The sequence below is a fragment of the Amblyraja radiata genome, chromosome 4, assembly GCF_010909765.2.
Source record: "Amblyraja radiata isolate CabotCenter1 chromosome 4, sAmbRad1.1.pri, whole genome shotgun sequence".
Lineage (NCBI taxonomy): Eukaryota > Metazoa > Chordata > Chondrichthyes > Rajiformes > Rajidae > Amblyraja > Amblyraja radiata.
In genome coordinates, this window is record NC_045959.1 from 44,063,050 (window position 1) to 44,123,997 (window position 60,948).

General features: G+C 40.3%; 1 protein-coding gene across 2 annotated transcripts; it reads right to left on the bottom strand.

Annotated features, from left to right (window-relative positions):
- Window positions 1–14,523: 14,523 nt before the first annotated feature.
- On the bottom strand, window positions 14,524–55,810 carry crispld1 (cysteine rich secretory protein LCCL domain containing 1). Of its 2 annotated transcripts, XM_033019274.1 has the most exons (16): window positions 55,592–55,810; window positions 54,547–54,951; window positions 39,842–39,960; window positions 39,612–39,744; window positions 38,590–38,705; window positions 36,851–36,951; window positions 34,856–34,981; window positions 34,360–34,533; window positions 33,059–33,119; window positions 32,703–32,769; window positions 29,726–29,856; window positions 29,212–29,255; window positions 29,052–29,124; window positions 26,322–26,397; window positions 17,370–17,503; window positions 14,524–16,168 (listed from the first exon to the last, which is right to left on the bottom strand). In XM_033019274.1, the coding sequence occupies exons 2-16, from the start codon at window positions 54,883–54,885 to the stop codon at window positions 16,117–16,119; spliced, it is 1,746 nt and encodes a 581-aa protein (XP_032875165.1). In that variant the 5' UTR covers window positions 54,886–54,951; window positions 55,592–55,810; the 3' UTR covers window positions 14,524–16,116. The 2 variants fall into 2 exon arrangements, with proteins under 2 accessions (XP_032875165.1, XP_032875166.1); XM_033019275.1 differs by lacking the exon at window positions 34,856–34,981 and having other exon boundaries at window positions 55,592–55,801.
- Window positions 55,811–60,948: the final 5,138 nt, after the last annotated feature.

Sequence of the window (60,948 nt, forward strand, 5' to 3'; positions counted from 1 at the left end):
CATCTTAAAGTTCAAGCTCAGACCAGGCTGAAGGCCAATTGGATCAGTCAAACATATCACTCCTCCTATCTCTCCAAATCCAGAGGTACTGCAATTATAATCTGTAAGGGCATACCATTTAAACATAAAAACACCATTGTAGACAAAGAGGGGAGGTACGTCATAGTCTCTGGGGAGATACATTCTACCGCACTTACCATGGTAAATATTTATGCTCCTAACTTTGATAACCTACAATTTTTTAACAAAATCTTGAATATAATTTCTGAGTCCACTCAGCAAAATGTGATAATCCGAGGATATTTCAATAGTGTTTTGGATCAATACCTCGATAAATCTGCTCAACAAAAGAGACATAATATAAAATCAAAATCCAGTGAACCTTTAAATACGTATATAAAAAATACAAATATAACGGACGTATGGAGGATTGCAAACCCTGCCGGAAGAGAATACTCCTTCTACTCATCATACATAAAACCTATACACGTATTGACTACTTCCTAATGGACACTAAATTAATACCCTTCACAACTAATCCTAAATACCATAATAGTATTTACAGCACCGCCCCGCGCGGCTTGGAATGACTGCGGGATTGCGAGCGCGTGCCGGGGGCTCTAACACCAAGACCCGGTGCGCGACCTTGCATCACCCGGCGTGGCTTTAATGGCCGCGGGACAATTCGCCATCGCCCGCCGGGGGCTTTGACTTTGACTCTGACATCGGGGGGGGGAGAGTGCAGTGGAGAGATACGTTTTTTTGGCCTTCCATCACAGCAATGTGATGGATGTTTATGTAAATTATGTTGTGTCTTGGGTCTATTTGTTTGTAATGTATGGCTGCAGAAACGACATTTCGTTTGGACCTCAAGGGGTCCAAATGACAATAAATTGAATTGTATTGTATTGTATTGTATTGTATTGTATTGTATTGTATTGTATTGTATTGTATTGTATTGTATTGTATTGTAGTATCATTTCCGATCATTCTCCGTTAACCTTCTCCTTAAAACGAAAAGGAATATTTAATAACAAATTGTTCTGGAGGTTTAATCCTCAAATACTAAATAAGTATTTTTGTAAATACTTAAAACAACAGATGGAACTCTTTTTTGAGACCAATGATACCCCAGACATCTCGCCCTCCCTATTATGGGAATCTTTTAAGGCTTTTATTAGAGGTTCTATCATTTCATACCAAGCTTATCAAAATAAAAAGAATAGGACGGAACAATTGCAACTAGAAGAACAGATCAGCCAACTTGATTTAGAAAACACGATAGATTCAACTATAGATAAACACAACAAGATAGCAATATTGAAATTTAAACTAAACCAAATTTTATCTGCAAGAGTTATTAGATTATTTCAAATGACAAAACAGGAAAATTTCGAATTCGGCGACAAAGCACACAAACTTTTAGCACGCCAGCTGAGAAATGTTGAAAAGGACCAGACTATTCTAAAATTTAAATCAGATAAAGGTGAACTATTAACGCTTCCAAAAGACATTAATGAAAGATTTGCCCAATTTTATCAAAACTTATATACATCCAAAACATCAACAGAAAGCAGAAATATTACAAACTTTCTGGACAACTGTAAACTTCCAACACTTAATCCACTGGAACAAGAGGAATTAGGAGTACAGATTTCAATTAAAGAAATAGAAGAGACAATCAATTCACTGAAGAACGGTAAAACACCAGGACCAGACGGGTCCAGTAACGAATTTTATAAAAGATTTTACGAGGTAATTTCACCACGTTTACACAATCTTTATACATACGCATTTAATGAACAGACATTACCACAAACACTAGCTGAATCAATTATCACACTTATACCCAAAAAATATAAAGATCTAGAAGACCCGGGATCATACAGAGCAATCGCCCCGCTAAATACAGATCAGAAAATTGAATTGAATTGAATTGAATTGAATTGAATACCTTTATTGTCATTCAGACCTTACGGGGTGGTCGAAGCTGCCGCCCTCCAGTCCAGCGTACGCAGCCGCTGGCCCGCGGCTGAACCCAGGACTCAGGTCACCGCCGCGAGAACGCCGTCCCAGCCACCGGAGCACCGTTCCAGCCCCAAGCCGGATCGCCCTCACGTGAGTGCCGTTCCTCCCCCGAGCTGGGCCGCTCCGACGGGAGTGCCATTCCACCTCGAGCTGGGCCACTCCGACGGGAGTGCCATTCCACCTCGGGCAGGGCCACTCCGACGGGAGTGCCGTTCCTCCCTCGAGCTGAGCCACTCCGATGGGAGTGCCGTTCCACCTCGGGCTGGGCCACTCCGATGGGAGTGCCGTTCCTCCCTCGAGCAGGGCCACTCCGACGGGAGTGCCGTTCCACCTCAGGCTGGGCCACTCCGACAGGAGTGCCGTTCCTCCCTCGAGCTGGGCCACTCCGACGGGAGTGCCACAGCCCCTCACGAGAGAGTCTCAGCCCCTCGCCAGGCCTCCCTCACGGGAGCGTCACAGCCCCTCACGGGAGCGCCGTTCCAGCCCCGAGCTGGGCCGCCCTCACGGGAGCGAGCCCAGGGCGAGTCCTGACAGGCTGCCTCCGGAGCCTCGAGGTCGCCAGCTCCGCCATTAGGCCTCAGCGCAGACGGAGGCAGAGAAGGGGGATACGACAAAATGCAGATGATGTATTATTATATATCACCAATTCACAAGTTAGCATTCCAAATATATTAAATCTTATAGAATTCGGCTCCTTTTCACGATATAGAATAAACTGGAACAAAAGTGAAATTATGGCACTAAAACCTCAAGAGCCGACACACCTTTTAAAATTCCCTTTCAGAATTGCTATGGAAAAATTTAAATTTCTGGAAGTTCAGGTAACCAGAAAATATACTTTTTTATTCAACGCAAACTTCCCGCCTTTAGTTACTAAATTAAACGCTCTTATTCAATTCTGGAAAACACTTCCGATGTCTCTAATAGGCAAAATAAATGCTATAAAAATGATCTACCTCACACAAATCTTGATTTATTTCAATCAATACCTACCTGAATTTTTTTTTTTAAATCTTGATTCTCGGATTACAAACTTTATCTGGCATTATAAAACACATAGAATTCATAAACGACATCTATGCAAACCCAAAGAAACGGGCGGATTGACTCTTCCCAATTTCATATACTATTATTGGGCAACGAATATTAAAAATGTAATTTATTGGCTGGATAACGCATGCCAACAGGTAGATTGGTTAATAATGGAGAGAGAGGATTGCTTGCCTTTTAGTATAGGCGCGATTCTTCTCACCCCAACAAAGTTGAAGAACACACTATATGATAAATATCTGATTATTCACAGCACTATACGAATCTGGAGACAAGTAAAATCAACTTTTAAACTAATAGGCTGTGGGCCGAGCATCAAAAATGTGTCTAGAAATCAGTTTTCGTGACCCAAGTCACCAAACTGCATGAAATTTTACACAGATTTAGATGAAATATAATTGAGAAGGATGTCATAACTCGTCATTGCCGAAAGTTGCACATTAATTAACTAAACTAATTAGAAAATGAGATCGGAAAAGTAAGCGCCATCTAGTGGCCAATGCCCATATTACACCATGGGCAGCCTATTTCTGTGTTGCAGTCCATTTAAACTATATATCATTATACCTATATTCCAGATAGTAATATAGGTATAATAATATAATATATTATTATACCTATATATATTCCAGATAGTAATATAGGTATAATAATATAATATATTATTATACCTATATTTATATTCCAGATAGTAATATAGGTATAATATAATAATATGATATATTAATAATATAATATATTATTATACCTATATATATTCCAGATAGATATATTCCTCCGTTTTCCTGGAAACAGCTGCTACGGACGGCACTATGTACACCGCCCCACCCCTCCCCCCCCCGCCCGCGGAGAAGATCCGCGGCTCCGCGTTCGCGAATTGCCCGCTTTTTAATTGAGACCGCGGCTTCACTATGTTAAATACATAGGCCCCGCGATCGGAGCACCTTTTCCCGGTAAGTTATCGCAGGCAGCTCCGAGATTAGATGATTAAGACTTATTACTCTACAACAAGCTGGCATTAATGAAAATGTTTAATTTACCTTGCTATTGATACATATAGTTTAGGCCCTCAACTTCATGAATGAATGAATGAATGAATGAATGAATGAATGAATGAATGAATGAATGAATGAATGAATGAATGAATGAATGAATGATTGAATGAATGAGTGAATGAATGAATGAATGAGTGAGTGAGTGAGTGAGTGAGTGAGTGAGTGAGTGAGTGAGTGAGTGAGTGAGTGAGTGAGTGAGTGAGTGAGTGAAGAATGAGTGAGTGAGTGAGTGAGTGAGTGAGTGAGTGAGTGAGTGAGTGAGTGAGTGAGTGAGTGAGTGAGTGAGTGAGTGAGTGAGTGAGTGAATGAAGGAATGAATGAGTGAGTGAGTGAGTGAGTGAATGAATGAGTGAATGAGTGAATGTACAGCCTCCAAATCTCATTTTTTCACATTATAAAGGGTGCAATTAAATTAATTAAAATCCATACAGATTAATTTTCATCAATTCAGACTTTAGATCTTACCTTTCAGTTTGAGTTGATTCACAAAGTTTCACAACTTTGTGCTCAGCAGGGACTTTGCTTTCAAGACTTTCTTCCACTTCTATCCACTTAGCTGCACATTTTTCAGACTTCTTAATGCTTTTCTCACTAAATTCAATTACCCTGCTGCAAGTTTCCACGACAAAGAACCTTCATCGGAATCTCCAGTAAAACAGGCATCAGTGAAGCCCTCTCAGCTATGATGTGTGCTAGCCTGAAACAAAGCATGTGATTGGCCAACTGGCAGACAACTCAATGTTAAACGTGCTTTGATTGGACTAAAAATACCCGAAATTTTTCCGTTTTTTCTCTAATTTAATAAAAATGTGCAAGCCTTGTTCATGACGAGTTTCAGGGGTGATTTATATAATTTTTTTACACAATATGTGAAAATGTCATGTAGTTCTGTGACTTAGGTCATGAAACACTGGAATAAAGCTCCTCAGCCCACAGCCTATAAGAAATTTATCTCTACTTTCACCAATAGCTAATAACCCTTTGTTTAAGCCATCTATTATAGATAAACATTTACTTATTGGGAAAGACTAGGAATTAAAAAACTTGGAGTTCTCTATGAGATGGGAAATCTTCTGTCATTTCAGAACTTACAGCCGAAATACAATCTGAAAGGTAATCAATATTTTAGATATCTTCAAATTATAGATTATTTGAAAACATATACCCATGACTATCAAACTTTGCTGCCAGATATATTAGACGAAGGTATGAATAGAAACTCAGAGTCAAACAATCTAACATCATACTTGTATAATACCTAAATATAGAAATTCCATCGTCAGGCGCAATTAGAAGAGACTGGGAAGAGGAACTAGGCCTAAACATTTCCAAAGGCAGATGGGAAAAAAATCTTTTATATATACACAATTGTTCGATAAATGTTAGACACATTTTAATCCAATTTAAAACATTGCACAGACTCTACTACACAAAGACTAAACTGAATAAGAATTTTTCAAATGTATCTCCTATTTGTGATAATTGTCTCCATCAAGAAGCAACTATAACACATTCCTTTGCCTCTTGCATAAAACTACATAACTTTTGGAAAGGAATTTTTGAAATTTTCTCAAAAACATTAAAAACAAAACTGGACCCCCAAATGGAACTGATTATTTTCGGAACATCAGAAGGCTGCCCTGAGCTATCAATATTTCAAAGACGTTTCCTTAATTATGGCCTGATAACGGCGAAAAAACGTATACTTAAATTTTGGAAAAATACATCTGCCCCTACTCTTAAAATGTGGATTACAAACATGTCTGAGACGCTGCATCTTGAAAATATGAGACTTGTCTTAGCAGGAAAACCAGAGCAATTTTCGAAGACATGGATTCCATTCATTGATTCATTACAAGGATAGTATGGTGCAACACAACTTCGGAATTAAACCGACTTACGGGTTGGGTGATGGGTTACTTAGAGATATGAAGCAGGTATATCATCACTTTTTGTTTTTCTTTCTGTTTTTGGCTTTTTTATTTCTTTATGTTTTTCTCATTTCTTTTACTTACTCACTCTTCGACTACACCTATTTGGTAGTCTAGGGGTTCTATTCTTACACATTCACTTTCTCTTTCATTTTCTCTCTTTCTTGCTTTTTCTCTCTTTTTCTATTTCATCTTAGCTAAAAATTAAAATTGAAGCTGTACAATAAATGTATTATGTCATATGCCGCGGTTTATATTTTTGTACACTGCTAATAAAAAAAATGTTTTAAATAATAATAATAATTTTAATTAAAAATGTTTTTAAATATATATTTTTTCATCATGCATGTCTTTCAGAAAACTATTCAATGCCAGTTTACAATTCCACTTAAATTTCCATGGGCCCACCAATGTCACCGATGTCCCAGTTCTTCATTGCAACCATGTTTCATATACACTAGGCGCAAACATCTCATGTTAGTGCTTGTCAAATTTAACATTCATACAGTGCATGTGTTAGTGAATTAAACGCATTGAACTGCTGTCGCCATTTAACACCTTGATCACAAAGTAAGTTTTTGTTTCTTCATTATGTTTTATGCCTTAGATCCACGGCTTACATTATTTTCACATTACGGGTCAGGTGCCACCAAGAGGTTGTGTGTATTCAACATGGAATATAGTGCACTGAATGACGTGGTATATACAGGAGTAAGTACAAATAGCATGCTAGCACCTGTAAAAATATGGATTCCATTTCATTCTTGCATTAACATAATACCTTAAATTTTCAAAACCTATCAATGACATCCTTGAAAACACATAACAATTGGTCATCCACATCGCTGGGAAATAGAGAACTCCAGCAATCTTTCATCCTCTGCACAAATACATTTCTCATCTCTGTCCAAAATGGTTGACCCCTAATGATGAGTTTTTCCCCATTATTATAGACCTTCTGCTACAGGATGCAGCCTTTCAGCAATTAATCTGCCACCAGCTCACAGTCTTTTATAAATCCAAAGAGATCATCTCTCAGTCATGTAAACTTTAGTGAGTACTGGCCAAACTGAAGACATTGTGAATAACAGCACCAGTTCAAGGACAGTAGGGGGCGCCGTATGATTGGCAGCCCCGCCAAAAGTCGGTTTGTTTAGTGTGTTTAAAGTTCGTGTAAATGTTCCCCGGTTTGTTTCATGTAGGGGGAGGAAGCGGGGGGAGGGGTCGGGGGAACTTTTTTTTCCGTTTCTTACCTTGCCGGAGAAGCGATGAATTTTCAGACTGAATTCTCCGGTCGCTCTGCAGCCTACCATCGATGGAGCTGGAGGCCTCCTAGGACTGACCTTGGAGTCGATCCCTTGCCTGCGATCGCTCCAACCACGGCCGGTGCACTTTACATCGGAAGCCAACAGTCTTGGGAGAGGCCGTGAATGTCGGGAGCTCCAATGTCATGGAAGGTTTGACCAGCACCGTGTGAGGTCCGATCGTCCGGAGCGGGGGAGCTGACATCCCCCCGATATAGGAGCAGATCGCCTCGACGCAGAGGGCCCGCCGCCGGCTAAGGGAGTCAAAATCATTCCATCAATGGAGGGCTCGAGCCTCCCGACCACGGGAGAACAAAGGGAAGAGATTGAACTTAGAGAGGAATATGGAGGAGTCACTGTGATGGGTGTTTATGTTTTAATGTGTTTAGTGTGTTCCTTTGCTTTTTATTTGTATGATTGTCTTGGCAAATGAAATTCCTCATATGTTGCAAAACATACTAGGCTAATAAAGTATTATTGTGATTGTGATTATGATTGTGATTGTGATTGATTGTGATTGTAAGGGATGAGTAATAATTGTTAGCCTTGCCAGAAATACTCACATCCTAAAAAGTAAACAGAAATTTAATTTGCTTCATTTATCTTCAAAGGATGTGGCCCTCGTCCCAGGGATCAATTCAGTGAATAAATACAGAGCTGACTCCAGAATAAGTCTATTCTTCATGAGAACATGAGGACAGAGAACAACAGAAATCCTTATTCGCAAGATTTCTTCCAGCCACATTTCAATAAAGGCCACGGAGTATACGTTTTCTGTGGTTGATTGCTGAACCTCATGTTTTCTTCCTGTGTAAGTTATTGGGGCAAATCCTCCAAAATTATGGAAAAACTCGGATAAGGACATGGATATTTTAAAAAGACAGATTTGCTGGCTGCAACGGAAAAACCCCCAATCCACAAAGAAAGAATCAGTTTCAAGTTTCAAACCTGTCTGGCCTGTGGACTTGGGCATCACACAACTAAGCGGATGGTGTGGGCAGGAAAGGCTAAGATGGAGATAACGAGATTATCTTGGATACACAAAGGAAGGAACCAAGCCTCAGCAGACGATGGTAAACAGGCCAGCACAAGCACAATCACCATCTTGGATGACCCATCCATCGAGACAATAGGAGCCCATCCAGGCGATGGGATAACGATCAGGCTGAGGGATCATGACATCAGCAAACCCCTTATCATCGGAAGCCTATTGTTCATGCCAGATCGAAACTGGGAATCATCAAAAGAACCCTTTTATCCAGAGGACCACCTGGGGGTTTCAAAGGAAGCTCAGGTATAAAAACAGGTCAAGCCAGAACTCGCTCTCTTTCTGCTCTGCTGAACAGCTCGTGGGCCTGCATCGACCTAGCTGTGAGTATCCCGGTGACCTGGTGAAATTCCCGAAATAGGATAGAGGTTGAGAAAATAAAGGGAAAGGGGGGTAAAATTGTGTAAAGTAAGTTTTACGACGTGCCCGATAGTTTTCCGTCCATAGTCTTAGTTTAAAGCATAAGTTTAGCCACGTATTATGTGGTATTGGTGAGATTCGATTTCTCATTGTTTAATAAAGCCTGTAAATTTTAGACTTACTTTGAGTCCATCTTGGTTTCTGTTTTCTCTCATCAGCACACTCTGGTCAATTCAACCTTTTTATCATATCCCACCATAATTCCGAGGTCTAGAACCTAGGGGAATCCCTTTTGTTGTATTCTCTCTCTTGGAAACCGCTCGAGTGGAGTGGTGGCCGTTTGACCCTCCGACAAGGGAGAGAATAACTCGGGCAGTTGGGCCCGAAGTGGAGTAAAGGGAAACGCAAAACCCCTACACCTGTAAACCAGCACAAAATCCCCCTGCACACCAAATGTTCTAACTTCTCATCATTTAAGAAGTACATTGTATCCCAGCATTAGGGTTTAGTTTAGTTTAATGTATTGTCACGTGTACCGAGGTACAGTGAAAAGCTTTTGTTGCGTGCTAACCAGACAGCGGAAAGACAATACATGATTACAATTGATCCATCCACAGTGTACAGATACATGATAAAGGGAATAACGTGTAGTGCAAGATAAAGTCCATTAAAGTCCGATCAAAGATAGTCCGAGAGTCTCCAATGAGGTCGATAGTAGGAGGGAACTGCGGATGCTGGTTCACACCGAAGATAGACACAAAATGCTGGAGTAACTCAATGGGATAGGCGGCACTCTGGAGAAAAGGAATGAGTGACGTTTTGGGTCGCGCCCCTTCTTCAGACCGAGTCAGGGGAGAGGGAAACTAGAGATATGCAAGGGTACAGACAGTACAATGATAGCCTAATTCTCCAACAAGTTTCACTGTCCTCGTGATTAATTTAATTGTTTGTATGCTTCATTGTCATCTTCCCCTCAGCCATCAATGAACCATTGTATATTTCCTTGATATCTGTCCTTTTCACACCTTACATTCTCTTTGTACCCTTCCACATCTCTAGTTTCCCTTTCCCCTGACTCTCCGTCTGAAGAAGGGTCTCGACCATAAATGTCACCCATTCCTTCCCTCCACAGAAAACTGCCTGTCCTGCTGAGTTACTCCAGCTTTTTGTGTCTATCTAAGGTCAATATTAGCTCAGGACTGCTCTCTAGTTGGTGGGATGGTTCAGTTGCCTGATTACAACTGGGAAGGAACTGTCTCTGAATCTGGAGGTGTGCGTTTTCACACTTCTAGACCTTTTGCCCGATGGGAGAGGGCAGAAGAGGGAGTGGCCAGGGTGCGACTCGTCCTTGATTATGCTGGTGCCCTTGCCGAGGAAGCGTGGGATATAAATGGAGTCAATGAAATGGAGGTTGGTTTGTTTGATGGTCTGGGTTGCGTCCCCAATTCTCTACAATTTCTTGCGGTCTTGGATGGAACTGTTCCCAAAACATGCTGTAATGCTTCCCGATAAAATACATTCTATGGCACTTTGGAGGAGTTGCATTCCTAGTAAACCATCCGTATAGTGATTTTTCTGTCACACAAATACATTTTCCATCCTCCATTGAATCCCATATTAAAAGTGGAAAAGCATCCCAACAGAAACCTCTTCCTGCCCACAAACAATGAAGTACTGTGCTCGCACACACCCACGCAGAGGCAAAGACTGACCACCAGGAAAATCTAGAGACTCTCAGCGACACCTCTTCAAGCCTGAAGCTGAACTACCTGGAAGAAAACTGTACTGTCAGCACCTCATCTCAAGGCAAGGATGAACTACAGGAAGACGCCTGAGATCACCACACCTCCTCCTTGGAAGACCAGAACTAAGCTGCTGGGACAATCCCGAGATTGCCAGTGTCATTGCACATGTGCTCTGATTGTGAGGTACAGCGCCCCAATGCGGTTCTGAACTTTCTTACCACTGTAAATAGAATACACTAGCTGGGACTAGTGTAGCTGGGGCATGTTGGCTGGTGTGGGCAAGTTGGGCTGAAGAGCCTGTTGCCATGCTGTTTGACTCCATGACTCTAATTCATGTGAGTTTATCCTACTGCGAATGTCAGTGTGGTCACTGTTCAACCCGGCATCAAACACCGACTTCACAATTCTTAGATCCCTCTGCTCTACAATGCTCCCCAGGGCCCTACTGCTCACTGTGAAGGCTCTGCTCTGGTTTGATGCCCCAAAAATGCGACGCCTCACACTTATCTCAATTAAACTGCATTAGGCATTCCTTTGCCCATTTGCTCAACTGATCAAGATCCCATTGTAATTCTTGATATCCATCTTTACTCTCTATGATATCACCCATTTTAGTGTCATCTGAAAGCTTACTAATCTTGCCTTGTACATTCTCTTCCTAATAGTTGAAATAGATGACAAACAGCAATGTACCCATCATGGATCCATGAGGCACACCACTAGTCGCAGGCGTCCAGTCTGATAAGCAATCTTCCACCACCATACTCTGCTTCCTACCATTAAGCCAGTTCTGTATCTAATTAGCTAGCTTCCCTGGATCCTGTGTTTGTTAAATATTATACAAAATACTGATGAAACATTGGAGTGAGTATCCATGATTAAATTAAAATATCATAAATATATTGTCTCAGTTTAATTTCTCTTACATGAATATATATTAATTTAAGTAAATTGCAACCTATTTGCCTGAAAATAATCAGAAAGTCAGATAGCTTGCAAACCAGTACATTGTTTTAATACTGATAAAATCGATTTTGACCTTTTGTCGTGAGGCATATCATTTTCTGAGTATTTTATAGTGGGTGTGGGTGTGGCTTAAAGCCCTATACATTTGCATGGTTTCAGTTTGCCAGAGCTTTTAGCCTATGTTTAGGTGGGATTCTGACGTTGAAGCATTCAGACATAATCCCGCAGATGGTGGTTTCGCACTACTGGCTCCTCAGCCAAACAAATACACCAAATGTGCCCAAAACAGCCTTCACCGCCCTATCTAATTGAAAGATGAAATATGAAGGTAATCTTGCCAATAATATAAAAGAGGACAGTAAATGTTTCTTCAGATTTATAAAGAGTAAACCTCAGCCATCCAATATTGGGTAATAACACAGCTAATAACTAGCTCTTCGAAATTCAGAACAGGGAGCTTACAGATCCTCTTCTCATAATTATTTTATCCTTCATTCGGCCCTTAATGGTACCTTTCTCAGACTCAAAGGGGATCCACCAACACATCCCACACCCAGTCCCCCACCAACCCCACATAAATCCCAGGCTTCAACCACCAGCGCTTCCTCCTTACCCGACACTCCATGCCCACCTTTAGACCCATGGAGGGCGGCACAGTGGCACAGTGGTTGAGTGGTTTTCAGCCCCTGAGACCTGGGTTCAATCCTGACTACGGGTGCTGTCTGTATGGAGAATGTACGTTCTCCCCGTGACCTGCGTGAGTTTTCTCCGGGAGCTCCAGTTTCCTCCCACACTCCAAATACATACAGGTTTGTTGGTTAATTGGCTTGGTATAATTGGAAGTTGTCCTTATTGTGTGTAAGATAGTGCTAATGTGCGGGGATCACTGGTCAGCACGGACCCGCTGGGCCTAAGGCCCTGTTCCGCGCAGGAGCTCTAAACTAAACTGAACTATATTGCAACATCCAAGAAATAGCAGCTAAGCTCTTGGAATTTCTCAGCCATTGAATTTCTAAGGACATCTTACCAGGTACAATATCATTCAAATCTCAAAAGCAAAATGTTGAAAAACAATGTGCTCTGATTTTTTAGCAGATCAGGCATCATCTGTGGAAAAATGAACTAATCCTGATGCAAGATTATTGACTGCAAATTGAAAGCACTCCACAGATGTTATTTTATATGCTAAGTATTGCAGCTATCAATATGTACTTCAGCAATCAGATCCCTACGTTTAGGTTGCCTGCAACGGTAGTAATGAAATCAATTGCTATGATGTCATCCAGATGAATACGTTTCCACACTCAGTATGCAGTGTCAAAAAGAGACACTGTCTTAGGTTGCCTGCAACTCCAAGTCTGTTCATGTTGTGCACCCATTCAGTCAGTCGGTATCTGCATAGTTTCATTCAGCTATGTGCCACAGAGTAGGGATTTTGATCCACCTATTAGATTTGTAATAAGGTCCCAATCACCTCATTGCTTTTATAAATGTTCCTAGGTCACTCGGTCGCTTCCTGTGGTGCATCCATCCTCTAAATAAAGTCAACAATTAATTGGCAGTAGAAGATAAATCCATTCACCTGCCTGTTGCTGTTAGGCAGTGGCAGATTAATGCCCCTGTCCCACTTAGGAAACTTGAACGGAAACCTCCGGCGATTATTTCAAAAAATTCTAAACCATCCGCGACTAAAAATAGGTTGCCGTTTTAAAAGGTCTTACCTTCCACTACCTGCAACCTATGCTAGTTGAAGGTGGTTGCCGGAGGTTGCAGATGGTTGCCGGAGGTTGCAGGTAGTGGAAGGTAAGACCTTCCACTACCTGCAACCTCCGGCAACCACCTTCAACTAGCATCACAACCGGCTTCGACTAAAAAATTACCGATTTTTAAAACGGCAACCTATTTTTAAGTCGCGGCCGGTTTTGAATTATTTGAAATAATTGCCGGAACATAGAAGAAGCGGAAACCACTTTCGACCATTAGGGAGATTGACAAAAACCTCCGGGAACCGCACAGAAACCTTCGGTTGGGCGCAAAGTCTCCAGAGGTTTCAGTTCAGGTTTTCTAAGTGGGACAGGGGCATAAATCAACCACATTTTTCTTGATGGCAGAACAGTAGAAATTAAAAACAACTTTTGCCTCAATAATTGATTTATTATTATAACTATACAAATACTCCACTAAATATTTTCAATAATCCCAAACTGCTATAAAATTCATGACTTTAATAAAGATTGTTAACAAATCGGGTACAAGATTCAGATACAACTGCTTATCAGTTTTCAGACCAGCTATTATAAAGCACTAGTAGGCATATTAACATATCATTTTAAATGTTCCAACATCAGATCAACACGCAAATCTGAATATTTAGCACAACCTTTCACACTCTGTATTGATGTAGAAAAGATGCCACAACTGTTATCCAATGACATGGATAATTACATAATGACATGGTGGTACATGGACACATAATCCATTCCTTTTTTATCTCACCAAATAATTTAAAATCAGAAATGTTTAAAGAGGTATTTTTAAATTGCAGTTTTCATACATTTATTACAATAGCCTGTTTAAAATAATTTTAAAACTTTAATTCCTTTTAGTTTTGAAAATATATGGATAGGCAGAGAGAACTGTTTGGAATGTAAATAAAATCCTCTTTTTAGTTTAAGTTTAGTTTATAGATATAGCGCGGAAACAGGCCCTTTGGACTACCGAGTCCGCACTGACCAGCAATCCCCACACATTAACACTATCCTACACACACTACGGACAATTTATATTTATACCAAGCCAATTAACCTATAAACCTATATGTCTTTGGAGCGTGGGAGGAAATCGAAGATCTCGGAGAAAACCCACGCAGGTCACGGAGAGAACGTACCAACTCTGTACAGACAAGCACCCGTAGTCTGGATCAAACCTGGGTCTCTGGCGCTGTAAGGTAGCAACCCTACCACTGCGCCACCATGCCGCCCTATGCTTTTCCATGTGCAAATAATGGAAAATAGATTAAATAACAGCAGTGCAATATTTACTGTTTACAGGGTCTTTAATTCAAAAATGAGAAAATAACCTTGCAGATTTGACTAAATAAAAAATCTGTTTAAGCACGTACACTACAAATAAGTATCTGAGGTAGTAAAGATACATAAGGCAGACAGTATTGTTTGAAAGGCAGATTTCATAAAACATTTAAAAGATACAAGTACAAATGGCAATTTTAACATGATAATAACATAAATAACTTTCAACAGCTTGTGACCTGCAGGCAATATAATTTTTAAAAATAGAATCAAACATCTTTATACCGTGTTTCACACCAAATAACAGGATGTAATTCTGCTAGCTTATTTTCCAAAGGCACTTCATAATCTCTGTTGTGTATGCACACAGTATGTGTAGGAAGGAGCTGCAGATGCTTGTTTACACCAAAGATAGCCACACAATTCTGGAGTAACTCAGCGGGAAAGGCAGCATCTCTGGAGAGAAGGAAGGGATGACGTTTTGGGTTGAGACCCTTCCCCACAGTATGATGTTTTTACTTGAGAATTGATTCAATTACTTTAAAACTGTGTGTGAAAGCATGATTTATACATTCTATTTTGTCATTTAGGGAAATAATTGGAGTTGTGCTTGAGACTGTTGTGAAATGAAGTCACAACATGAACACAACCCTTAGACACTGCTGAGGCCTGTTCAAAATCCATGGCCATATCCATGCAGATGCTAATCAATTATTAAAATGCAGCTCAAAAAAAAAAATCAGCTGTTTCTACACTGAGACAACCTGCAGATAGTCATCTAGAAGGAGTGGGTGGTAAAATGAAGGGGGGGGGGGAGATAAAATGAAGAGGCAAACTTGAGCTTTCCATTATCAATAATACACAAGAAAAAAAACTCTGAATCCACTTGCTTCAACAGGTATACAACTACTAGTTATGCAGCGGAAGACCCAAAGTCAACTGGACAGGGCATGCAAGGGACAAGTGCTGTTCAATTGATAATGACTTTATTACGAGCCCAAGCAAACATTAGGACATCGTTGCCTATTCAAGGCTCAAATCAGTTGACACTCTAATATTTAGAAGCTACCGGCTTCTACTTCTGGAAGAGATAAGATGTGAGAATTTCACTGCTATATGTTCAGCCAAAATATGAATGTAATGAGTTGCAATATCTCTCACATGGATTGTACAAGCTGATCACTCTACCAATAATACATTATTATCACCAATTTATTTCCTGGCCTGCAGGAATAACTGCCAGATTCTCAAGGCATTAGATTAGTTCAACCTAATCATGGTTTTCACTTTGAAAAACACCTTCATTTTTTTAGTTGTGTTATTGAGTTAGCAGCATTCTGTTAGAATCGCAGTTTTACAATTGTAAATTTTGCTTACGGGGCAGTTCCATTATTAATGTAATTATGGTGTATGCGATTTTAACCTTCTGCATTACTCTTTTTCATGACATGGTACTGATTTTTTTTGGTTTGCAATGGATAGAACTCTTTCTGCCAATATCCTAACACAGCGGAAAAAAAACCCCGCACAGGAAATAGTTGAAACACTTTTCTTTGCTTATTCCAAGTCCTGCCTTAAACGTGGTTACTTTTGACCAGAATCAAATGATTGCAAATATTCTGAATGCTTTGGCTCCAGGTGGATTTTTCAGGCTAAAAAGGAAAAATGAATTTAAATATTAGAACATACTCTCTTTCAATAATCGATTTCAAATAAACAACATCCTATTTTTAGTTGTGAATAATCTTGTTTTTGGCTGCTTAAAGAGGTTGACTTTTTTTAATAAAAAATATTGAAAAAAAAATGCTTTTGACTAATGTGTCTAAAATATTGTACATATGGTGCATTGCACAGAGGGAATTCACATCCCTCGTCATTTCCTGGAGCTAGTCCTAAATAAAAAGTGTGAACGTGGCATTTGTGGTACAGAATGAAGATAGTTGACATCAGTTCATCATAGTGACTGATGGAGAAAGACTCAGTTTCTGCTGCTCGGAAGGTTTGGGCAGAGCCTGAAAATACATTCTGTTCACTGCTGTTTATAACCAAAGCTGATATATTTATGTAAAAGGGAGTTATTTCAAAATGAGCTACCTCAGCCGGGTATGCTGAAAGGAAGATTTAAAAACACTGATCAGAATGAGGGTATTTATGGTGCTGTCAGTGATCTTTCACCCTCCCCATCCCCATCAAGAAACTTCTACTGTACTGGATAGAACCTCTCAATAAGTATATCTTCACTGTCATAACAAAGTAGATTCTTAGGGACATCTACAATGATATTAACAATTTAATCCTTTCTTGAATATTCTTTGTAGATAGAGCAATTTATATTTCATCTGTCATAATTAATTATAATGAACACATGCTTAGAATGATCATAGGAGTTTAAGGTCCTTGAACAACATGCGGCATCGCTTTATGTGCAGCAGGTCTTGGAATTCTTATCAGAATATAAACTCTGCAGATTTAAATAAATTCTGGACTAGGCCAACATTAATACTCAGGATCTTTATTATTATTATTAATAAATCCCCAAATTCTTCTGAACTATTTGCTGTTTGTCTATGAGGTCCAGACATTTTATAAACAAGAGTTATAAAAACAATATTTGTTGTGATGGAATAGTAAGCAGCTTTTAAGGGGATATGTTTTATCAGCTTACTGGAACCAGGCAGTTCTGCATACCATACCCTTCACTGAATTCATTAATTGCTTTGCTAACATTGGGATGGGACAGACTGTTTCAGCCGGTTTGTTTCACATACCAAATAACGGTTCAATAAGCTTTGCTGTTTCAAAATTTAACTTTGGCATCTGAATAAGTCTGCTGCTTTAGATTATTGTTCTAACCTTTCGGAGAATATTCCATTCTGGTACGAGCCAAAATAACGCTGCTTGTTCTCAACTGGCATTATATCAAGGTAACCTCCATCATAATTGCGAATGACCCCGGCATGTACCGCTGCTCTGCAAATACTGGATCTCTGTGGGAACATTCAAGTTAATAAAAAATCAATATTAGAAATAAATTATGTCTCAATAGAACTTCACCCCTAATAACAATCATCATCCCAAATAATAATCAACAAGATTAAAATTATGTTAAACAAGTAAAATTAATGTTATAATGGAACTGTTGCCTGCATTTGGTATCTTAAATCTTCATTCAGGCGAATCCTGACTACCTGTTTTCTCCATTGGCAGAGCTTCCTCTTTTTCTTTTACATTACTGTTTTTTCCTGTTTTTCACCCTCTTGCAACTATGTAATATTCATTCAATTCTTAAACCAACCACGCTCCGATGATTGTGATTTCCAAATCATCAATTCTACTCAGCATTGTACCTGGGACCAGGGACATTGAAAGAAATTCATTTCTCAAAGGACTTTTACAGTGAACAAAAATAATACTTCTGTAACCTTGTAGGTGGCTGAAAGATGGTGACTCTTTGCATAATTGTGTGTTGTATGCAAAACAAAGAATTTCATTGTACATAGGTACATGTGACAATAATAATCATTCATTCAGCGAACGTCCAGTTTGAACTATTTTTGTATATAGATACAAGAGATCTCATCACTAACATTTTTTGTGCAAAAATATTTGTTGTGCTTGATAACAATCATTAAATGATTACACGATTAGCTGTTTCTTGAATGGAAACCAAGAGGCTTACTGCACGCCAACAAATGCTTATACTCTTGAAGAATATCTGATACAATGTTTTTAGCTAACATATCAACTCATAGTATTAACAAATAAGATCTTGTGAATCCTAATCAACGCATTTCATTTTAGTACAAAGCACAAGCTTTCTGCACGTTACTAAAGTTAAAAGTGACTGTGCTTTCAAAATGAAACTGAAGTTCACACGAAAAGGTGGTTAAAAACAAAGATGCAGTCAGAATTTTCTGGATTAATTTCCCCCTGTATCAAGGCCTGTTATTTTATGTTTCTGCTCTAATACAATTCTGTTTGCCTACTTCAGAGACTTGCCAATGCAGGAGCTTTAAATTAAAACCTGATCTGATCACTATTTTTTTACCAAAACCACACGTAAAATCCTGGATGGTTGCAGCACAGTGGGATTGCAACTCAGTCGGAGATGCCATCTTTTGACTAAGGTATTCATCCGAGTCCCACTTGCTCTTTTATGTGAAGTTAAAAGAACTAGAAAATTATAATGAAGCCCATGGCTTAATCTTAGATTAGGAAGACCCAGATGGTGGTCATTCAAGAAATAGCCCATGGAAGAATTTTAGTAGGGGCAGGAGGAACAACTCGCCATTCAAGGATAAACGCTGGGCATAGTGCAATAATAAAATACTTAAATATGATAAAGTTAAAGTCTTCAAATTTTAACATTATAGAGCTTAATTCCCCTTTTACCTTAGAGAGCTTACACACGGCCAAGACTGGGATAAACGTTTAATGTTAATACAGTGAAGCCTTCAGTTCCAGTATCAGCCTCACATGGTGATTCGTTTATTAAAAACCCTTTTTTTTGTTAAATGATCACACTTGGCTCTGCTTTGAGCCACGAACCCACATCCCATCTTCCACACACTGCTAGCTTGTCAACTGTGTCAGGCACATCACACAGACACATCATCAGACCTCCCTCAGGCCCAAAGCTGGCCACACAGTCTGGCACCATCAGCAGCAGCAAACCTGGTGTGGTGGTACAAGCATTGGCAGAGATAAGAATGATGTGGAGTATCATTGCTGTAGGCACTGCCACACTCAGGCCAGCTTTGGGGCGAAGATCTCAGAAAATAAGCTGACACCTAAGGGCCTGTCCCACTTTCCCGAGTTATTCACGAATTCTCCTGAGTTATTCACGAATTCTCCCGAGTTTTCATATTTGCAGAATGTTCGTAACAAGTCTGTAGGAGGCTGTAGGAGTCCGTGGATATATCGTAGCAGCTCGTTATGCCAGCCGTAGGTCCTCGGGGCATCAGGTAAGTCGGGACATTTTTTTCAGCATGATGAAAAATGTCCACGAGTAAAAAAATAGCCCCGAGTACCTACGACTGGCATAACGAGCCGCTACAATATATCCACAGACTCCTACGGCCTCCTACCGACTCGTTATGAAGATTCTGCGAGTTTGAAAACTCGGGAGAATTCGTGAATAACTCAGGAAAGTGGGACAGGCCCTTAACATGGCACTTCCGGAGCAGAGTTATTCACGATGAGGGAGAGTATTTTGCATTTGTATGTTCTTCATCTATTTTGTATGCATAATGTAATTCAGAATGCTGATTGGTTTGGCCTGTATTAACTAATCATTATTAAGTGGATACAGAGATGAACAGTGATCAAGGCATTGGAACTGTGGAAGAATGAATATGCATTTCTTTGTGTTTATTTTGGAGGTGCTAACTTTGCTGACACTTCAGAAATAATGATCATTCCTAATTTCCTTTCGAAGGTGGTGAGGAGCTGCCTTCTTAACCCACTGTGATGCTATATGGTAGAGCATTTCAGCTCATTGGCCCTGTGACAAGGAAGATGCAGTGGAATGCGTAATTCCATGGCAGAAGAGGTTGTGAGTTGGATGGAGGTGTTCTGAGCCCAGACCTTGTATATGGGAAAGGCGGGAGTGCTCTGCAAGTTGCTACAGTATCTTTTGTAGATAGTACACACTTCACCCTTCGTACACAGGTTTCACAGCAGGGACTGGGCAGAATAATAGATAAAATGGTGTCAATTAAGAAGATTGTTTATTCCTAGATGAAGTATAGCTTTAAATTGTGTTGAAAAGGCATGCATCCAAGTAGTGAGGTGTATTCAATCAAAGTGCTAACATTCCTGGGAGCTGATAGAAAGGCCTGAGGGACTAAGGATTCAGGTTTTGCTGGGAATAGTCTCTGATATACTTTTATATTCACACATATTATATGTCTATTCCAAGTACGTTTCCAGTCCATGGTAAACCCTAGGGTGTTGCTCATGGGAGATGCTTGCTCTCCACTGAGAGTTAAGATAAGTCTGCCCCACAAAAGCAGCCAAAAATGGCCTGCTGTAAATGGCCTCCTATAATGCAGCTCTGCAAATCTCTAGTAAGACCACACGGAGTACTATGTGCATTTTCAGTCATCTAGCTATAGGATGTCATTACCTTGGAAAGAGGTCAATTGAGATTCAGCAGGATGTTACCCGAGCTTGAGCTGCATGGAGAGGTCAGATAGGCTAATTATGATGATAACTGCAGTTATGGGTAGAGAGCAACAAACCATTATAAATTGAATAAACCTCTCTGGTGCAGAAATGTGCCTGCAAGGCATTCTCCACACCGAAAACTACGTAATGTCATGGGTGGTTACATGGCTGATATTAAAAGAACACTGCTTTTCTTCACACAACCCGACTCTAGTTAATAGCCAAGTGAATAGTGGTTAAACCATGTCACCCAACAGCTTCCCCAATGGTATGGCAGGATGACTGAAATCTACTGATACATGACATGAATGTGACATGCAAGACTCTATTAGAATGCGCTAGGTGCTCTGGTTGTAATTTTCAGTATGCACGGTCAGAATGCACATATTGACAGGGAAACTCGATGGAGCTCCAGATTTCTATAAAGTGCAATGGTGCCTTCAAGTCAATATGGTTGTGATCAATCCCCTTGCATCATTTGGAGCCTTCAATGTCTGTGATGTTTGAGAATACACTGCCTTGTGCTCTTTACTCAAAGAGAACACAAACCTAAACAGGAAAAATGTAGAAAAAAACAGCGCCACATTGGCTTTCCAGTCAACGTGGCGCTGTGGTTGCAACGGCTCGCGGCAAGCAGCAGCCCTCAGTCACCACCTCCTTGAAGATTCAGAGTGTCAGAGCTCACTGTTGCCCGCACAACATGTGTTTCTTCAAGTGTCTAGTAGCAGGAGCCAGCCCATCTAAACCCCTCTCACTTTACTGGGAGCCTTCTTTGCTCTTCATCCCCCGTTCTCTTTAATATGTAGAGCCCCAATTCAAGTCGGTCCCTATTTGTGACAAAGGATAACTAGATAATTCATATCAGCTCCTGCTCAGTAATCTGTGCAGAGATTGCAGAATTTACATCTCACGCAAGTGGAAACATAGCTCCCTCCATTCAACTTAATTTGTTGCACTAAGAGTCAGCTTTAAAGGCCCTGTCCCACTTTCCCGAGTGACTCACGAACTCTCCCGAGTTTTTCCCTTGATTCGAACTCTGAGAATTACGGTAATAGCCGTTCGTAGGTACTCGGGGCTATTTTTTTTAAACTCGTGGACATTTTTCAACATGTTGAAAAAATGTCCCGACTTACCTGATGCCCCGATTTCCTACGGCTGGCATTACGAGCCGCTACAAAACATATATGGACTCCTACGAGCTCGCTACCGACATTACCCGACATTCCCCGAGTTCGAATCAAGGGGAAAACTCAGGAGAGTTCGTGAGTAACTCGGGAAAGTGGGACAGGGCCTTAACTCTGCTTGGTTTACACATTGTATTGAATGGATTGTGGAAGCCCAAGGAAGTGCAAGCATTACATCAGAATTCTATGATGACCCACATCAAACTACATGTTCTATAATCTTCTGTATATGCATGCTGCTATGGTACCCAATTTGCTGAGTAGCAGAAGAATAATTCACAATTAAATGTACAAATAAACCACCATGGTAAGCAGCTCAAATACATACATATATATATATGTATGTATATAAATGTAAAAGAGAAACATTACAGAGTTATATAACTTTGTGAAATAAGTGAGGTCCATTACATATCAGGCACAAATGTAAATGGGGGAGAATCAATTTTAAGGAGCATAATATATATCAAATCAAAATCATGGTTTATGGCAAGTTTGCTAAAATAATATTTTCATTGACTGCCAGTGTTTCAAGGAGTTTGTGATTCCAAACTATAAAGTGTTGTATATGTCTGTAATTCTGGTGATAAAAGATTGTGCACCTCAAATAAAATATTGGAATGCTTACTATAGCAAATATCACTCAATAAAAAAGGATGAAATGTTGAGTTTAAAAGCTTTAAAAGTCTACCTTTATTACTGTGGTATTGTATTGGTGTGTAGGCATGTGTTGGATTTGCTCAACTATTTAGAAGAGAAACATTACAGAGTTATATAACTTTGTGAAATAAGTGAGGTATATTACATATCAGGCACAAATGTAAATGGGTGAGAATCAATTTTAAGGAGCATAATATATTGCAAATTAGGCAAATGCTGCACAGTGCATTAAAGGTAAGAAATGTGTTATTATAGTAGTACATTTTTATTTTACCCAAGCTGAGGTAATGTGGACCTGCCACTCGTAACATGACATAGTTTTACCACCCATGGATATATGACTTACTTTCCCTCATTAAATTAGTTCTGGAAAGGATGGCATCACTGTAGGACTGTTGTTCTTTGTACCTCTACTGTAACATTTTCCACAGAAATTTGGCAAACAAATCTAATAATAAATAAATATCAGTTTGTTTTTTGACTCCAATTTCTCTGGAAGGGTTAGTAGCTCAAACACGAGCCATAGCTGGTTCCAGTGGTGGCATCTTTCCTAGAATATACTGTACGGAACTCTTGGATCATCAAAGCACTTTTCTCTAAATTATAACATGGATCATTCCAAAAATCACAGCAGTATTTTGCCTAGAAACTCACCACAGGATGGAGCTAGAAATTTGTGACTCTTGGTCAGATAAAACCAGGTACGCGGAAATGAGAATAAGACATTTCGCCCCCTCCACCCCCAATTAGGTCAAGAACAGAAATCATTAAGATCTAAGGCTATCCTAAGTCCAATTAAATTGTAATATATCTGAGCAGTAAGTTTCGAAGCTGCCATTTAAGTCTCTCAATGTTTATAGACTGTTCCTTTATAGAGCAGTAAAAGGAAGAATACCAGTCCAAATGCTCCTGGTTCTACAGAGAATGCTCCACAACACTCAGTGTGGAACTTTGGCTCCCATGTGTGGTGGTATGGGCAGTAACATTGGTGTGTGGCCAGTGATATTATTAACAGTCAGGCACAATTACCATTTTATGATCAGGAAAATTTCACAGCGAAATGTTTGCAAGGATGATCTACAAGGCTGAACTCAAAACATAAAACATAAGCACTTTGCAATCCAATTTCTCAGCAAATATACCCAATTAATCTCTATCATCGTTTGGGAGGAGAAGCTTTACTCATCTTCCTCTGAAAGACATCCCTAACTTTCAAACAATAGACCATTATCCAAGATAATAGTTAATATTTCTACTACACCAATTCCTACTAATCGAGTCCATGTCACAAGATTAGAAATTGTTCAGCCAGAGCTGGGCACACTTCTCGGCATCTGCATACAATGGTATTTTGCGCTTCTTGTGCTTCTTGTGCATGGTGGTGGAAACAGGGCCGCAATGTGAACGCTCTTTCCTTGACCCCCCTACTATTGTTAAAAATATCTTCATGCAAAGCATCAAATAATCCTTTGAATTTCTGGAAGTACAACACTGTGTGCAACTTTGCTTTATGAAACAAAATACAGTGGTCTTTATGGTACATCCTTATTGCACTCCCTCCAAGATCAATATATCTTTAAATTATGGTGTCCAAAACTGCCAACGTTATTCTGGGTGTAAATGAACAAAAGTCTGGTATGTATGTATGTAGCAATTTCCAATCCCTTACAATCCTTTTTATCCTTCTTTGCTCATTATCCCCGTTTTTTTCCATCTCTCCATGGCATTTGAACACAATTAAAAATAATGCACATGGCAGAAAGTTAACAGATTTGTTTTCTAATTATCTGATCTAGGTTTTTGAGCTCACTATGACTTGTCATCGGATCAGTTTAAAAAAATATATTAAACACTTTACTGGTTTGTTGCAAAGATTCATGAGAAAACTGAAGCCAAACTCAATCATCATGTTTTGCCAGTAGGGACTGCATTCAGAAAGCTCGAAGGAACATTTTATGCTATGTTATAATTTCTGTCAGTTCTGAAGTAACTGAGCGGGTCAGGCAACATCTCTGGAGAACTTGGATAGGTGACATTTTGGGTCGGGACCCTTCTTCAGGCCGGGGTAAGAAAGCAGGGGGGGGGGGATAAGAAAGCTGGAAGACAGGAGGGGTAGGAGAAAGCCTGGCAGGTAACCGGTTGATAAAGGTGGGATGGGGGGGTGGCTGATAGGCAGATAGTTGGACAAAAGCTAGGGATGAAAGGAAAGGAGAGAGCCAAAAGGATTGAAGAGTTGCTAATTTTGAAACTAGAGGAAGGAATCTAGGTGTAAGGAGACGGGAAGGTGAGAGGTAGGACCGAGTCCAGGTGTGACTCAAGGGGGAGAGTGGGAGGAGGAAGGAAGGGTGATGTGTGGGGGAAGAAGAGAGGGGGAGGGGGTTTGTAGTTTCTTAAAATTGGAGAATTAAATGTTCAGTCATTGGGTTGTAAGCTACCCAAAGGAAACAGGAGGTGCTGTTCTTCTAGTTTGCGTGTGCCCTCAGTCTGGCAATGGAGGAGGCCCAAGACAGAAAGGTTGGTATTGGAATGGGAAGATGAGTTCGCAACCGGGAGATTCAGTAGGCCTTGGCGGACCGAGAACAAGTGTCACCGAGTACTGGTTTGGCTAAAAGCATCACAAACTTGGTTAAAAGCATCATAAACTTTCATTGCCACAATAAATCTTTTCTGAAAAATTAGATTTAATGTATTTGATTTTTTAAAAAACACAGTATCTAAATGGCAAAAGATTGTAGAGTGTGATTCAGAAAAGGTTAGTGGGCGAATACAGCAACTAAGTAGAGAGATAACGAAATATTGTCATTTATTGCTAAGGGAGCTATGCTACAACTATAAAGGAAAATAATGAGACCATAACTGGAGTATTGTGTGCAGCATTGGTCTCCTTACTTAAGGAAGATGTTAATATATTGGAAACACGTCAGATAAGTTTATTAGACTAATACCCGGAATAGACAGACTTATGTGGAGAGGTTTAAGAGAGCAGGCTTGTGTCTGCTGGAGTTTATACGAGTTGGAGTAGACTTAATAGAAACACAAGATCTTGACGATAAAGATATTTCATTTCATGGGAAAATCTTGAAGCTTGAATTAATTCAGGGAGAGTTGAGGTTATATTAGGATCAAGAATGATCTGAATAATGTTGGAGAAAACGTGAGTGGGCCGAGTGATCTTTTACTGCCTCCAATTCTTATGATCATATATGCAATAGTGATATATATTTTTTAATTATTCCAGTTACAGTATTCTAAAGAAAACTGAGATGTCAAACCCATTACTTAGTGCATCAGAAATAGATACTATGACACAAAAAATAAATCCTTGCATTTATATTCTTCCATTCACATACCTTTCGATACTTTCGAGAGGCCTTATAGTTACAAAGCACTTATCAACTATAGTCACCATCATAAGGTCATTAATTTGCAGACATCATGCTGCCACAAACAAGAATGCAATGGTAAGCAGGTAAACAGTTTCAGAATTTCTGAATGATTAATAAATCAATACACTGAGAATAATATCTCTGCTCCAAAAATGCTAAGGAGTGTTTTTAGGCCATGCTGAAAAAGCAGATTGGGTATTCACATACAAATTCTTTCTCTGCTGTGCCTTCAATATTGCACTGGAGCGCAAGTCTACATTTTTTCCACTCAACGCCGTGGACTGGATCTGGAAACGTCCAAGTCACAAGTCAGAGCACCACCAGCGTTGCCACTGCTGACAATATTGAGACAATTGTACACAAACTAAAAATAAAATCATTCAGCAAAATCCATTTCCATTACTTACATCAGAGTAGAACCGGGTTCCAATTACCCGAGCCAGATGTGGATTTTCCTCCAAACAATTAGGTGGACAATACATTCTGAAAAGTGGGAGGGAAACACACCGGTTCAGCACTTCAGTTCAAGTAAAACAGACAAGCAAGCGGCAGCAATAACATGGACCATGTAACCTGATTTTCTGTCAGTAAGGTACTTCATCAAAAGAAAAACATTAAATAAAAGGCTTTGGACATTTCCTATCCTAATCCATGTACAACACACTAAGCAATGTACTTTCTGCCATTCTTATACATATTCTTCATCTGTATGCCATGTCCATCTGATGGACATATGATGGTGTATGTGAAGAGGAAAAAATTAGTTAAGACCAAAATAGAAATTGGACGCTTAAAGACCGAAAAAGGTGAATTTATATGGGGAACTAGGAAATGGCAGATGAGTTGAACAGGTACTTAGGATCTGTCTTCACTAAGGAGGACACAAACAATCTTCCTGATATAACCATATAACCATATAACAATTACAGCACGGAAACAGGCCATCTCGACCCCTCTAGTCCGTGCCGATATAGTAGTGGCCAGAGGAGCTGGGGTGTCAGAAGAACTGAAGGAAATCCACATTAGGCAGGAAATGGTGTTGGATAGACTGATGGGACTGAAGGTTGATAAATCCCCAGGGCCTGATGGTTTGCATCCCAGGGTACTTAAGGAAGTGGCTCTAGAAATTGTGGATGCATTGGTGATAATTTTCCAATCTTCTATAGACTCAGGATCAGTTCCTGTGGATTGGAGGGTAGCTAATGTTATCCCACTTTTTAAGAAAGGCGAGAGAGAGAGAAAACAGGGAATTATAGACCAGTTAGCCTGACATCGGTGGTGGGGAAGATGTTGGAGTCAATTATAAAAGATGAGATAGCCGAACATTTGGATAGCAGCAACAGGATCAGTCCGAGTCAGCATGGATTTATGAAGAGGAAATCATGCTTGACTAATCTTCGGGAATTTTTTGAAGATGTACTGTAACTAGGAAAACGGACAAGGGAGAGACAGTGGATGTAGTGGACCTGGACTTTCGGAAAGCATTTGATAAGGTCCCACAGAGGAGATTAGTGGGCAAAATTAGGGCACATGGTATCGGGGTAGAGTGGTGACATGGATAGAGAAGTGGTTGGCAGACAGGAAACAAAGAGTAGGAATTAACGGGTCCCTTTCAGAATGGCAGGCAGTGACTAGTGGGGTACCACAAGGCTCAGTGCTGGGACCGCAGCTATTTACAATATACATCAATGATTTGGATGAAGGGATTCAAAGTAACATTAGCAAATTTGCAGATGACCCAAAGCTGGGTTGCAGTGTGAACTGTGAGGAGGATGCTATGAGAATGCAGGGTGACTTGGACAGGTTGGGGGAGTGGGCAGATGCATGGCAGATGAAGTTTAATGCGGATAAATGTGAGGTTATCCACTTTGGTAGACAAAACAGGAAGGCTGATTACTATCTAAATGGCATCAAGTTGGGAAAAGGGGAAGTACAACAGGATCTGGTGGTCCTTGTACATCAGTCTATGAACGTAAGCATACAGGTACAGCAGGCAGTGTAGAAAGCGAATGGCATGTTGACCTTTATAACAAGAGGAATCGAATATAGGAGCAAAGAGGTTCTTCTGCAGTTGTACAGACCCCTAGTGAGACCACACCTGGAGTATTGTGTGCAGTTTTGGTCCCCTAATTTGAGGAAGGACATTCTTGCTATTGAGAGTGCAGCGTAGGTTTACAAGGTTAATTACCGGGATGGCGGGACTGTCATATGCTGAGAGAATGGAGCAGCTGGGCTTGTACACTCTGGAGTTTAGAAGGATGAGAGGATATCTCATTGAAACATATAAGGTTGTTAAGGGCTTGGACACGCTAGAGGCAGGAAACATGTTCCCGATGTTGCGGGAGACCAGAACCAGGGGCCACAGTTTAAGAATAAGGAGTACGCCATTTAGAACGGAGAAGAAGAAACACTTTTTCTCACAGAGAGTGGTGAGTCTGTGGAATTCTCCGCCTCAGAGAGCGGTGGAGACATGTTCTCTGGATGCTTTCAAGAGAGAGCTAGATAGGGCTCGATTTAGAGCTAAAATAGCAGTGTCGGGGATACGGGGAGAAGCCAGGAACGGGGTACTGATTGGGGATGATCAGCCATGATCACTCTGGCTCAAAGGGCCGAATGGCCTACTCCTGCGCCTATTGTCTATTGATGTCTATCTTGATTTGCTATTCTATGGGGAAGACAGAAAGACCAAGATGGAGAGAATCGGAACATTTCGAGCCTCCACAATTGCAGACATGATTGCCAATGGCATGTAGATTTTAAAAATACATCTGTAAAAACACTTTTCATCTCCATATTCAGTGGCAGGTAGTGAGATGTATAGGTACCCCATTTTGGAAAGATGTAACATGTCAAGAGCATTTATGAAAATACAAGGTAACGTTAGATGCTAAAGGCCAGTATCCCAATGTTCAAAAAACCCAGTAGTTAAGAGGAAGGTGCTGATACTACAGCAACTCAGAGATACCATTGACCCCCCTTGTGTCAACCAAGGAGCTCTACTTCTCTACCCTGCTCCCACTCTAGCACCCAGCCCTACTCTCCAGACTGTATTCATACCTCAACAATCCCACACCTGAAGACTAGCCTCTCTTTGTTTACAATGTGGACAAAGTATAGAATCAACCAATCTCACTTACCGTGGACAATGTGAAACTGGTTTTTTGAATGTGCATATCTGATGTGCTCTTGTTTGACAATTAGCAGCTTGGACTGTGGAAAAATTAACATATTGTTAACAGTTAACAATAAAAATGTGATTGGAATAAAATGTTTACTACCTACATTTAGAGAACTCACCTGGTACTTCAGAGACTGTAAATGAATTGGCAGGTCTATATTTACTGAAATGAAGGAAGAAATATATTTGGTAATGGGAAAAATTAATGCAAATTTGTAAATCATAATCAAATACAGATTGTTTAACTGTAAAATAATGATGAAATAATTTAATTATAAAAATAATTAATCTCGGACACTTCTTTAAACACTTCCTTTCAACCTTTCTCCAGCATTCTCCTTTACTCCTCTCCTTTCAATCTCACTGTCCTTCCTTCAGACTTCAGTCTCATTTCCTATCCTTTCTCTTGAGCTGCCTTCATGTTTAGCATTCTGCTCATTGGGATTCCCTTAGCAGTTAAAATGTAGACACTGTGCAGAAGATATGTCCTGGAGAACATTACAATGATTTACAGAAAAGTTCTTGGTCTCTCAGTGTGGAGATGCACATGAACTAGTTCATAGTAGACCCCTATTTGTTGACTTCTTTACACAGATTTAGAAATAAGCTGCAACTGAAGACATAAATACTCACCCGAATGATTGGATCCCATTTCTGTTGGATTTTATAAAGAAAGGCTTCTTTCCTTGTCTTGTAATATCTACCCAACCACCATCATTGTCCAGCACGCCATGATGCATTGCAGCTTGACAAATGCTTGATTGCTGAAAAAGTACATTAAATTAAAGCAGATCATCAATCCTAAATCCATAGGAATCTACCCTAAATAAATCACTTATCATGATATGCCTCCAAAGCTTCTAAAAATGCAAAACTAATTACAGATCAGAAAATAGAGGAGGGGCAAGGAAACAACTTAACTAATATAAACATTAGACTGCACTGGTTGATAAAAGGATCAAATGATGAGAGCAAAATTCCTCATTTAAATAGGATATTCAGCCAGCTTTGAAAAATAAAGCACTTTGATCATTTTTGAATATTTTGTGAGGTCTACTAATATCATGATGTTCATCAGTATAAATAAACATAAAATAAGCAAAATCCAATAGAAGTCAAACACTGATCAGCTTCTCCTCCTTGGATAGGCACAGAAAAGATGGAGTAACTCAGCGGGACAATGGGTGACATTTCGGGTCAAGACCCAAAACGTCACCCATTCCTTCTCTCCAGAGATGCTGAGTTACTCCAGCTTTTCGTGTCTACCTTTGGTTTAAACCAGCATCTGCAGTTCCTTCCTACACAGCTCCTCCTCCTTTCCTGTGATAGAGCCCAGGAAGTTGACAACTTTGTCTAAATTTCGGGCACAATTCTGGAGGTCCTCTGGAGGAAGTGACTGATTTTTTTCAGCAAGTAAGAAGAAGTGATCACTGTTACAACTGGATGTTATCAAATGCTTCAGTGCAATGCAGCCATGGCCTGACTGCAATCTTGTAACAAAAAAAATGACAAGATCAGATGTGCGAATGAAAGGCTCTTAATCACCCCTCTCCCTCACCTTTGATTGTTTGTTCTACACCAAACTTTTGCTCAGCATTCTCAATATTTTGCTCAGCTGACCCTTTTCTATAATAGTAACACAGACAAAATCCCCTTTGATGCTTCTGGCTCCTGTCCTTACATTAAATCCCCTTATCTTCCCACAATCATTGCACCAATCACAATATTGTGTCTTCAATATCGTGCATCCGGTAAAACTCTTTCCTTCTTCAGGAAGAACTGAGACAGACACAAAATATTGGAGTAACTCAGGCAGCATCTCTGGAGAGAAGGAATGGGTGACGTTTTGGGTCGAGACCCTTCTTCAGACTCGGTTGACATAACCATAGAACAAATGCGATTAGCAAATAGGTCACTGTCCCGGCAAGCTACATTAGATAATGCTGCTCTGGAATTAATAGAGAAATCAGAAATGTAGCAAGTAGCTTAGTTGGAGGAATTCTCCTCCTCTTTCCACCTCATTCCACCTCTTTCCACCTCATTGTTCTCTCTCCTTCACATACTCTGTGTGATAAAGTGGTGCATCATTGTGCTGCCACTCATTTATCTCTGCTAACCTTATCATTTTTAATTCCTTCTCTCTCCCTTTTCTCTTTTCAAGATTGATAACATCTATTTGACTAGGGAAGAATGAGATACCAACATTTTATATACTAATGTGTTTTTTTTTTTAAATTGCATTGATTATATTAGTGAACATAATTAAAAATGGAAATAAATAGGCTCATTTGTTTTCTAATATATAGATTAAAAAACGTGTTTTATCTGTTACTTCCAGAATAATTTAAAAAAGCAAACAAATTAATTATGGCATCAGGTGTAATTTGAGCACATCAGGCCCTAATACAAAATGTAAGCATCTAATGCTGTCTGTAAAAGGCATGAAAATAGATGACCACAAATCCAATTCTCATTGAATTAAGAAACTGCTAAAGTAGAACATTTTCAGTCAAATGCTTTCATCATCAATCTGATTTTACTTGTGAAAATTGTGATAGTCTTGCGTAAATGTTGTAAATCATCCATTAAGAATACTTAATGCAGTTAGGTCAACCTTTGTCAGCAGTAAGATTGGGCGTATTTCCTGGGAAACTGGTTTTACACTGTAGTGAGCAAACAAGATTTCTGCTTTCAAAACTTCACAAACTAACTTTTTCAAGATGTTGATGACTGTATAAGATGTTGGTGAAGTGCACGTAGTGTAATGATCAGCTTTGATCACTTTGCTACAGGAAGGGTGTCATTAACAGTGCAGAAGGGCATTCATAGGGTGAATGAACAGACTCTTTCCAAAGGTAAGGGAATCAAGAACTGGAGGGCACAGGTTTAAGGTGAAAGATTCAGTAAATACCCAAGGAACAACCTTTTCACTCAGAGGGTTAAGGTTATATGAAACAATAACAACAATAACAACATTTAAAAGACATTTGGACAGAAACATGGATACAAAAGGTTCATAGAGATATGAGCCAGACACGGACAATTAAGACACGCTTGAATTGGGCTTTTTAGTCAGCATGGACAAGTTTGGCAGAACGACCATTTCTATGCTATATAACTCTTTAACGCTAAACTGAGAACAATTGAACTTCATCAGTCAGGGTACTGAGTAGCGAAGTTGGAATGCTATGTCACAGCTGTACAAGGCACTGGTGAGTCCACAGTTGGAGTACTGTGTTCAGTTTTTGGTCACTCTGCTATAGGAAAGATGTTATTAAGGTGGAAAGAATGCAGAGAAGATTTACAGGGATGTTTCCAGGACTTAAGAGCCTGAGTATTCCTTGGAGCATAGGAGTTTAGTTTAGTTTAGATACATGGAATGAACTGTCAGAAGTCGTTGAGGCAGAAATTATAACAACATTTACAACATATTTAAACAGGTGCATAGAAAAGAAAAGTTTGGAGGAATATTGGCCAAACGTTGGCAGGTGGGACTAGGGCACTATGATCTGCACCGGCAAACCGGGCCAAACAGCCTGTTTCTGTGCTATATGACTATGACTCTAATATGAAATATAACAAATCATTTCTTCATTTTATTTTAACTCACCATGTCATAATGCAGTGTCCCAATTACTTTTCCTTCACTGTACAAGCAACCTGCTGGGCATTCATATCTGCAAGAAATGCAATAAATTCAATGTTGGGTCCTTACCAACTTTATTTCTACAATTTTATGACTTTGCCTAGAACAATAATTGTATGCATAATACATCTGAATGCCAAAGAAAATCATGAATTCTCAATCAGTAGAAATTTAAACTGAACAAAATAAAGTAAGCAGTTTTAGACTATTTTTTTGGTTCTTTTTCAGTTACTTTTCCATCCTTTAATGTGTGGGATATTTCTCAGGACCCGTTACGGTGGTAAGCAGTATAGGAAATGAGGTTTGCCTCCACTTCTCACCTATTACAAGTCGTTCCCTTGCATCGGTCACGTAGCTTGGTTTCGCAAGATACCAACTGAGCTGCAGAATAAATAATGAAATCACTTAGATTTTTCTGGAACGGTTTCAGAATGGCCATGGTGTGTCAAGGCTTCTGGAATTCAATTACTCAGCAAATGCAGTCTCGCAGTCTATTAAGAAAATTTATCATAGCTATGAGATTTTATCATTCTAATGCGATTTTATCATATGCGACTACAGTATATTTTACAATCAAGAAAATAGTGAAACTAAATTTAATGTTCAATTAAGGCTAGCCTTTTTACAGCATAATTCTACAAGCAGCAGTCATCTTTTGGTTATTTTCAAATAAATGGCAAATTCAGATTTCTGAACACTGCAAACCAGTTCTTTAGGTATAATCCTGTGAAAAGGTATGTAATGCACTAAAATGGGACTGAAAAACATTATTCCATCTTCTTATAGCATTCCAAAGATTCAATCCCTCACATCACCCAGTTAATCGTTATCTCGTTTACAATACATTCTCCCCAATCCCACAGCATCTTCCACCACAATCAATAGGAATGCAAAGATCATCCTTTCAATTTCTCTCTTCTCAATATTCATGGTACCAAATACTCCTTTAGGATTACCGTTTCCACTGTTTTCAATCTGATATACTTTCACACTAACTTACAAACCCATCTCACTTACCTACGAGCGCCCATAACAACTTGGCTGAGACCTTTGCTAAATATTTCTTTTCAATAGGAAGAGTCGTGGAACTTTCAGTCACTTGCCTAATTTAATTCTCTTTCCATCTTTTGCTCGAACCACTGGGAATTTCCTTGGCCTTTCATGCCATTCCAGTGAAATTTAGAAGTTCAAAACAAATAACACATCTTCTTGTTAAACAATTAAGCGAGATTATTCTGTTTTCATTTTCACCTCAAAATCATTTTTTGCTTTTTTGCTCCAGCGCTACTTTTTATTTTGCACAATCACCCCTTGTCATTTAATTCCCTCTATCTTCCACCCTTATTAAAGACATTATTTTCCTTTCCTCCTTTCCCCTTCTATTAGGGTTAGGTTTAGTACTGCCATATGTTCCAAAGTACAATGAAAAGCTATGACTCTGCTCTGCCTCAAACCTATTACTTCCCAAACTTCTTCATTGCTGAAGAAAGCTAAATGACCTGAAACATTAACTGTTTTACTCTCTCCACAAATGCTGTCCGACCTGCAATATTTTCTATTTAGGTTTCCTTTACCATTATATCTTGTCTTTGTTTGAAAGTATAAAATAAGTTGTTCTTACACATTTGCTGGGTATTTATTATCTCATTTGCGTCAAGGTGCTCTGTTCTTGTGGAATCTGGTCGTAGTATTCGTGCATTTGATTGTGTTTCCTGAGTTTGTGTGGTCTGTCTCTCAACCTCATTAGTTTCTTGCTCTGGTTCTGAAGGAGGATAGTAATGGCTGGTGCCATCATCTTCAAAATGAAACAAAAATGGATATGGATGAGACAAACAAGGTTTTTGATAAATTATCCTTCAAAAGAGTCCTTTTGAAGTACCTGCCCAAGCGAGTTCTTGCCAGTAAGAGAAAACCGCACGTAATCTTGAGTTTTTTGTAAACTAAGTTTAATCAAACAGGAGATAGACACAAATTGCTGGAGTATCTCAGCAGGTCAGACAGCATCTCTGGAGAAGAAGACCCAAACAATACTTCAGGATTCACCGCTCACTGTCCCAAGACATTAACATACAAAATATACAATAAAACATAATGCAGATAATCAGTGGCGGACCTACATTTTTGGGGGCCTGAAGCTTGAACTGTTTTGGGGGCCCCTTCGCAACCAGCAACCAGGTCTGGGTAACCACTGTTATCTCCTTCAATGGTGTTGTTCCACAGCATGTCACCACAAATTTTAATTTCTGTCATAAATGTTAATAGTGTTTTAAATTATTAATAATTATTATGTATTAAATATATTTAGAATGAAACATCCTTAATTTTAACATTTGTTCGTTTACACCTAGCCTACATGATACATTAATAACCGTTTAATTTTTATTTTAACTATTATTTTGTATTGAATTACACTATATTATTAATATTATCATTTTTTTTAAACCCCTTCTCATACAGTAGACCCAAAAATGTTAAGCAATGTGGACTAAGCATGATATTCACCTCCAGAAAAAAAGGAGGAAGTATTGGCCGGGGGTCCAGGAGGCCCCCGGCGGGGTCCAGGGGCAGCAATGGTGCAATGCCCCCTGAAACACCATTGCTGAATTTTGCTGAATGGGCCACTGCCTTAAATTGAAAGTGATTCTCAAGCTTTCTGCTGGTAGTTTACACAACAGAAACTTAGAATTTTTCTAACACATAAGCAGTAAAATAACCCCCAAAAGATATACATTTCATGAAATAGACAATAGGTGCAGGAGTAGGCCATTCGGCCCTTCGAGCCAGCACCGTCATTCACTGTGATCATGACTGATCATCCACAATCAGTACCCCATTCTTGCCTTCTCCCCATATCCCTTGATTCTGCTAACTTTAAGAGCTCTACCTATCTCTTGAAAGCCTCCAAAGAATGGGCCACTGCCTTCTGAGGCAGAGAATTCCACAGATTCACAAGTCTGTGTGAAAAGGTATTTCATTATCTCCGTTCTAAATGGCATACCTCTTATTCTTAATCCGTGGCCCCTGGTTCTGAACTCTCCCAGCATTGGAAACATGTTTCCTGCCTCTAGCGTGTCCAAACCCTTAATAATCTTATATGTTTTAATAAATGGCCTCATATAGCTAAAACAATCTTTACAAGAAATATGTTACCTGAAATGTCTCTTTGCCTAGCACTGGGACGAGAAAAAACTTTTTCACCCAGAGTTGTGAATTTGTGGAAGTCTCTGCCACAGATGGCAGTGGTCTCGTCTCCTACAGCGGCACCTCAGCCCCCCTTCCTGAGCTCAGACACCGACTTATCCTCACCTCACCTATACTCACTTCCCCTCACCTACACCTCGACTAATCCCTGGCCTCACTAAACCACTCGCCTTGACGATACCTCACTACCAGACTTCTACTCACACCTAAACCTCGCCTCGACTAAACCGTACCTCACTAAACCTCGCCCCTCAAATAAACTTCACCTCACATCTCAACTTAACTAAACCTCCCACCTCACGACTCAACTCCACCTCACACCTAATCCACGCCTCAACTAATAGCCCTCCACCCGGCCGTTGGCGGCACATCATGTGAGCAGAACAGCTCCAGCCAGTGGGGTGGGGCCAAGCGCGGAGAGTGGCGCGGGCTGACGTTGACATCGAGTCTGAGCCCCGCCACCCCGCCCATGGCAGCCGTAGTCCCTCCCCGCGGAAGCGGGAGGCGGAGATTAGTCGAGGCGAGGTTTAAGTGTGAGGTGAAGTTTAGTCAAGGCAAGGGGTTTAGTCGAGATGAAAAAACAGATTCATTTCTAGGAAAACAAAAACATCGGAATTCCGATTTAAATCTGAAGAATATCTGGACTAAAGTCGCGTCTGGGGCCCCTCTGGAATTAGAATCCCTGAAGTTTAAGACTTATTAGTTTCATAGTAGATCCGCCCTTGCAGATGGTGCAAATCTTTGTACACTAAAAGAATTATATTTAATTAAATTATAGGAATCTTCAGCTGGATTTATAGCAAGGCTATTTAAAACATTTATGCCCGTGTCTGGGATGTCAAGGGGATGGATCATTGCTTATGAACAATACTCAAAGATTTATAAAGCAAAATAAAGCCAATAGCACATACCTTTGTAACATTGATTCTCCCTACAGCCTCCCCCATAGCTTGGAGGACAGGCAGAACAGGGAGGCCCATGTTTATAAGGAGCGTGGCCCCACCAATTTCCCCTGAAAAGAAAAACATAATATGCATTAAAAAAGTATTCCATTATAAAATGTGATTTTCTCTGACACAATTGTAAAATCATAGTTTTCACTCATTCTTTTCTGAATCTTTTTCTTATTTTATTAGATAAAAATATGAGAACATAGGAGCTACTTTGCTATGAGAATTAATTTTTAGTAAGTCATCAAATGTTTACAGATTCACATTCTAAGGATATCTTCCTCTTCGCCAGAATCAGTCAGAATTGCATCACTGCACGTAGATATACATAAATATGAAGGAATAAGTACAGGAAAATAATGTAATCGAAAGATTTGTTCAGATGATCATCAGAACCCAGAGAATAAAGCTGAATATAAATAACTGAAATTCAAAGTTACAAATCAGCACAGACCTCATTCTTCAACAGAAATATCCATGATGTTCTGGTCTAGAATTTCTGGGTGTTAAACAGAATTTTTGCATAATAGGCAATGATATTTTATTAACACAATCACATTGCTAATTGCAATCTGGTACTTGATGTGCTGTGATTTGTTCTAGCTCCTCAACATATGAGGTCACTGGGCACATGCAGTGGCATCTAACAGCTTGAACAAAACCATTCTGTGTTTATAAGGCCCAGGAATGTCACAGCCTTAACTGAAGGCTGGGGCTTGCATTGACATTATTGATTGAATAATAATCATAATATAAATGGCCTAACCTGTGCTCCAGATGGGGTATCTGCAATTTCCATCTTTTTCAATGCACCATCACCGTGCTGCTAATGCCCCCTTTCCCCGCTTTTTGCCCAATATTCCAAAGTCTCAACCAAAACAATCTTCAATCCCCCTGGCTGAATCCATATTTCTCCCTCAATCATTATCTCCCCAACCCCTAAAATATGTATCATCTCATAACATATTCAGTTCTATTTCGCTGCCTACTTTGCCCTGCAAGGTGTCTAATAGAAAAAGATTGTGGAGGAGCAGTGGCAGAGTTGTTGCCTCACAGCGCCAGAGATCCAGGTTTAATCCTGACCACGAGTGCTGTCTATACGGAGTTTGTACATTACCCCATGACCTACATGGGTTTTCTTCGGGTGCTCCAGTTTACTACCACACTCCAAAGACATACAGGTTTGTAGGTTAATTGGCTTGGTATAATTGTAAGTTGTCCCTAGTCTGTAGGATATTGTTAGTGTACAGGGTGATCGCTGGTCAGCGCGAACTTGGTGGGCCAAAGGGCCTGTTTCCGCTCAGTATCTCTAAAAAAAAAAAAAAAAGTATTTGTGTCAAACCTACAACTCTCATAAAGATGGCAATGGCCTCATGCAGTGCTGTTTTCAGACCTGGTGAAGTTTCCAGCCTGTGGTCTAATTCTAATATTGAAATTCATGCCTCATGGTAGATGTACTATTATGGTGATGCTTCAGAATGGTTTACTATCACGTAATTTGTACAAAACCTCACGTAAATTACTTTCATGTGATTTTCAGTTTAATTCCATAACCAGAATATAATAAGCACCATGAATATTTGACCGTTTACAGATATGTTGTAATCCCTGAAGAATAATATGTTTACATGTTATACAGGTTCTTAAAAATATACCAATGTCAAAGTTTCATTTTAACCAGTTCTTCCAGTCATACTCACTTAGGGGAGTAATTGCAAACCAAGTAGACCCCTTGTTCCCATATCTGGCCCCAGACGTTCATGTTTATGCATAAATTAATGGCACAGCCAACTTTGTTACTTGTTGCCCATACTACCTAAAAGAAACAAAATATAAAAGTAACATATGCTGCATCTGACAACTTGCTCACATTACTAAAAGGCATGACAGGAAGGAATGAGAATCATATCAACTAAACAGTAATGACAATTCTTCTCTACTTCAGCAGTCCCTTGGGATTGAGGAGTACTCCTTTTTTTGAAATGGGATTTGAGGTGACTTTTGAGGCCATTGTGGGAACTGCACCCTCACCAGATAGATAATGAACCGAAGTTCCAGTGGTGAAACATTTTCCTTGTTTCGGTAACTTTGTGTTATAAAATACAGATAAGATATAGCAGATGCTGGGGCGAGGCAGCGCACCTTCTCTCAAGATTATCTTCAATGGTAGAACCCTTGCTTCTCAATCAGAGAGCCCTGGTTCAAGGTTCACTCCAATGATTCAGGTCATAATCTAAGATGTCATTCCAATATAGTGCAAAGGAAATGCTCCACTTTCACATGTGGCATTGAACTAAGTTTTCATTTGTCCTCTTGGGCTAACATAAAAGATCCCACAACACAATTCAAAGAAGGGGAGAAGAGTTTGCCTGTGAATGCGGTCAATATTTATCCTTCACCCATAAAAAAAATAATTGTCTGTTCACCATTACACATTGGAGCTTGCTGCAAACAAATGTATCGCCATTATTCTCAATTTATGAAGACAGAGTTTTTTTGTGGTTGTATAGCACTTTCAGATGTCCTGACATTCTGGAAAGAACAACAAAAGTGCAAGATTTGTCTTTTAAGTCCCAGCCTCTATAGAACATATTTTATTCCAATTTCCCATGTACTTTCTATCACGGTGAAAATCCCAACCATGTGCATTTTACATTAAGACAAAATTGGGTGTGTTCAATTTCCTGCAGGTTTACTATGATCTTATCCGAGTTAAACATACCTGAGTATAATGGGAACACACTGGACCAACACACGTGAAGGGACACCAAGGGTTACATTCTTGAGGATAAGGATATCTATAATCGCTAACTTCATCATACCAAGCTTGAACATGGAATGTAGGAGGCCGGTATCTATGGATTTAAAATAAAAAATAAAAACAATTTTAAGACAAAAGGTGAATAGCAGAACCAATTTGAATTTGTTTAGGTGTTCTCTTGCATACGATACCTGCCCCAGTGTACACCCAGATTCTGCCCTATAGTTGGTAGGAGGTAACCAGGTCCATGGTCCCAGTAACACTGTGAAGCCCAAGATTCTGAAGATCTTTCCAGTTCTGTATCCCAGGTCTGCATTAAAAAAAGTGATAGCTCAGAAATTTTGAAGGCTCACTTTCCCAGATTTCTTAAGATAGAGAAGTAAAACTTGTAAACAATCAGGATTACACAAAATAATCAGCTGTTTTCTACTCAGACCAGCAGAATGTACATTCAGTGAATACCTGACTGCAGTTGTACATAGATTGTGGCTTTTATGTCAGAAATTGTACATGTATCAATAGCTTGGAAATAGTTACAATGGGACCAGACTCCAGCTGTAATGATACTTGTAAATAACTTTGTAAAGTGCTTCCAATTTTAGAAAACTGGTTTTACCATAGATGTCAAATATTGACCAGCCACCTTTGAAAATTATAATTAAATCTTTTACTTCCTTATTGCAGTAAACACATGGACAACTAAAACAAACAGAAAAACAATATTTTGTATATTAAGCAGGATAAATTCAGGATATTTCTAAGCATTGAGGTTATGGCATGCACAGGATATTCAGGAAGGCAGGAAGAAAGTTTACATCAAAGAGCAACATAAAGTAGGCCATTGAGAATAGGAATAATCTTGCCAAAAAATTGGTATGATAGAGTAAGCAAATGTTTCATATTTTAAAACTTCTATTTGTAAACTGGACTGTGATCCAAATTAATCCCACTTTTCAGTCATCTGCTAAAAGCATTATTCTTCTTTGGAATTATGATCATCTCGTTTCTGTGAACAAGATTACATTTCATGAGACCAGAGTCAGGGAAGGACAATGAGAAGATCCAGAGTCTAAAGAGCAGCGAGAGCTAGACAATGGTTTGACACAACAAAATATCCTTGCTCATCATTCACAGTCTTATCACCCAGATCTGCAGATAAAGCCAATATTGTCACCACAGCTGTAAGGAACTTTGAGGGAGAGTGTGTAGGGAGAAGCTGCAGATGCTGTTTTACACCATAGACACAAAATGCTGGAGTAACTCAGCGGGACAGGCAGCATCTCTGGAGAGACGGAATGGGTGATGTTTCTTCCCTCCAGAGATGCCGCCTGTACCGCTGAGTTACGCCAGCATTTTGTGTCTAATTTCAGTATAAACTAGAATTTGTAGTTCCTTCCTACACATTCCGTCTGCTCCAGTGCATAATCTCCTCAAGATATGCCTACTCTGAAGAAGTTCTCCTCCTCTCTCTGACAAAAGTTCCACAACACCCTCTCTCGCTGCTCTCCTTCTGCGATTCCTCCTGCTCTCTAGCTCATCGTCTGCTTTGACCTGTCATTTTCACACCTGACTGTTCCATATCTCTAGTCTCCCTCTCCCGTGACTCAGTCTGAAGTAGGGTCTCAACCTGAAACATCTCCCCTCTTCTCCAGAGATGTTGCCTGTCCCACTAAGTTACTCCAGCATTTTGTGTCTATTTCGAGAGAGAGTAAACAGGAGCAAGACAGACATTTTCTGAGAGCTTTAAAAACTTTCTTCCAAGTACAATCAATACGAACGTCATTACTCGAGACATTACCACCAGTATGGTAGTTCAATGAACAAGTAACGAGCGCAGAAGATATTTGTACTGAATATAATGTATAAATGAATTAATCTCTGCTGTAGTTACTTAATTGCTTAATGCAAAATTAGTTCCATATGTTATAATTGAGCACCTCATGTTAAGAAGTTAGAATTTTACATGCAGTGTGAACTTCCATTCCCTGTGAACTGTAGAATGCAGATCACAAAATATATCTCAATTCAAGATGGAAGTTCATTCTGCATTGCTCTGCTATGCAAAGATTCGCAATTCTGTAGCCACCTCCTGCAGGCTCTTCTGCGGTAAAGCTGGTCATTCTTCAGTCCCCTGATTCATGGGATCATTCCACCTCATATTTCTTGTGCAATTGGATTTACAAGTCCTTTGAGTGAACTTAAGGGCAATCTCTTTCATCCCAAAGCCTCCAACTCTTCCACAACAGTGAGAGTGTTCCCCCTGTGTGGCTGTTATCAGATGGATGGGTAGGGATATGTTCAAAGATTGACATCCTGATCCGATTGCTCCGTTGGGATGAGGTACTGTTAAGAATCATGCAAGTTTTGCTTTCACTACTTTACAAGTGTAGTTTGACCAAGTTCACAATTTTTTGGACAGGAGACATCCAATTTTGCATATGCACAAAATCCATTCAAAATCAACGCATTCCCATTTCTAAGCACAGATACCTCTACCTAGATGATTCTTGCTCCTGTACAACATTGCCTTCACAGCATGAACCCCACCCTCTATGTACACATGCAGTTAAAACCTTTAACCACCTTTGGCTTTCATTGCCTTACCATTCCAACACCATTCTTTCTGCCAACAAGTAATATGCAAGCATGGAGTTTGCTTTTCCACACAATTGCTTTTGCCATCATCCACATTGTGTAGGAATCCTACATGAAACAGGTTAAACTTAAACACCCCATTCTAAATCTCCCGTCAGCCTACTCCAAACTATGTCCCTCTCTTCATTACATTCACTGGATGAATTTAAAAGCGAGTTAAATCGCGCTCTATAGGCTAGTGGAATCAAGGGATATGGGGAGAAGACAGGCACGGGTTACTGAGTGTGGATGATCAGCCATGATCACAATGAATGGCGGTGCAGGCTCGAAGGGCCAAATAGCCTCCTACTGCACCTATTTTCTATGTTTCTATGGTTCATACTCTGACATGTATGGTTCCCCTGGTTCAGCTTTCTGTGCATCCACTTCCTTTCGCTCAACCATGCTGCATTGCCAGCAGAAGGGGCAGAAACTGTGATATCTGATAATATACGATTTCTTAATTCTCCCTATCGCAAGCATGTTCTTAATCTGCAATCTATTCTGATTTAATGGCGAGATTGTCTCTTAATCCTTTTCTCTTTCTGATATCCAGGATATACAACTTGACAAGGCAATGCTGAAGAGCGGAAGGAGAATGGGGATCCAGAAGCCTTGTGACTCTTAGCTCTTCCAGCTACCAGCCCAGCTGTTGTTGTGATGGCTGCAGCTACCAGCATGCAGTCTCGCAATCTATCCTCCACTGATAAAGATTTTTGAGGAACCACATTGGAGCATGACATTTGCCACACAAAGCATAAATTTGCAGCCTTTCCTCAGTTTGGCAGTATCTGTGATACCTTCTTCTTCTTGCTTATGGCATGCACAGCCTAAAGTTGTAGATCAAAGGTAGTCATCCAGGCCAGTACAGCATCAGTTACTGGGTGGATAGTTTTGATGCCCCCAGGGAAAAGCCCCAGAGGGCAGTCATCCACGATATGTGGGATGGTCTAGTCTGGATGTCCGCAGTCGCAAGCAGGACTGTCTGTCATCCCCCTTTTATGCAGTTGATGGGCTGTTCTTGCATGGAGGGTGCGGATTCCATTCAGGGTTAGCCATTGCTTGCGATGGAGGTCACAACCCGGTGGTTTCACTGTGGGGTCTGTGATGACCTCTCCGTTGGTGGTGTTGGCATCTTTCCAGGCTTTTCGCCATTCAGTCTTGGAGTCAAAGTCTTCCAGGGATTTAACGGAAGACCAGAAAGGTTTTCAGGACTTCAGGCGCATGTTGGGCAGATTGTTCAAGTCAGCATGGATGGGAAGGTCAGGGTTAACCTCAATGGTGCATCAATCTTTCAACATCCTCTCCCTTCTGCCTATGTTGGGAGGGGCGATGTGAGAGAGGACAGGGAGCCACAGCAAACGTGTTGACTTAAGCGTCCCTGTGATGACCCGCATTGCAGAGTTAAGGACAGTGTCAATTTGTTTGGTGTGGCAGCAATTAGCCCAATCTGTTGAGCAAAACACGGCTGTTGAGTAGACTAGGGTTATGCTTGCAGTACGGAGGGTATGTGCGCATTGGATCCCCAGCCGCTGCCTGCAAGTTTCCTGATGATGGTGACCTTGCTTTCAGTTTATCAGCCACCCTCTTCAGGTGTTCACGATAGGTGAGGGTGTGATCCAGGTACTTGGGGAATTCTTCATTCTTCACTGGCTTACCATAAAAGGACACTGAGCTTTGCATTGGCGAGCCGGTTAGGACGAAGACACCAGAAGGTGAAGTACTCCTCCATCCCCTTCAAGTCTTGGGTTAGCACTCTGCTGATATCCTCAAGGGCAGCTCCCTGGTAGGCAAGGGTAAGGTCATCTGCATATGCAAACTTCCTGGATGAGGTAGTTGGCATGTCGCTCACATAAATGTTGAAGAGTAGAGGACAGAGTCCTGGGGGAGACCATCATTCAGGGTCCTGACAGAGCTGGTCTGGTTCCCAAGCGAGACCTTAAATCTACAGTTGCTGAGGATGGATGAGAGGGCACGCATGGTGGTTTGGCACTTCAAGATTCTGGAAACTTTCAGCAACAGACCATGTCTCCACATGGTGTCATAAGCTGATAACAGATCGATCAGAGATGTCAATGAAGATGTCATTGGAACTGTGATACCATTACAGTGTTGGACTGACCGGTCGTAAGGCACATGCAAGCGCACCATCTGAATGGTAGCACTGTGATACCATTACTACCATTCAGATGGTGCGCTTGCATGTGCCTTACTACCGGTCAGTCCAACACTACCACCTTGGCATGCTGGTGAAGTACAAAGTTAGATCCTTTAGGTCCACAGTTCAATGTCTTCAGCCAAGGTCATCTGCAATCTGTTGCACAGAAACTCAGCACATTTCCAACAGCTTTGCTGTAGTCTCTGATGGAGCAGCAAGCGAAAGGACTAGGACTTCAAAAGTACTCATAAAACGGTTGCCAAAGGAATGCAAAAAGGTGATGAGTTGATGTTTGTAGGCACTTTGGCATGCATTAATTTAAATACATGGTTGGAAACGTGGGTACTGTGTTGAATTAAAGTTCAGCAAAGTGGCTAACTAAACAGTACTATTGTCAATTACAGAAACAGTACAGATTTGGAACAAAAGATGAATGATGAATTACAGTTGTATTTATTGACAGCACATTGAGATACGTTTGAGCATGTGTTGGACTGACTGGTAGTAAGGCACATGCAAGCACACCATCTGGACAGAAAATGTTTGGCTTCAGCCCATCTTGCATGCCACCAACAGAAACTGGTGCAGCACATAATAACAATGGTACCAATAGTACCAATTTTGCAGACCACAAAGATTGTACATTTGAATTAATTCAGCATCTCTTTCTCATAAACAGGAGTTCTGAAGTTTAAATAATTTTAGTTCCATCTCCTATTGCGGGATTTCTAGTCTTACACTACCGACATTACATCTCCCTTTGTTTTCTCGTTTCCAAGCTTCCATCTGTAGTGATCACTTCTCAACTAGGAGAATTATATTTTTAAACTGAGTTAAATCAATCCAGTGTAAACAGATTCCTTGTATTTAATGGCTGCTCCCGGCTTGAGAAAAATCTTAATGCTCTCATGGGGAATTGAACAGAAAAGAACATGACTTTTCCTTCCTTTCTCCGCACCCCTTTCATCTGTAAAGTCAATGTTATAAACACTTCTATCTCTGTACCTAATGCTTGCCACCTATTTTAACAGCTGTAACAACAATGCCTCAACTACTCTTCAGTGGGCACAACAATTAGGAACAATTTTGTTAATATGCATGACTTTTACAAATCGTGCACAAAGATAAAAGTTAGTATTGTCATTGTCAAAGGCTATGTAATCACACCACAACTATAGTGGTGTCCTTTTAATATTGAAGGTGGACAAGCTGATATCTGTTCCCAGGCCCAACAAAATTGCTATAGTGTAAATTACAGAATGAAGAAACCATCTTTTGTTATCCAAGCCTGTTTCCTATCCAAGTCTGTTCATTCATGATCACACATCATTTGCATTTCAATCATTCAACAGTTTTCAGCCTCAAGGGATTTTGCTGTTTATTTTCAATCTGTGGGAGCACTCGACTCTACTTACTTTTCCCAGACCAAGCTACCAGTGCGGTCAATCTACTGTTTGTACCACACTTTCAGCTCCTGGAAACATTATCTGTGTGTTCTCGTGGCAAGGAAGCTTTCATAGACTTAGACTAGTACAGGTATGTGCACATATGAGCAAACATTTCTTGAAACTGAACTTTCAAACAGACATTAATAGTCATAGATATTGTGGATATGAATGGGAATATCTGCATGTACACCAATTTTATTTTAGTTCCATTTACATAATTGTTTACACAGAAGTAAATTATAAATTCATAGGATTTGCTCTTAGTTTTGTGTTTCTGATTCGTTGGGCCAAATCACACCGTGTCTCTATGTTCATTTGCTAATCTAGTAATCACAACTAGCTTTTACATACATGCATCTCTCAACCTCTGATCCTCTTCCCATTGCTTCTTTGAAGCAGAGTGGTCATAAGCAGCAACTAGGCCTCAGATAATAGAACCTGCCTTCAGATGACCCTGATGGTTTTAGGACATCGAGGTGTTCAATTTTGAGCATGTTCTGTCGTTCGCTGCAGTCTGAAGAAAATGCTGGCGGCCAGGGGCTGCAGCGTGAGCCAGAACAATGGCCACATCAACTCGACAGTGGGCAGCCAGTAAAGAAGGGTTTGCTGGTGAAGACCAGCAGCATCAGCGGCTAGTTTTAAGGTGAAACCACACAAAGTGCTGGAATAACTCAGCAGACCGAATCAGACTGAAGTAGGGTTCCAACGTCACCCATCTATGTTCTCCAGAGATGCTGCCTGACCTACTTAGTTACTCCAGCACTTTGTGTCCTTTTGCACATTAGCCATCATCTGCAGTTCTTTATTTCAACTACATACAATGATAATACGTATGTTAGAATGGAGAATCAACATTAACGGACACAATTCCTTCCCCCCACCCTCCGTATGGTCCATTATAACATGAGTTCGCTGTACTATGCATTATGTAATATACAAAATGAAAAGCAAAGAAAAACATTTTTCCATTTGTGGATAAAACGTATGTTATATAATTTCCTATTCCTCAAAACGGTTTAATTGATTTCTGTTACTGTTTGCATGAAGGTGCAAAGAGTGAGGAGCTTTCTTAATGAAGGAAAGGACAAAAGGTATAGTGACAGCAAGTGGTGGGGTCAAGTAACAGGTGCAGCCTTACAAAATCAGCAACTCTAATCTAAAAAAAATGAGAGGATGATAGGCAAGAAGTGTACAGTGAAGGGAGATATTGGGCTAGAGTATATCACCCATAGTCAAATATTTTAATGCCACCTCTGGGCATGGACTCTTCGACAGAAGCCATCACCCTTTCTTCCAGTCCAGCAAGCTGATGGATAAGGGCCTGCCACAGCCTGTCACTGACAATGTTGGTTTATATCTTCTCCTTCATGCAATAATGAAATGTGACGGTAAAATGCTGTACAATGACTGATATAATGCTGATGAATGCGGAAGCTGCAAAACGGGGGGCATGGGAGAATAAAGTGTATGGAGAAATATTGCATGGAAATCCTAACTGATACAATGTGGTGATACATAAGTGATCAGGGTGTAAACTGTGCGAGGTAAATGGCACAGTTTGAGAGAGGAATTCGATGATACCTTTATCTGACCATGATCAGCCATGCAGGAAGATTCTCCACCTCATCTACTAAGGCAGTCAGAGACCAATCTCTCAATTAGGCCACCTACCCTCTTCAACATTGCAAACCAGTGAAATGACTTCCATTACCACCTGTAGGCAATAAGCACCTCCCCAAACAGCTTCAGTCATCTTCACCCAGTACTAATTATTGCAAGCCAATCCCAAGAAAAATAGGCTTTGTGAATATTCACAATAAACAGCAGAATTTATAGCTGGAATGTCTACCTGAATGCTAGTCTGAATGCTTGTCTTTCCGCTGACTGGATAGCAAGCAACAAAAGCTTTTCACTACACCTCGGAACATATGACAATAAACTAAACTGAAATCACAATAATGATTTGTAATCCAAATGCTAGAAATCAATGAAAAGATGGGAGCAGAAAATGTGTGCATTCTACACCATTCCAGCACATTTTCTAGTCCAATCTATTTTAGACTCCTCTGCACAATTTTTTTGAATACGGATCCCACTTTCAACAAATTTCCCCACTTTCATGACAGAATGGTTACAAATAAGCTTTATTCAAACTATACCAGAAGAACTGGGTTTATTAAATCACCGGTAACCTTCTTTCCCAAGAATCAAAACGTGTCACTTGATAGGAGTCACACTGAAAATTTGGATGAGGCAAATAGTAATGTAAACACCAACAAGAGACTGCATTCATATCAAATCAACTTGATTCAAATTAATTTTGCTTTTACTGTGTAAATTGGCTTTAAACTCAATAAAGGCAGGCCAACAAGGTCTAAATGGTTCACTGTGTTGTCAGTTTAGAGCAAATGTTACAATATAGTATAACTTTTAACTTCAGCAATATTAACATGCAGTGCTTGACATGGCATAAAATCCGAATTGGAGAACGCTGCTTTCTGTTGGTCAATATTTGCTTTAGTTGATGTTATTAAGGAAATTAAAGTACATAACATAAAAATGCTTACATTGTATGGTCATCTTTTAAAATCAGTGCACTTCTTGATACAAATTGCTATCTTATAAATGCAATCAACATTAAATATAACTAAAACATCATGCATGGCACAGATAATTTTGTAGGTAAAGTTAAAATTCAATTGCTATTATGGTAGAAAAATACCCAATACATAATAATCCATGAATAATAATGTATGACTAATTATTATCATAGTCCTGCAGTCGTGAAACCTCAGTGAACAATTTTGGATCTCCAGGCAAATTAAACCCGAACTGGCCGGGCTGTATTTAAAAGTGATGGAGTACATGCCCCAATCAGCATCAATAGCACACAAGTGGAAATAGTTGAGAGCTTCAAGTTTCTTTGCATTGATATTACCAATGATCTGCCATAGACCAATCACATTGATGCAACAGCCAAGAAGTCAAATCAACATGTCTACTTTCTGAGAAGTCGGAGAAAATTCAGCATGTCTCCAGGGACTCTTACAAACTTGTAAAGATACACCATAGTATGTGGTTGCATTACAGCTCGGTTTGGGAGCCACTCTGCCGAAAATGGCAAGAAACTGCAGAAAGTTGTGAATACCACCCAGTAAATCACACAGACCAAACTTCCTACCATTGACTCTATCTGCCTCAGAAAAGCAGTCAACATTATCAACGACTTGTCCTAGCCCGGTCATTCATAGAAACATAGAAAATAGGTGCAGCAGTAGGCCATTCGGCCCTTCAAGCCTGCACCGCCATTCAATATGATCATGGCTGATCATCCAACTCAGTATCCTGTACCTGCCTTCTCTCCATACCGCCTGATACCTTTAGCCACAAGGGCCACATCTAACTCCCTCTTAAATATAGCCAATGAACTGGCCTCAATTACCTTCTGTGGCAGAGAATTCCAGAGATTCACCACTCTCTGTATGAAAAATGTTTCCTTCTTCTCCCTGCTTCCACCTGGCAGAAGGTACAGAAGCTTGAAAGTGCATACCACCACTCAGTAACAGCTTTTGCACCTCTTATCAAGCTTCTGGACAGCCCTTTCATAAGCTGGGTTATTATCCAATTCACCTCTACCCCATTGAGAACACTGGACTTTGTCCATGGAAATAGTGCGCTACAATGCTGAGAATAATGTTCTGAACTCCGTATCTTCCCCTTCGCTCTGTCTATTGTACTTGACTTTGACTTGATTGTATTTATGTATGGTGCAACTGATCTTTTTGAATAGCATGCAAAACAAAGCTTTTTACTGTACGTTGGTACGCGTGACAACAATAAAGCTTCCCTAGACCTGTTTGCATTGCCTCATTAACACTTTGCCAGCTCCATTCTGCTTCATAGCCTCAAAACTCCTCAATGACCTTCCTATGAAATCGATAGGTGCATGTGTCAGAGCATTCCTACTCAGACCCTCTGGTTATTTCTAAAAGGACTCCTGAGGTCACCAAGGGCATTGTCTTCAAATATATGCTTCACCTGTTCTATTGCAGTAAAGTATTATCCTTCACTCCATTGCCTGCCTGCTCTTCCATGTCATCCATACTTCAGTAGATGGCTACCTGAACCAAATTTATCTGTGCTATGGAACAGTGCCAAGTAATTACAACCCAGTTGATTCTTCAATGATGATCAAATTATTTGAATCAAACCCGAGGGACGGTATAAAAACCTTAATTAGAATGGTGCAGATTAATCAACTACAGTCAGGATATGTAAAAAGAATATTTGACTTACTTGATTACATTTGAGAAGATGAAAAGAAAGCTTGATTAGCACGTGTGTTTGATCTATTTTGCAAGGTTTCTAACAAGGTTCTATATAGCAAGGCTTTTCCCCAAAAGGTAACAGGAGATGGGATCAAAGGGAGAGTATCAAATTACATCCCAAACTGTAAGTGGTAGAAAAAGATGCTAAAGATTAACTGTTTCTGTAAATGGAAAGCTGTCAGAATTTCTGCAGGGCTCTGTTTTCCCTATCTTTAAGTGTGTAAAATAATGATTTAATTTAAATATAGGATCCATAACAAGGATATTGGTTATGTTTTCACAGATTCATTGGGAAATATTTATGAAGCAATTCTAAAATATCACTATATTATGGTCAGGTGTAAATATATCATATCATAAGGCTTGTATGGTGTACCATAAATACAATACTGCAAGTATACAATTCCAATGGCATGTCTCCAAGAAATTATTGGCCATTCAGAAGGTTCAACACGAACTTCAAAGGAGGAAAGCTCCTGAGGTATTCCTAGCATCATCTACTGGGAAGCTAGGTGGAACTGGCATTTAATTGCCAAATAAATGTGAATTGACTGGGAATTTATGCTTTGTGTGCAACTGAATGTCCAACATAAACTCTTACAAACTGATTGCTTACTCTTGCAAATATGATTTTAACAATCTATACATATGGTAGCCACAACACCTTTGAAATAAAGTCCAAAACAATTAAAATATCCTGAAGCGGGAACTCAAATCATACATTTTCTGTGCTTATGGACGTGCAAAACTGCCTCATATTGATGTAATATCATCAAATATTTCAGCATCAATCACATTCTGTCCAATAGATCTTACATAATTTCAATGAGCTTGATTGTACTTTTAATTAATTATTTACAGTCCATTTTTAAATAAAAAGGAGAAAATGAGCCTCATATCCACACAATGGACCATAAATCGCTACGAACGGATTATTGGCATCTGGCCATTGACTGCATTACAGATTTCTAAGAATTATTATCCTTCTGTAGATCCATCATTCCGAACTTCCTCAACACAGCCGCTTCTGAAGGGCATGGCATTGCTTGGCAGAAGTGCTTTGAGTAACATAATGTCATCTTACGGGGTGGTTTTGTTGGGGAGAAGGGGTGAAATAAAAGCCCTGCCAATTAAAGGGCTGCAGAAAAAAAAACTTACTAAATCGTCCTCCAATTTAGTTAGCTGTCAAAACCATTTAAGACTGTAAATATCGCTGAATCATATATAGGTAAACAAAAACTATCCAAATTTACTAATACTCTTCAAATCAATTAAATGTTTCTAAAATAAATTAATTATTTAAAAAAGAAACAAGCGACTCTCACAGCCCCAACATTACTGGGAGGGGTGTTGAAGGATAGGATGTGTTCCTAGAAAATGGCAATATTACAATTTTCCATAATGCAAAGCTGCAATATCTGTGCATGCATCAGAAAAAATGTGGTTTGAAAAAAAGTTTATTTACTTCTTTTTCAAATTCCAAGAAAATTAATTTTATTCCGTATGTCAAATTTTTGGGTAGTGATTTGTGAATTCTCTAAGGGCACGTTTCTGTATACCACCGAACACTTACCTTCCTCTTCAAATAATTAAATAGCTCACTGATCCAGCAACAAGACTAATCCGGCACAGGTACAGTCATCAGATTCTTCTGCATAAATGGCTAGAAATTGCTGTAAATACTTCAACACAGAAGTATTAAGGGCAGCACGGTGGTGCAGCAGTAGAGTTGCTGCTTTACAGCACTAGCTGCGCCGGAGACCCGGGTTCGATCCGGACTATGGGTTCTGTCCGTATGGAGTTTGTACGTTCTCCCCGTGACCTCATGGGTTTTCTCCGAGATCTTCAGTTTCCTCCCACACTCCAAAGACGTACAGGTTTGTAGGTTAATTGGCTTGTTGTATGTGTAAATTGTCCCTGGTGTGTGTTGGATAGGGTTAATGTGCGGGATCGCTGGTGGGTCAGACTCGGTGGGCCGAAGGGCCTGTTTCGTTGCTGTACCTCTAAACTAAACTAAACCGAATGGATTGAAATGTGTCAGTAAAGAATGTCCAGCAAATTTAGGATGAGATAGATCTTGGACTGTTCTGGCCCCATGTATATTTCAATGCAAGTTCACATGGCACGCTCTCTCTTTGAACAGTGCAATACTAATACTGAGGCTTTTTCATAATAAATTTGAATTCTAGCTAACATAATGACAGAGTAACACTCCAATAGAACCACATGCTAGCATAATGACAGAGTAACACTCCAATAGAACCACATATAAGTAGCATGTTCTCTCTGATTTCTCCCTACTTAATGAATTAAAATAGTACTTTAATGCAATACATAGAAGGATCAAAAAAAATATCTGAACAGATCCTCAGCAACTCTGGAAGTAGAAAGGAAATGCACGCAATGTGCTTTACTTAATGTTATCAGGAAATCTGCTCTCCATTAGCAAGAGTTATACCAGCATTTAGTGTCCACCCTCCATTAGCAAGTTCATTACCTGCCCACAAGCAAAACAAGAACTCCTATAATTATCTAAAAACTAAGTCCTATATATAATCAAAATGGTTTAATGCTATATTGATAAGTATGACATTCATGCTGATCAATATGTGATCAAGAACTGCAAAGAAAAAAAAAATCCACATAGAAAATTCATTTGGGCAATTTATTGGTGTAAGAAAATAATAAAAGCTGACGCAACATCAATTTTATAAATTCATCTGCAAGTGTGTACTTACATCAAATGTCCTTATATAAATGTATCAATAGTTTGTCTTTCAGCTCTACATTAAACTGAAGACATAAGAATGTTAATATGAGAGCATAGTGGAGATTTACTGTGAATTGAGATCTTCTCGCTGTCATTTAGCTCTGCATCCTTCTAAACAGTAATGTTCTCCAAAGTTTACTGTATCACTGAGGAAATCTAAAAGTTCCGGTTTCTAATTTCTGGTTTCCTCCATGCTTTTGAAAGTCAAAATGCAGCGCTTTTACTACACTGCCAAAAAGGCGCTTTGGGATTTCCACTGGAATTTGGCAATTATTGTAAATGAAAACTTTCACCTTTAAAAAAACAGACCAATCAATGAAATCTTCCGATGATTTCAGCATTCAGGAAGAAGCTGTATTGATGAAATTGTGCCATAGATAGAAATATAGAAACATAGAAAATAGGTGCAGGAGTAGGCCATTCAGCCCTTCGATCCAGCACCGTCATTCAATATGGTCATGGCTGATCATCCTAAATTAGTACCCCGTTCCTGCTTTCTCCCCATATCCCTTGATTCTGTAAGCCCTAAAAGCTATATCTAACTCACACGTTCACATTGTCCATAGATTACTTGCACATATATGACACATTTTCAATATCCAAGTAAATCTGATTTCCCATTCATTTTAAATGGATTAATCCTTTCATTAAAACAGTACAGCTACGTTTTCCCATTTACATTCTTGTTGCACCGTTCACCCATTTCCTCATTCCTTCTCTCCAGAGATGCTGCCTTCCCGCTGAGTTACTCCAGCATTGTGTGTCTATCTGCACAGTTTAACTCACTCTGTTGACAAACTCTTAGGTTCCCATTGAAAATAAATTGTATAATGACGATGAATTATTTCCCTGTACACCCATCCCTCCAGCCTTTGGATGTTATGTTCTAAGACCACTGTAGAAGTAGGCTGAGATTAAAATTAAAGAGATCATAAATTATTATCAGGAATGAAGTGTATTCAGCACAACAGCAAAAGTAACTGCGAAAAATGATTGCCTTTCTTGGCAGTGTTTCTAAAATTACTGCTATAATTACTTTTTTGCATCATAAATAGGCAAATCCTGATAGCATGATATTCTCCTTCTGAAATGGTTTATGTTCATAGAGAACATACAACATGTCAATCTTGCTCATTAGAATATGATTACCATTACTTAATTCTAAATTGAAATAAGTCATAATAGAAAACCTATCTTTCCCTCAGAAATCCAGGATAGCGCTAACCCTACAGTGCAGTAGGCATTACTGTGCTCTTCCTCAAAGCAGATGTCATTTTAGAATGTACAAATCGCAAGGTCCTTCCAAAAAATAATTTATTTATTGACTTTGTAACCTGTATAACATGATGACTATGACACAATATTGTAATTGTTCGTTTCCATTTTGGTCTTGCCAGTCTTGGCAATGGGATGTTTTGCTTCGGAACTGATATTTTATAATGGGAGATGAATCAAAACAAATGTGTGTTCCTTATTCCTGGCCATAAAAGACAACGTGGCTTACTGCTGATTTTCTTGTAAGAGTTAAACGATTCTGAAACCGATGGTGTACACTTACCATGTATTCCATATCAGCTGCACTTGGTGACACATGACTTCTCAGTTTATTGTGCAGATCCAAGATTAGTTGCCTGTCAATATCTGTGATGGATCTTTTCGCTCTTCTGGAAGTCCTGGGTGGCACATTTGGATCCGTATAATTTGACTTGATTGAATCTAAGCTGCCAGTTGCTTTAAAGTGTGCTTCGGTAGCCAAGCGTTTCTCGCGTTCTTCTAGAAACTTTGCCATCATTACATCCAGTTCTGAAGTCATATTGGGGCGCACCATCGCTACAACCGATTGTGCAACGAGCAGCAGCGCCGTTAGCCTTGTCCATTCTAGCTCTGCACACTTCATGTTGGATGACCCCGGGAGCGCACTGGGATTATCTCTGAAGTACTCGGGACCCGTTCAATTGTGAGGCTGCAATGAAGAACGGTGCACTGTTTGCAGGTTAAAGGTCTCGACGTGTCAATTAACTTAAAAAATAAAAGCAAATGAGCACGCCCGTCCATGCGGGGTGGAATGTGTGCCGCCGGCTAACGTCGTCATGGAGACGTCCCGGGGCGCGGGGACACCCAGCGGCAGCGGGCATTGAATTGGGTTTTATATAATGAAGCAAGAGAGCGGGAAAATCAAATTCACCCGCATTTACACCCCCAGACACGTCCATGCCCGTGCACTGGCGGGAGTTAGCGGCCAGGCTGCCCGAGAGGGCGGACCAGGGACAAGCCCGGGAAACCGGTGGACACACGACAGGGGAGAGGGGGTGTGGAGGAAAGAGCTGCAGATGCTGGTTTAAACCGAATATAGACACACATTGTCACCTATTCCCTTTTCTTCAGAGATGCTGCCCGTCCCGCTGAGTTACTCCAAACTCAGCGGGACGGGCAGCATCTCTGAAGAAAAGGGAATAGGTGACAATGTGCTGAAGCAACTCAGCAGGGGTCAGGCAGCATCTCTGAAGAGAATGGATAGATGACACAAAGCTGGAGAAGGGGAGAGCAGCGTCGCCCTCTGCCCGGACAGAGTGAGTGAGGGTGCAGCGGGTCCGGAGACTTACCTTCGCAGCCCTCACTGTGCGGGTTGATGCGGAGAAGAGCGTTGGGTTGCGATACGTGCAGGGCGAGTGTGTCTGGATGCGGGGTGGTGTTGCTGCTCTTGATGCAGCCTCTGCTCTGCCCGGCTCGACTGGCGGCGCCGCCTTTATCCCGATCCCAGTGACGTGTCGAGTGGAGCCGGGCCGGCCCGACCCCGCACCGCGCGGTCCAGACGCGGGCAATCCAACAAAAGCAACAACCCAGCCTGTGCCAAACCGAGCAGTGGCCGCTGCAATTCAGGAGCTGGAATGAATCATTACCCGAGGGAAGGGGCAATTCCAGAAAAAGGGGAACTCTGGAAAATAAAAAAAAGTAGCAATCTATCAAATGAAGGAAATTCGAAAGGGAGAGACAGCTTCGAGATAGGGCATTTAAAGAGCAACAGTTCTGAATAACGGGTGAATCGGCATCAAACTTCTCAAAAGGGACATTGAAGGCAATTAATCTGAAGAAAAAAGGGGAGGGGAGAGGTGTAGGCATCCAGAGAGGGGGGTAGTAGAACAATAAAGGAGTCACTTAGGAACTTGAACAACAAAGGGATGAAGCTAACCAAATTAACGCAATCTGGTTAGCACTGGGGTTAACACAAATCGTGGGGTGGGGTGGGGAGACAGGACCTTGGGTAGTCCAGGATCGGAGATAAGGCAAATGAAGAAGGCCAGAAAGAGGAATTGGTCAGAACTAACATTGAAAAGGAGGCAATATAGAAAGAGGGGCATGATGGAGTAAAGAGGAGCAATTCAGAAAGGTGGCAATTTAAAAGGAGAACTTTGGCAAAAGGACAAAAAGTTATAAACCATTGCATGAGTAGGTGACTAATCTAGAAACTAATTCAAAAAGATAAATATGTCAATAAGGATAGTAATCCAAATAAATGGATAACAAAAAGATCAAATTGGAAAAAAAAGGGAGATGGGAAAAAGACCCTTTAGAGATGAAGCAAACAATCTGGACAAAGCAGCAAAGCAGAGTATTATTTGAATAAAGAGGAAATCCTTTAAAAGTTTCTGGAACAGGAATAGTCTAAATGCAAAGAAAGGAATAGGTGCAATACAGAGAATGAAGACAGCAGAAAAATACTGCAGAGAATACAGTATGTTAGGAGGTTTAGCCAATATAAGATTAGCAGTGTGACATTACCGAAAATGTAGAGTGGGTGTGGATCAGATTTTCATATATATTATCTTGGAAACAGATCGCTAGTTCTATCTTAACTTGATCACATTTAGATTGTAAACAGTTTACCTTTACTAAATAATATTTGATTAGTATTTTCAGACCCACTTAAAATATTATTTTGTCAGAGGCTAGTGTTCTTTATTTATTTATTCCGATTCCTGAAATGAGTAATCATTGGAAAAGCCAACGGATATTTCCTTTTCCTAATTGCCTTTGAAGTGAATGACTTGCTGGGTCATTTCAGGGAGCACTTAAGATTTAACCACATGAATGGGTCTGGAGATATGTATATGCCAGACCAGGTAATATCACAGGTAAAGCCCTGCCTTAAAGTACATTAGTAAATCAGTGTGTGTGTGTGTGTGTGTGTGGGGGGGGGGGGGGGGGGGGGGGGGTATGACAATCAAGTATATTTTAATCTTCATTGTCCATCACGGGATTTTCTTTAATGTCAGTGCATAAATACAAATTCCACACCAGTCATTGTGAGATTTAAACTGAAGTGTTTGGATTGTCCAGTCCACACCTTTGGATTACTTGGGCAGTAAGTTAACTACTATGTCACAACTGTATCCAAACTGTTTTCTTACTTCATTTTGCAAAACTGTACCAGAATTTCTTGTTTATCACTGATGTTGAAAGTGATGGCAATTTGACTTCTGGAATCACTGCAATCATAATGAAGGTGCTGTCATTGTGGTATTGGGCAGGGAGCTCAATGACACAGATCCAGCAACGATGAAGGTCCTATAATATCCCTCCATGTTAGAATGGGGTGTGACTTGGAGGGGGATCTGCAGTTGATGGTATTTCCATTTGCCTGCTGCCCTTGCTCTGGCTTGTGGTAGAGATTGTAAGTTTGGGAAGTAGAATCCAAGTTACCTTGGCAAATAACTGCAGGACATTTTGTTAACGGTGTTCTTTTCAACAGTGGTATGGTAAAGCTGAATGGAATAAAAGCTTTGGGTGGTTGATAGGAATCAAACAGGCTGCTTTTTCCTAGGTGTTATCAAGCTTCTTGAGAGTTATTGTTAACACTCACATTCAAGCAAATTGAGGAAATGCCATTTAACTCTGACTTGTGCCTTGTAGATTGTAGGAAGACATTGGGTTGTCAGAGGTGAGTTGTTTACCACACGGCACCCAGACTCTATCCTGCTATTGTAAAAATATGGCTAGTCCAGTTCAGCTTCTGGTCAGTGGTCACTTCCAGGATATTGATAATGGGGGACTCAGAAATAATGAAGAATTTGAATTGAAAGATTAGTACAGGTGTCAGATGTTATGATGAGAAGGCAGGGGAATGGGGTTAGGAGGGAGAGATAGATCAGCCATGATTGAATGGCGGAGTAGACTTGATGGGCCAAAAGGCCTAATTCTGCTCCTATCCCTTATGACCTTATGATTTATGACATTGCCACTTCTGACTATAACCGAAAGAAGGTAATTAATGAAACAGCTAAGGCACTTGGGCATAAGACATTGACTTGAGAAACTGCTGCAGTAATAATCTGGAGCTGAGTTGAATCTCCAACATGGATGAACCGCGAGGTCCATTCCCTGGAGACAGCCGAGTGTGGGAACACAAGACACTGCAGATGTTGGAACCTTGATACAAACACAAAGTTTTGGAATAACTTAATGGCTCAGGCAACATCTGTGGAGTGAATGGACAGATGACATTTCAGGTTTGGTCCCTAAATCTGTCTGATGAAGGGACCCAACCCTAAACATTGTCTATCCATTTTCACCACATAAGCTGTCCATCCTGCTAAGTACCTGTTCTAAATGTCAGATCACCCTTCCTGGGAGTGAACCCATAGAAAGCACCTGACCCATATGGAGTCCCCAGTAACATCCTCAGGACCTGTGCAGACCAGCTGGCAGGGTAATTCACTGACAGCTTTGAACTCATCCTTTACCATTCTGAGATTCCCATCTGCTTTTAGAAGACAATTTTCATCCCATTCCCAAAGAAATGCATGGTCATCTGCCTTTAAGACTTCCATCCAATAGCTATAACATCGACCATTATGAAGTGCTTCGAGAGTCTGGTCATGGTGCACATTACCTCCAGCTTCCTAGATAGCCTTGATCCACAGCAATTTCCTGTCAAAACAAGTACAAAGTAAGCACAGTCTCCCTGGCCCAGCACACATTGCTGGAAAATCTGGATTGCAAGGACACCTGTGTCAGGTTCCTATTTATTGACTGTAAGTCTGCCTTCAACAGCATAATCTCCACCAAGCTCATCTCGAAACTCATGGTCCTCAAAGTCAGCACTTTGCTCTACCACTGGAGCATTGACTTCCTGACCCACACACCATAATCAGTGATGGTTCATAAAGTAATATTCTCCATGATAATTCTCAACACTGCTGCCCTGCTAAGCCGTATTCATAGCCCCTTACTAACTCCCTTTACACTGACAACACTGTGGCCAAATTCTCCTCTAACTCCATCTACAAGTCTATAAATGACACAGGATCTCGAACAATGATGAGGAAGAAAATAGGGAGCTTAGTAACATGTTGTCAAGATACGAGACGAACCACATTGAAGTTACACCAGTACCCCGCAGAGGATGAGATCTCAACTCCTTATTATACTCTCTATAGACACACAACATTGCAGACAAATTCTGCTCTAACTCCATTTACAAGTTTGCAGATGACAACACTGCAGTTGGCCAGATCTCGAACAAAGAGGAGACAAAGTACAGGAAGGAAATAGAGAACTTAGTAACATGGTGTTATGACAACAACCTTTCCCTCAATGTCAGAAAGGCAAAGGTTTTAGTTCTTGACTTCAGGAAGCAAGGTGAAGAACATGAACCAATCAGCCTCAATGGTGCCAAAGTGAAAATGGTCCAGAGCTTCTAGTCCATAAGCATAAATATCACCAACAATTTAACAAGGACAAATCACGTTGAAGCTACAGCCAGGAGAGCACACCAACGCCTCTACTTCCTCAGAAAACTAAGGAAGTTTGGCATGTCTCCAAGAACTCTTATCAATTTAAACAGATGCACTGTAGAAAGCTTCCTATCAGGATGCAATCACAGCTTGGTTCAATAACAGCCCTGCCCAAGACTGCAAGAAATTGCAAAGAGTTGTTGATGTAGCCCAGTCCATCATACAGACCAACCTTCCCGCCATCAACACTTTAAAATGTCTTGGGAAAGCAGCCAACAAATTCAAATACACTTTTCACCCAGTCATGCGCTCTTCTCATAGAGTGATACAGTGATACGGTATGGCGACAGTCCCTTCCGCCTAAGTCGCCCACACCGGCCAACATGTTAAAGCTATACTATTCCCACTTGCCTGTGCTTGGTCCATATCGCTCCAAACCTGTCTAACTGTTTCTTAAACGATGGGATAGTCCCAGCCTCAACTACCTCCTCTGACAGCTTGTTCCATACACCTTGGATTCCGATTAAATCTTTTCCCCTTCACCTTGAACCTATGTTCTCTGGTCCTCGATTCCCCTACTCTGGGCAAGAGACTCTGTGCATCGACCCCTCTATTCCTCTCATGATTTTTTACACCTCTATAAGATCACCCCTTATCCTCCTGCGCTCCAAGGAATCGAGACCCAGCCTACTTAACCTCTCCCTATAGCTCAGACCCTCTAATCCTGGAAACATCCTCATAAATCTTTTCTGAACCCATTCAAGCTTGACAATATCTTTCCTATAACATAGTGCCCAAAACTGAACACAATATTCTAAATGTGGTCTCACCAACGTCTTATACTACTGCAACATGACCTCCCAACTTCTATACCCAATACTGTGGCTGTTGAAGGCCAATGTGCCAAAAGCCTTTTTGACCACCTTAACTACCTGTGACTCGACCTTAAAGAAACCATGCACCTGCACTCCTAGATCCCTCTGCTCTGCAACACTCCACAGAAATCTACCATTTACAGCGTAGGTCCTGCCCTTGTCCGACGTCCCAAAGTGCAACACCTCACACTTCTCTGTGTTAAATTCCGTCGACCATTCCTCAGCCCACCTGGCCAATCGATCCAGATCCTGCAGTAATCTTTCACAACCATCTTCACTATCTGCAAAACCACTCACTTTTGTATCAGCAGCAAACATGCTAATCTTGCCCTGTATGTTCTTATCCAAATC

Coding starts and splice junctions, on each gene's coding strand:
- crispld1 (XM_033019274.1), bottom strand. CDS start 54,885: ATGAAGTGTGCAGAGCTAGAATGGACAAGGCTAACGGCGCTGCTGCTC. Junction 39,745..39,841: donor CTGGGTGTACACTGGGGCAG/GTATCGTATGCA, acceptor TTAAATCCATAG/ATACCGGCCTCCTACATTCC. Junction 16,169..17,369: donor AATGGAATATTCTCCGAAAG/GTTAGAACAATA, acceptor TTTCCTTTTTAG/CCTGAAAAATCCACCTGGAG.